Source organism: Cajanus cajan, chromosome 6, assembly GCF_000230855.2.
Source record: "Cajanus cajan strain Asha chromosome 6, NIPB_CcT2T_4, whole genome shotgun sequence".
Classification (NCBI taxonomy): Eukaryota; Viridiplantae; Streptophyta; class Magnoliopsida; order Fabales; family Fabaceae; genus Cajanus; species Cajanus cajan.
Window position 1 is genome coordinate 39,417,542 of NC_138522.1, and position 72,089 is coordinate 39,489,630.

At 32.9% G+C, this 72,089-nt stretch overlaps 4 protein-coding genes across 4 annotated transcripts; 1 reads left to right on the forward strand and 3 right to left on the reverse strand.

Annotated features, from left to right (window-relative positions):
* Positions 1 to 754: 754 nt before the first annotated feature.
* LOC109797366 (beta-galactosidase 16) lies at positions 755 to 9,790 on the reverse strand. The gene is made up of 19 exons (XM_020357385.3): positions 9,744 to 9,790; positions 9,351 to 9,645; positions 6,013 to 6,108; positions 5,815 to 5,927; positions 5,598 to 5,664; positions 5,307 to 5,399; positions 5,083 to 5,226; positions 4,789 to 4,883; positions 4,562 to 4,667; positions 4,345 to 4,429; positions 4,156 to 4,274; positions 3,816 to 3,977; positions 3,470 to 3,651; positions 3,267 to 3,358; positions 2,929 to 3,038; positions 2,537 to 2,629; positions 2,123 to 2,227; positions 1,732 to 1,877; positions 755 to 1,186 (listed from the first exon to the last, which is right to left on the reverse strand). Exons 2-19 carry the CDS (start codon positions 9,519 to 9,521, stop codon positions 1,069 to 1,071), a joined length of 2,097 nt encoding a protein of 698 aa, XP_020212974.2. The 5' UTR covers positions 9,522 to 9,645; positions 9,744 to 9,790; the 3' UTR covers positions 755 to 1,068.
* Positions 9,791 to 14,460: 4,670 nt separating this feature from the next.
* On the reverse strand, positions 14,461 to 17,459 carry LOC109797019 (BTB/POZ domain-containing protein). The gene is made up of 4 exons (XM_020356900.3): positions 17,282 to 17,459; positions 17,055 to 17,200; positions 15,935 to 16,050; positions 14,461 to 15,229 (listed from the first exon to the last, which is right to left on the reverse strand). The coding sequence occupies exons 1-4, from the start codon at positions 17,428 to 17,430 to the stop codon at positions 14,618 to 14,620; spliced, it is 1,023 nt and encodes a 340-aa protein (XP_020212489.1). The 5' UTR covers positions 17,431 to 17,459; the 3' UTR covers positions 14,461 to 14,617.
* A 2,591-nt stretch (positions 17,460 to 20,050) lies between these two features.
* FBP7 (F-box protein 7) lies at positions 20,051 to 30,475 on the reverse strand. Its single transcript, XM_020357232.3, has 11 exons — positions 30,260 to 30,475; positions 29,878 to 29,964; positions 29,630 to 29,742; positions 28,682 to 28,798; positions 28,505 to 28,601; positions 27,806 to 27,879; positions 26,318 to 26,371; positions 26,029 to 26,130; positions 25,778 to 25,836; positions 20,938 to 21,148; positions 20,051 to 20,353 (listed from the first exon to the last, which is right to left on the reverse strand). Exons 1-11 carry the CDS (start codon positions 30,273 to 30,275, stop codon positions 20,294 to 20,296), a joined length of 990 nt encoding a protein of 329 aa, XP_020212821.1. The 5' UTR covers positions 30,276 to 30,475; the 3' UTR covers positions 20,051 to 20,293.
* On the forward strand, positions 24,328 to 25,748 carry LOC145959063 (uncharacterized). The gene is made up of 2 exons (XM_083077043.1): positions 24,328 to 24,486; positions 24,567 to 25,748. The coding sequence occupies exon 2, from the start codon at positions 24,758 to 24,760 to the stop codon at positions 25,331 to 25,333; it is 576 nt and encodes a 191-aa protein (XP_082933169.1). The 5' UTR covers positions 24,328 to 24,486; positions 24,567 to 24,757; the 3' UTR covers positions 25,334 to 25,748.
* Positions 30,476 to 72,089: the final 41,614 nt, after the last annotated feature.

The following is a 72,089-nucleotide window of genomic DNA, read 5'->3' on the forward strand; positions in this document are numbered from 1 at the left end:
GCTCCTGCTGAAAAAAAAAAATTTATCTTTGGCTAATTTGGTTCTTATATGTGTAATGAACACGTTATCTACTATAACAAGTTCTTTTGTTTAATGAATGTAGATGTGTACATATGTACTTCCTCCGGTGACGTAGTTATATAAAATTATAGTTTTTGACACCTTGATGATTTTACTATGCATTGTTGCATGAATGGTATTAAATGGTAGCAAACTGTTTGTTTTTCTTTTTTGTTTTTTAAGAGCTATATCATGGGTACTTGTACTTTGCACATGGGCATTGATATTGAAAACAAATGATTTGTTGAGTTCTTCATTGCAACTTGCTATTGGAGCCTTATGTAAAACCCCAACTTCTAGGATTGATATCGAAAGATAATGTGATTTGTTGAGTTCTTTATTGCTACTTTTTTGTTTACATACTTTATTTTATTTCTTTTCTTTTCTTACCCTTTTCCCTCATAACTTGCACTCCTTCAAATATTATGTATTTCCTCCTTCACAATTGAAATCATAAATAAGTGAACTTTCTCCCATGCACATCATATTGATTATATTATCTTGATTATGATCAAATACTATTTATATTATAAGGTTCCTAGTAGGTTTTAGGAGGGACTTGGTTATGTTATACCTAAATAAATATTTCCAGTTATAACTTTTAAGTAAATAAATTCTTCACATACATAAATCTAAATTTAAAGTGTGAAGAAAATAGATAACTAATCATACATAAGAAATGTAAAGTCTCAAGTTTTGTTTGATTGTTCTTGTTTATATTATGTAATTTGTATTGGCAGTTCAAAGATGATAAGTATCACCTAGCAAGAAAATGGATTCTTGTTAACGAGGAGAATCAATGAAAATATTGAAAATTCCTCACAATTAATGACAATTTGTTTTTCTGTAACCCCCTTCTTTTTATATTTTTGAGATGTCTAAATATGTACCCAGTGGTGATGGATTTATGCCATGCTAATGTATATCTCTCCTTTGGCCATATATCTAGGCTCTCTGCATCCATGTAAGAAGATAGAGCAATTTTGTTTACTCATGATGCGTGATTTTTCATTGTGATGTAATGTAAACTGTGTCTAGAGTGATCCCAAGTGGATTCCCAGTTTCTTCTTCAAGTAGAATTAGTAGATTCCCAGTAGGTCTTAGGAGGGATCGGGGTATGTGATACCTGAATAAAAATGTTCAATTGTAAGTAAATGAATGTATGACATGTAGGTAGGAAATTAATTATATTATTAGGTATATAAACAATTTAAGATGGAAATTTCTAAGAATGAAGAAAATAGAAAATTAATTATTCAAACACAAGGCACTTATAAATATTTTTTTTACTTCTATTTGAAAAAATATGTATTCTAAGAGAATATCATTTAGAATAGCTAAAATAGAAAAACAAAAAATGAAAAAAAAAATAGTAAAAGATATTTTCTTTTATTTTTCACAAATGTGGTTACTGATTATGAAAGTGGTTTCACATTATTTAAAGTATGCTTATTTCTTTTTATTTAATTCAAGAAGCTATATTATTGATGGTTTTATAAAATAAAAAAATGCATCTTTTATTTATTTTTTAAAATAATCACATAACTATTATGCATTATAGTCATTGTGGGGAAGGGGTTCCTTGAAATCAGCATCCCTTGGTGTGTTTTGTCACAAACTATTTTTGAAAATAAGAATTTGAAAGAAAAAAATTATGATAAAGGAACATACCATTTCTGTGAAGGAGTTCCCTGTGGTGTGTGGAAAGATACCCAATATCGGCCAATACCTTGGCCATTAACCCAGGTATATCCCTTTCCCATAGAACCAAGATTGAGCACTACAGGATCATTGCCCACTGGTGCATCAAATGTGGTCTGATAATAAGTAGGGAAATAAAATATTAGTGCACTGTTAAAACAATATTGTAGATAAATGGTGAGCAACTGTGATGGTAAAGTGATTTAGGCCTCCATCTTGTCTTCAATCCATAACAGGGGGTGGTGATAAACTCTAGCATAAAGGCCTTTTAACATGTTTAGTTGGATTCCTTTAAATATTCATGTTTGGTTAAGTAAAAAAATGGAACAACAAATTTTAATGTTGATAATTGATAATATACCTTATACCATGTGAGTGGCTTAGTTGAGCTTTGGAAACTTTCCCATTGAACTTTACTTGATCCACTAGCTGTATAGATTTGCAATTTTTCTCCTAACAACCCAACCTTAATGCAAAAATTCAACATGAAAATTTTAGTTTAAATGATTAGCGATAAGAGTTGATAGTTCAAGCACACATCTATTTTTTATAATATGAAAGTGTAAGCTGTTGATAATGATAGTGCATAAGGTTAGGTTGAATTGAAATTTGTTCAAAGAGTAAATGATAGGAAAAGTAATGTATGTTAACTAAATTCTAATAACTAAATTTTGCATAGTATGTCAAGATAATTTGATTGAAGAAACAAGAGATTGATAATTGAGGTCTAATTGTAGTCTACTAAGTTAGAATCTAACCATATAGAGATTATCACCTGATATCCCCATGCTTGATTAGTGAAATCTCTGCCTTGAACATTCACTCTATACAAACCAGCAACTCTGCGCTCTAGATATGCTCCCGAGTTCTTCATGTAGAAATAAATATACATTTCATGTTATCAATTATTTTTCTTGGGACATCATATACGTTTCATTTTATGCAGATATTTGTTCAATAGTAAAAGATGCTTTGCTACAACTCTAAAATGTGATCTTGAATCTTGGTAGAAGAAGCATCTCAAATGAAATAACCATGCATATTACTTGGTAATTCATCTTTGGAATTGGCAAATGCTATGAGCATTAGTTTAATATGTTATTTCTCAAGTGGTTTCATTTACTTGGCGATGAATAAAATAAAAGTCTTGACAATTGAGACAATTACCGGCAATCCGACTGTTGCACTGAGGAAAGAAAAATTGTTCATCCCATTTATAAGATTGAGTTTGTTCTCCATGACAAAGGATACATTTTTGTGACTTCCATGTGCAGAACCTAGAGTTAGAAGCATATGTATAGAGCCCAAATGTTAGCATCTCAAATTGTAGTAAAAAAGATAAATTGATAAAAGGAAATATGTGCATTGTAATCTAAAGTAGTATTTATGTAATAACCAAGTCAATAACCATATGGATGTAGTTACTTCTATCCAAAAATATGTTTGCCTTCTATCCTAAGAAAAAATGAGATCCTCAGTAGTATGGGTTGAGGTTTAGAGCTTGCCTACTAAATTTCCATTGATGAAGGCATGCAAAACATGCCCATAGCTATATGCAGTAAGAATGGGTTGAGCATTCGGAGAGTTATCATTAAACCTGCATGAGCAAGATTATTGTTTAATGGTGTTAACAAGAATCTTAGTAAAATATGGTACAACAAACATCTTTAAATGTAGCTGACATTAAATACATATGTAGCTATTTTACCTGAATGTGTACCACATATAGTCAGATGAATCTTTTGTTGTGCTGATTTGATCTAGTAGTGTTTTTGCTCTTATTGAAGTATCGTCAAAGTTGGGGATGACTTCTTTGTACACTTTCCACTTTTCAACTAAATTGAACTGTAAATATGATTTCATCGCTCTAGCATTGTTTTGTGTGACTACCTACAAGAGCATAAAACATGGATTGCCTTTTAATAGCATCGTTGTGTTTATATAGCGTTTAATTAATACAAAAAAAATAATGGTCAAATGAAGATGGCAAAAGAAGAAATTTCCAGTTGTCTTAAAATAAATGACATGGTATATATTGAGCTTTTGATTTTTACCTTGGCAGTGTTGAAGGCTACATTCTTGCAGTCTAGTAGAATACTTATTGATTTGCGGGGTAATTGATATGGAATATTTTGAAATTGTATTGTGACACTCCGATCTCCACTATTTTCTAGGAAGGCAATACATTCTATTGAGCTCCTTTTGAAAACATAAGCCTGAAGAAAAGTGGTAGAAAATTATTGATTTTGTTTAAAAGATTCATCTTTTAGAGAATAGCTTATAAAATTGTAGAATGTGTTTCATAAACTAGGTGTTATGTTCCCCTTTTTGCGCTAGTTAAAAAGAAGATAACAATTGAGGAAAATATTCAACCGTTCTGCTTAGTTTTCTTACATTTTGTTGTGAGCCCAAGCTGAACCTAGTTGGAGTTCCATCAAGTAGAGATTTTGAACATGACTTGATTGTCGCATGTAGCTCCTTAAGATGGCCCCATTTTGGTTGCTTAACCAAACCTGGTTACCTTGGCATAGTCAATCACCTAGTGATTCAATATCTACAAATTTACTTGAATAAGAAATATACCATATTCATCCAGTGGAGCTTCGTCATAATAAGCTGTCGTTACAAAAGAAGAGGCTATCCTATCGAAGTTGGTTCCACCATGGTACTGCATCAAATCCATAAACGTGACTTAACAAGGAAAATTAATGACATATTTTTAGCTATGTTAAAATAGCTGCTTAAATGTTGTGGATAAAGAAAAGAGAAAGAAAAACAAGGTGATGGGCACTAATGATACCATGTAGTAATTGACGTAGCTTCCTTTCTTTGCAATGAATAAGGCAACATTATATGCAATGTCTTGAGCTGATCTTTTGTATGGCACTCCACCAAAGACTTGGTAACTTCAAATTTTAACGTGAAATGAATGACATTAGACTTAAACAATTTGATAATTAAAAGTTGCCCCTTTTAAGAAAAAAAAATGGTTTGTAAACTGTAATGTAGAATTTCATAAGAACATACAAACTAGTCCAATTCTCTGTCCATAGTGAAGGCTTGTTAGGTGAGTTAGGCCCCTTAAAAGTTGTCCCACACTGCATACCATTGCACGTGTTGATCTGCAGATTCATAATGTTATAACTTACTATATAACAACTAAATATGTATTGTGAGTCAAAGGCTGGGATTGATAAGAATTAGTAATATAAGAAAACATTTAACAAGTACATGATTGCCCTATTCTCACTCTTATAAGAAAACATTATATTGAACATTGCGAATTCTTGAAAAATCCATGGAAAGTTCGTAGAGACTAACCACCGGATCAGGTGCATCATCTTGCTTGCACATTACCCAAGGCACACCAGTTTGGAGCCCCACAGCCATTTGAGCAGCCCAACGAATATAGGACAATCCTTTCTCATGAAATGCCCCTTGAACATTCCCATATTCGTTCTCGATCTACATTAACCATAAACCATTTATTAAAAGAAATCCTAGTAATATATAATTGACAAGTCTTTGAATTTTGAAGTTTAAACCTGCGATAGTATGATAGGTCCTCCTTGTGAAGCATAAAGATTGGCTGATTTCATCATGTTGACAATTTTTGTAGTGAACCTTTGCATGTGAAACTGCCATTAATGATATGAAGAATTTGAGTGGAAAGTATTGCACAAAGAGTAAATTGTGTTAAAGGTACAAGGAGACATGGCCAAAATACTTGATGATTTTTAGAGCAAGTTGGATAAAAATACAAGAGAAAGATAAATTACCACGATTATCTAGTTCAAATTACAGTGTTAGAAGGAAGACAAACAAGAAATTGATACCTTGAATTGCTCATTATCAGATCTGAATACAATACCCGGAATATCATGTAACCATATTGGTAGACCCCTGCACCAACAAAATCACAATCATTATCATATTATTTAGTATCATCAAAGTACCCAAAGGCCAAAATAACTTTGATGAAAGCATAATATGTTTCAGTTCATAGCATGGTATACAATTCCTTTGTGCTGGAAAGCTGGAAAGGGGACTTACCCATATGAGCATTCACTCTCAATGTATGGTCCAATTCGGAGGGTTACATATAAACCTTGTGCTTGAATTTCCTGAATGAATCTTACTATATTATGCCTTCCTCTGAAGTCATACTAGAAACAAACATTGTGCTTGTAAGTAATGAGCTTAAAAAGAAAATACAGGGGAAAGGATAAATAGAAGAGTTTGAGTACTCACCTGGCCTTGTTGAGGTTCGTGAAGGTTCCAAAACACATAAGTTTGTATGACATCTAATCCACCTTCCTTAGCTTTCGCAATTAAATTAGGCCACATCTATTGAAATTAAGAACAAATTGCAATTCACAATTTAGAGGTGTTTCTTTCTTCATGCTGCTCTTACTCCTTCAAACATAAATGCTCTATACCAATCAATTACCAGTACATTCTTGGCTTCATTGGAATTTAGGTGATTTTGAATTTGAGTAAATTACTATGTGAGTTGTGTCATACATTAATATTAATGTAATGATTTTTAATATTAAAATGTAAACAATTTTCTTTCATTCATAAGAATAGCAATATTAATGTCATTTGTGTCCTTAAATTCTTATCATGCTTAATATTTTCATATTTGAGCCGTCAACTATTTGATGTTATGTATTTGAATGTCGTTCTTTGACTCTTATGTATTTCTCTCTCTTTTTTTGAAATGCAGATGCCTTGGTATTAAGATGAAATTCATGGACACCTAATGTTATAGACACCTTGAGAGATTAAGAGAAAGGAATATACATGATAGATTATATGATTTAATAGGAAGAGAGAGATAAGGGGAAAAAATGAGTGTCAAATAGGTGTTTGTAATATATGAGTCTCACATATCATTATCACATATCATCATCATTAGTACTATAGTTGGTTATTTAAGTGCTTAAAACTTTGATATTTTTTGTTGTAAAAATAAATAAATAAATAAATGTTCTCGATAGTTTAATTCGACTTGCATTAAATGATTGTAATTAACCTTCTCCCCGTGTCAATAAATTAAGTGTACCCATTACAAAAGTGTACACGGGAATTAATGGCTCAATTAATGAACATTTTGTTTTAACGTGAAAATTAATGAGTATGTTAGAACAACATTATAAGCTAATTATGTGATTTTATGAAGGAAACTGCTAGTACTTGTTACAAAATAGTTTTCTTATGACACAGAACACTTGATTCCGGTCAAATTTCATTTTCTATTTTCCCTAAGAGTACTGCTAAATAATACGGAAAATATTAAGTTGGGTTTTTCAGATTCTAGTTCTATAGCATGGCATAAAACAATCGGGTGCAGGGGATAAAATGTTTGAATGTTAACTCACTGATGTTGCTATATTTGGAATGGTGATTGATTGGCTGGTTATTGTATATTTAAATTTTAATATATAGTAACCAACTACTCAAATGATTTTATTCTTCAGATGACACTTTTCTTAAGTGTATATGGATTTTGGTATCCTTGTATCATTTTAATATATCATTTCCGCACAAATACACTTATTTGTATTTTATTGGAAAATTAAAATAAAAATGTAAAATAAAAGTGAATTTGGTGAAAATCATGCAATATATTATCATATATTGATTTCTTTAAATTCATACACTATCTATTCGTAACATCAAGCAATTCTCTTTTTCTTTTTTTAACTTTTAATCAATATTTGTTTTTTAAAAACAGGAATTTTCCACGATATCCATTTGTGCGATTGACTTTAGTACTAAATAGCAGCACTGTTATAAGAATACCTCTTTTACTATATATAATAAACAATATATAATAAAGTGTAAAATATAAAGAGATTCAACATATATAGTACATAGTGTTCTCATTTTTTGAGAATTTCGTTGTCATTAATATTAAACCCATAGAGAATTTGACAATATACATGCAAGTTTGCTACAAATTAGATGTTATGAATTAACTAACTAAAAACTTAAGCATATATATATATATTTTAATTATATCTCTAGCTATGCTTTTCAACATAAGATAATAGTTCTTTTAGTTTTAAGCAAGGAAAATACATAAAATAAGTATCTTAAACAGTTAAACTTAGATTCAACTTCTTTTTTTAAATCAAAATAATGAGATAACAATGATCGAACTCTAGATGATTTGATCATAAAAAAATCTGACATTATGCTACGAGCCAATAATTTAAAAAAAAATATATTTTTTTTATCAAATACAAATTAAATGACTTTTTTAAATGACAACGCTAACATGACTACATGAGTCCTCGTAACATGGGTTACCTAATTTTTGAACCTCTTATGATCCATTAAGCATAATAAATATGTGAATTATTTTAATATTTTAATATATATATATATATATATATATATATATATATATATATATATATATATATATATATATATATATATATATCATCAACTCTAATATCGTGTTCTCGATCTCTTACTCTTTAGTCCATCTAACTACTAGTCCACTAAACAAAAAATATTAACAGAGACAACTTAATTAGATTCAGTGTGGAAAGAAATGAGATCCCGTTGGTTTAAAATAAAAAATAAAAAAAATGAGATCCGGTCAAACCTCAAGATGGATGCAAAAAAATGGAGTGTAAGATCGGAGTTCTTTAAAAAAAATAGACTAAGTTTCTACACTCGCATATTAGTCAAACTATACAGTATAATTAAAAAGAAAAACTATAATCCAAAAAGGGAGAGAGAGAGAGAACGATAAAGATCTATATCACCCAATAAGTCAAGGGGGTCTCCAAATCCCCATGTGAACTGAAACCTACACATGACATACAATAGATGCCATTACAGTACAAAGAATGATTAAGTAGTTGAACTATAAGCAGGAAGACTTGATAAAATTAGAATTAGAAGACCATATATGCAAGTTTGCTTCTATTATGTAGTAATACCTCTAGAGAGTAAAGCTAAACAACTCATCCTCTCACATTATGCCAATTTTGATTCTTTCACACTAATTAATTTTTTTATTCATCAAATTACAATAACAAACATCAGAGTTCAAATTGAAAATTATATATATATATATATATATATATATATATATATATATATATATATATAACCTAATATTTCACTATTAAGTTGATTTTATTAGTCGATTCTTTTACATTAATTTACACACATAAATAAATAAAAAGTAAAAGTATTTGACATTGTATATTGACGGTAAAAAAAATAGCGAAACAAAAATGACGTGAACCAACCGTATTGTTGCAAGAATTTTAGCCGTGTCGATGGTAAGTTGGTTCCGAACAATGGAGCATGTTTCTTAATTTTTACCTAACTAGGACAACGAGAACCAAATGACGACTCTCTTCACTCTATCTCTCTCCTGCTTATGTTTCTAACATTCATCATCTTTTGGGTTCTCAATCCCAGAAACATATACCTCAAATTAAGAAACAAATTAAGAACCATGCATATGAACTTTATAGTAACCAAAAAAATAAGTGTATGTTAAGTTGAGGAAGGGGCTCATAAATTAAGAAGCATAAGTAAGGAGGGATGATACAAACCTGAGGAGTGCTACGAGGATAATGAATTGAACCGGAGAAGAGGATCTTATGTTGGCCATCAATGATTAAGGATCGTCCATCATAGGTGACATTGCCACCATTGACGGAACCAATAAACAGCGTTAGAAAAAGAGCAAAGAGAAAACAGTAGCAGCACCACACCTTCACCATTTCTACAAAGCTTGCTCACTTTGTAACTTGTGTGTGAAGAGACTATAGCTACCTTAATTCCTTTCTTCTCCCTATATATTTATATATATATTCACTTGGTTCTCGATCTGAAGACTAGCTACAACTACAAGTGATTCATATGGAATATATGCATTAAAATAACTCGTATACAAATTGCAAGGAACTATATAATGTATGTGATTAACTACTATTTATATTTACCTCATAGGACAAGTGGACAAGGTTTAACTTGTAAGAAACCAATTTGATGATTCTTTTCAGATGCGCGCATTTGATTATAAAATGATTATTATGTACATTTTTTTTTGTATTTTAAAATTAGAAAATACATTATGCACCCAAAATTTAAAATAATTTGATACTGTCATCCAATAACAGTTTATTATGTATAACATATTTGTTAAATTTTACAAAAATATTAATTTAATTAGTTTTATTATTGACAGAGCAAAACAATTCTATACAGTCATTCACAAATTTTATTAAAAATTACTTATATATTATTCGTAAAAGTCAACCCATCATGCTAATATCTAATTAATTAACAAAATAGACACTTGATGTACTACTTTCGTTTTATATCATCATTAAAACTTGGGCAATTAATATGACATGTGACATTAATTACATGATATTATCTTTGTTTTTATAATTCTTTTATGCTTCCTAAAACATTTTAAAATGAAAGACAAATTTTTATTTTATTATTCACGTATTAACATAATATTAAATCAGAAAAATTTAAAATCTACAAACATAAACATAGTTATTAGTGATTAATTATAAAATAGTGTGCAGATTATGTCGTTAAAAATAAAATTTTAAAAAAAAATAAAAAAAAATAAAAAATAAAAAATAAAAACACCATGACAGAAGGGACGGTAATGAATCATCGAAACTCATTTATGGAGAGATGGTAAGTTGTAGCTTGGCTGCTTTAGTAACCGAAAGTTGTCACGAAAAGTTGTTCGTTATTGTGGAATGGATAAGCAACTTTATTTTCAGTACACTATTTATATATTCTATTAATTGCATCATCAAAAACCAATGTGATAATGATGCTAATTCATTTTATCCAAAATTTCACTATTTTATTAATTTTAATCCGATTAGGATGCATTTCGGCCTATAAGAGTTCATATATGTGGATAAATTACAATTGAAAAGATAACAAAAATAAAGAATATATAATATAAAGCATTTTATCAAAATGTGATATTGATGCTTTTCGGCCTATATGAGTTCATAAATGTGGATAAAAGTTAAATTAAATAAGATGACAAAAATAAAAAATATTATCTTCCTCCTATAATATATATAGTTTTAGATTATTTTACTTAGAAAATTAATAAATAAATAATAATAATAATTTTACAAAATTAATGTTTTATCAGAAATAATATAAAATAAAAATCATTTTTTGCATAATATTATTAGGAGTATAAATGAAAAGTGATAATTGATATTATATTAAAAATTTAACATGATATTTATTTTAAATTTATTTTTATAATACGATAATTATTATAGAATGACGGAAATATCAAAATGTGATAAAGATGCTTATCGGCTATGTGAGTTCATATATATGTATTGTGGATAGAGATAAAATTGGATAAGATAACAAAAATAAAGAATATATAATATTCAGTATTTTATTAATTTTAATGCACTATTGTGTTTGGCTTCATAAAAATTTAAGAGAAATGTTTAACATTTCTTACTCGAAAGAAATGATAAAAAAAAAATCAGATAAAAATCCTATTTTAGTTTTTTTGTTTTACTTTATCTCAATTAGTCTCCCATTTACTAATCTTTGCAATCTAATTTCTCAACAATTGAAATATTCCTCAATTTGGTTCATTCAAGTAAAGAATAAATTTCAAATCCATATTATGGAAAATAAAATTAGCATGATCCTTGATAACAAAATGTAAAAACTACATCCATATCCAAACAGACCCGTACTGTTTTTAAATTCAGCACGCGGTGCTATATGATTGTGTATGAAAGATCGATCTCAATTGTTGGTTTAATTTTAGTTTGGTGATTTAATTATATAAAAAAAAACGAGGGTGTTGTTTGAATGATTAATCAGAACACCAAATGCAGACACCAATACTATACCAAATCTATGCAGCAGCAAAAACATTAATAATTATAATACTCAAAAGATGAAAGGATCAAATAGTTGTTGAAGCTATACGTGGATTCGCAGAGTACAAGGAAAAATACCAACTTCTTTTTGTTGCTTTGCATTAATAATCAAAATATCTGTTGTAGCATTTTTCTGAACTACGATACCAAAAAACCAGTTGTAATATTCCTTTTCAATTGGATTTCTATACCCAGTGCAAGCACATTATGTTTGATCGGAGAAAAAAAATGAAAAAGAAGAAATATTCCGTTTTGCTTTCCTTTTTCATTTTTTTAGTTACCTAACAAATATTTTTTTCTTTCACCAATTATTAAGTGTAGAAAATTATTTATAAAACAAATGCTTTATAAATAGAAAACAGAAACAATTTAGAGATGTTTTCTTACTCTCTTCTGTTTTGTAGCTCTAACTCAAGGATGTAGATCATCTACAGATGTGTTGCATGTAGTGAGGTATGGACTTGATATGCATGTCTATACTTCTTTATTTTTTCTAAAATTAAAAATACTTTTTGAAAAAAAAAATCAAACACATTAAAATAAATTTTCTTTAATGTTATCTTATTTGATGTGTTCCTATTTGTATTTTTTTAGTTTTAAAATTCATTTTATAAATTATTATTAAAAATGATTTGTAGACTATAGAAGTGGCTAGGAGCAAAATGTGTAAAGATGTATCGATACATAAATATATAAAATTATACTTACACTTCTTTTAGTTATCAATGATATGGTAAAGAAATATGAAGGAAAGAGAATAATAAATAGGTGAAAAGGTTTTAAAAAAAATGAAGTATATATGATAGGAAGAAATGAAAGAAATGTTTTGGTATACCTAAAAGTTTCACATCACTTAGTAGTCAAGATTAAAGTAGTTTATAAATACATTCCTTCCTTACACTATCCTTTTTAAGGACAAAATTATGACAGTCTAACGAGTGTTTAAGCGAGTAATACTTTAGATGTGGTAACCTTAATAATGCCAACAAATTTAGGGTTGGAACATTGGCACTAGAATGATAATTTATGTTATTATTGCCTCTTGCCTCAATTGGGAGCTTGTTCATGTATGCCTAAAAATTTCATATCATTTTTTAATAGCCGATGTCAATAGTAGTTTATAACGGCATAACAAACACTAAAAGGGACAATACTTCTAATGCATTGACATTAATGATGTCAACGAACTTACTGTCAGAATTTATTTTCACAACCTCACGAGAAAGAAGACGTAGAGGGTTAAAACCGTCAAAGTTAGATGAGTCGTGATATTCAAAATCAGAACCTATAAAATAATAGACAAAAAAAGGAAAAGAAAAAAAAGGTAGGTACATGGGAATAAGAAAACTTCTAAAAATCTTTAAGGCTTTCAAGGAGTGGAGACACAAAGCAAAAGAGAAACTATTCGACGATAATGACAAAATGAAGAGGAATAGTGAAAATGAGAACTTATACAGCAATCAATAAGGATTAGGGATAATGAAGGGTTACACTTTTGATGAAGGGAAATATCCCTAAGATATTGAAGAGTCATATATGAAAGACATGGTTGTATGTTCTTCAAGAATATTTCACAAGTGAAACGACAACTCTTCATCTTTTTCTTTCATTATTGTTAAAATTTTAAATGGCGCAAGTGAAAAAGGCAAATAGAAAGTTGTCTAAAATTAATAATGATTATAAGAAGAGCAATAAACATCAATAAATGACGTGAAATTTCAAGTAATATTTTTTATTATGTTACGAATAATTTTTTGATTTTTAATTTGCATGTGACTTTATTCTAGTTTATTCATTATTTTTAAGGTTCGAGACTAGGGACTTATGTATGGTCAATCGAGTATTAAAAATATAATTGGAATAATCTAAGTTATAGCTTGAATTTTGGAAAGATAAGTATTATGACCTAGCTTTATTATATTATAGTTCGACAGTTGTTATACATTATATAGTGAGAATAGTTATCAAACATTGAGGTACCTATTTAATCTTAAATAAAGAATTATGAAAAATGATAAAACTATCTTAATCATTAAAGTGTATTTTGTAGGTACACACCAATGCATGATTGAGAATAGATTCTAAAGGGATCAAAAGACAAGAGAGATTGAAACTATCAAGAAGAAGATTAAAAGAAAAGAAGAGTATAACGTGCTCTCTATTACTATTTATGGTAAGAACAAGAGAGAAAAATACTTTTATATATCTTTATAAAACTGTGCAAATGTTACATAATTAAAAGTGCAATTCGAAAAAAAGAATATATTATATAAGATTACAAAATAGTATAGAAATTACATAATAAAAATTATCTTTTATATATTTTAAAAATAATTGATTATTTAACGTAATAAAAACATATTTGTCACTTTCTTATTATGTTACAAGCATAGGAAGTTAACTTCATTATTATCGATGAGACAAAAAAAAATTACATTCGATCGTTTTAGAAAATTATATAATCAAATTAGACCTTCAAATAATAAAGAGGGTAAATTAAATAAATTAAGAGACCTGAAGAATTTTGTACAAAATAAATAAATAATATACTACCTCGTAAACGCTCATTCAAATACATTTATTTACAACCCCAAGCGTGTGATTCAGCAGTAGGAGTTGATCCACGTTTAAGCAAGGTCAGGGATTCGAATCCTGTCTTGTGTATGCAGCCGCGTTAAATCTTGGGACCAACTATCCCACCCTTTGAGGTGCCTAACGAGGAGATTAGTTACTGTTATCGGCGGTAGATACTCCAAAGACAAACCCAAAAAAAAAAAAAACATTTATTTACCATTCAAACCACCCGGCCGTTAGGCAGAGGACAGATAAGTATTATGAAAAATTATCACTGTACAATAAAAAGTATAAAGAGCAAACTTGAAAGCACCATTTACAGGATCCATGAGATCAATGTTAACTTATAGAGAGATGGAAATTGAAAGCATCTCCTGAAACATCTCCAGCATTAGCTCCCTATCTGCATGCTGGAAAAAATTATTCATTTCATCCTCTCTAATATCATGTACCTTGCCAAATTTAAACAAGAACTCCAAACACCCTTTCTTTAACTTGAGCAACTGATAAAACCAAGCCTCATTTAGCATCTCAAGAACATTCCCTGAGTGAAGATCTTCCATAAGGCTTTCCTCACAGATATCTTTGAGACCACCAAGGTCATATTTATTAGCAGCTCCAAGCAATGCAAGCCGGTGCTTCCAGAAATCTTCTTGCTTGATTGTTCCATATATGTAACTCAGAAGAGCCGTGCAGGATTCAAGTGACATGTCTTGTATGTGGATTGTGGAGGATTCTTTTTCCTTTAGATTGTGATGAAACATGCTCTGGAACACTGGAGAACTTGCTGACAAAACTGCCTTGTGAGCTCTCAAAGTGCCATCAGCAGTGATGATGGTTAGGTCAGCATGTATGGCCTCTTCAATCATGCGAGAGAGGATGCGAAGAGTGCCATTTTGAAATGCAATGGAATGTGAATTTCCTTCAGATGGCCAAACAGAACTAGTTTCTCCACCCTGAGTTTGAAAAAATTATCAAAGTTAAACACTTAAGCAGCAAGAATCAGAAACTAGTTCAGATGTCTGGGGAGAACTGTCTATAGATTAAGGAATTAACTAGAGTATAGATAAACTTATCTAAAAGTACTTATATGAAAGAAAAAAAATAGGAAGTGAAAATGAAATTAGTTGATCCATAAGCTAGAATCAGTTTTTTTGGATATTCATGATATTGGTATGAGATATCTATCACCGAAAGTAGTGACTAATCTTCGTTAGAGACCATAAACGCACACAAGGTAGGTATTCCCTTCCTAATATAGTTTATTTCATACCCAAGATCAGAATTCAAAACCTGGACAACTTAGTTAAAAAACACAAGTTGCAAACACTTATGTTAACCACTGTTGAAATTAAGGGACACAAGCTAAAATTTGTTTATGAAAAAACTAATTTGTAAATCTCTCTCATATTAGCTTCTTCAACAACTTATATTTAACTTGTGTATAAGCAATTTTATTTATAGAGAAATTTATTTCATTTTTTTCTCAGAAGTTTATCCAAACAAACCTAATAAAATAACTCAATCCAACTTCATGGGTTGATATCCAGAAGATCATCTGCCAGAATAATCACTTTAGTTTACATTTAATCAAGAAAATGTATAATCATTTAGCACATCAATATCATAAAAATAAAATCATGTATAGGAACTCAACTCACATTTGGAGGGCATATCTTCAGGTCTAGAAACTCAACATCAATGATGAAGCGACCAACAAAAGTAGTATCCACTGACCAGACAAAGTCATCATGTGTTCTAAGCAGCTTTTCTTGAACTACAAGCAAAAGGAAATGAAGGTGCTATCTGAGTCAGCATTCCATTGTATAATCTTGAAACTGCTAAAGGTAATTGCAATTTCAAACTTCTTATATGGCAATTTGAGTTACAAATCGCAACATGCAATTATCCGTATTTCTTCTTGGCAAATAAAGAGCTAAAGAGTAGGAAGACATGTCACCGGGCTCAGATATTCAGGTATAAACAAGTAAAAGGCCTTACTGATAAAGTAAACAGAGATTGGGAAGCATGGGTTGAATTGAATTTATGGAAAAATTTTCTGTAGATGTGTTAAATGTGTGAAAAAAATAAAGTTGCACAGTTTGGTTGAAACTTCTCGAACTTGTAAAATCAAAATAACTATATTTTGTAGATCCTACAACTTCAGATAATTTAGAGTAAATTACACTAATTCTCCTGGGTTTCTTAAGATTGTACATAACAACCTCTTGCTTTTTGGTGGTTGCAGAAACTCTCCTTGTAAGAGTACGCGGTAATATTTTTCAAATAATTAAGAAGTTGTTAGTTAGTATAGGAGTAAAATAGGAGATATATCTGAAAGTATTTAATGAAACTTCAAGATAGTTGGTATAATTTACTCTATGATAAAGAAGAGAGGAAAGAAAAAGTGTGGTGAGTGTAAATATTATAAACATTTATTTTGGTTTCTAAATTTAAAACGCTTTGACAATTATATTATTCTAAAATTCAACAAAATATATATGATTAAAGTGATACTATGGATATAGAAACTAAAATAAAAGTAAATAATTAAATTTAAAAACTTATTTTTATGCCTTTTATAATTTCAAATTCCAACATACATAACCAAAATGATCATATCTTATTTTTATGTAGAAATATTTATTTCATTCTACAAATATTTTATTTTATTTCCTCACACTCTTTTCTCTTCTACTTGAAAAAAAAAAGAAAAAAAGAGTGAATTCCTTTTATCCCATGTTATACGAATAAAATGAAGATAACATAGTTCAAGATTACCGGGGGAAATATGAAAGGTGCGCGATGAGCCAGCACTGGAGACTCGAAGAATGAATCTGGCGAAGGGTGGGTAATCCTTAGAAACCGAAGAAGGTTCTGGAAAAAGATGTATGTAGAGATACTTATTCCTCACAATTGAAAAGTACCTGAAAAAACAAGTTTAAAAAGTTAATTAAGATCTGAATTCATCATTCAATTCAAATACACAAACACAAAGACGCACGCACCAGTTCCAGATTCCGACCTTGAAGGAATCAGATTTTTTGTAGGAAGAAGGTCCGAAGTTTTCGATTCTCCATTGGGCTAATCTCGCAAGCGTCTCCACTCTATCCCCCATGCTCCACTCCAACGATGGACTCTGTCTAACCATTTTCATTTTGACTCACAACACAAGTCATAAATAAGGAAATATACTTGTAAGTTGTAAGCTCTTATATATTATTAAACCAAAATAATCTATTACTATAATATAAACTATTTATCATAAATTTAAAATATAATTTATATGTTTAAATATATTTATTTATATAAATTTTAAATATAATTTATATATTTAAATATATTATTGTTTATATATAATTTATTATAAATTTTAGTTATATATAATAAATATTTAATATGTATAATTAAAATACACGGTTAAAATACTAGTTAAATGTAAAAATAAAATTCATAAAAAGTCTGTCAAGGATTTAAATATTATTCATAAAATTTTACTCTAATTATATCATTATAATTTTTTGATAACAAAAAGAATTTATCAAACATTTTGCAAATAAATAAATAAAATATAACATATTAATTTCACTCTATTATGATATTAATCAATTAAAAATTAATTTAAATATGACTTTCACAATGATTACAGTAAAAGTTAATGATTTTTAATTATGAAAAATTATAATCAGATGATAATGATTTTTAATTATAAAAAATTATAATTAGATGATAGTATAAAAATCTTACATTATCTTAAGTTAAATTTTAAAATTAGTATTTCAGAGACTTATTTATTTAATACTACTTTCTATAAAGTATAAAAAAAAATTATAATAGTTGTCAAAAAAATTACAATATTCTGCGTAATATTTATGCAGATAATAAAAGCGTTTGTTTGACTAATATTTTAGTAAAGTAAGTTTAATATGCTATTGTACGTTATTTTTATTTTAATGATTTTTATAAATTAAAATGAATAGTTTAATACAAAACTTAAAGTATTTAGAGTCTCTCACTGACACCTGTATAAGTATAAGAAATTGTCGGGTTCTTCCTTAAGTAATTTTTGATAAAATTATTTCCTTCAATAACTTTGCATATATTAAATGAAATATTATTATAATGCATCGATTTTTAAGATTTTATACTATTTAATATTTCATTAAATAAAATTAATTTAACTTATAGTATACTTTTTAAAATATAAGTAAATATTGACTATATATATATACAGTGAGTTGTAATTCTCTTGTTAACAATCGTGAATCGAAACAAAATTTGGGGATACTTCCTTTGTAAGAAAGGTTAATGGGCTAATGGCGTTTAGCGTTAAAGCAACTTTCTTTCCGTCCTTTTTTATTTTTCCTTATTAAAAGTGAAGACTAAAAAAGGAGGTAGCATTGCCTTTTGAAAGGGCCAATGTACCCGAATGCACCCACCACTATCAAATCATTACACCATCATCTGAGGGTTAATTTAATTTTAATACTATTTATTATTTAAAGTATTATTTGAAGAATATTTGTGACTCTTTTTAGAGTTTAGTTACATTACCATTCTTGGTCTGTGTCAGTCAGATCTCAACTAATTGGACACATGACTTTATCTTGTTTTACCTTTCCATTTGTCAAAAAAGGTTGGAGCGATGACAACTTAGCTCTTCTTCGATAAACTACATTTTATAATCCATAAATAAAAAACTATGGATGAATTATCATATTCCCGTATTATATTGACCTCAATAGATGATTTAAACATTTTCTGATGAAGCTTTTTTGAAGTATTTATTTAAATAACTTTTTCATATTAAACTTTACGATAACGGAACTTATTTAACATTTTTTACTAAAATAAGAACATATTTATGTTTATTATTTAAATAGTCATAGAAGACCACTTTTGTCCTCATTAAATGCATGTGATGTGAAGGCCTGCCTTCACTCCCCTTTTGAAACCAGAGAGAAATATATTTCTACAAAAGTAGTGCATACATAATCTTGAACTTAGCACTATTGTGGCATTACTGGTTTTTAGCATTGATGGTTGATTTCCTTCTTGTAACAACGAGATGCCACAGGTGCAATTTTAACTGTTTTGCATTTGCTTGCTTTTGTTTTACTAGAATTAGGGAATGAGTTGTGCGGTCAAGTTTCGTGATTTCGTTTAAATGCTAAAGAACTAGTTTGGAACAAAGGGGTTTGGATTTCTTGGTATCCTCAAATTTAAAAAGTAAAATAGGTTTACCATAAGTAGATACCCTTCTAAGAGGGTCAATAGCTACATAATGGGTAGCTTTACATTCGTGTCGTATGACAATAACTACACTTATGTGTTTGAAAAACCGTTAAAAGTTGAGTTCAACATAACCTACATTTTTTTCTAATCTATAAGTTTACTTGCTTAATCATTTATTGTATTAGAATGCATTGAAGTCAGTTTTGTAGGTTTCCAACATGAATTCAAACATGCACTCTGACGATGCGGAACTCAGCGCATTACTTATCTGTGAGCAGTTTATAAGTATTATTATTTTCACTTCTTTCTGTTTGAGTTTGATCTTACTTAAAAGCAATATGACAATACCTAACTAGAGAGTTGCGAAAAACAAATCCTTAAAGGTAACACATGAAGAGCAGGAATTAGACAGTCTCGTACATTTGGCCTTTCATAGTTCTCACTGTTATTTGCGCTGCATGTTCCCATAGTATGGCTTCCTCCCCAAACCGAGACAAACAGTATTGAGGGGACTTAACTTTTACATTTTATCACCCAATTCCTTCATAAACACATTTCACAAAATTCTTTTATAAATTTACTACTACACAACTGAATCCATGATTTGCAAAAAATTACAATTGTTCCCGTGCATAAAACAGAACAAAAGGTCAATTTCGCAACACGAACCATAATCAATCTCATCACACCATTGTTACACATACACACAAATATACAAATTTATAACCTTATTTTATAAGTAATGGATTATTTACACATGAACTAATATTATTCTGAGGCATAATTCAACCAGGTACAAAATAATCCATTTTTTCCACCGGAAGGTTCAAAACAGATGTCTCTACCTGTACAAAAAGGCAAATATTTAACAGTATTCAGATTTCAGAAAGATTAGAAGCCTCAATGGGAAACATTAAAACAAAAAATCTCTTTTAATCATTAATTATTGGCCTTTTCAGCATACTCCTCTAAAAACAAGATATAAAAGAAAAGTAAATGTAAAAATATAGAAACTGATACGAGTAATTAATATTTCATCCAATGTCACCTACTTACATGCTGATAATTAATGGATGCACTTTACCACGTTCTGATGTTAATAACCTCAACATCGTTAAGCAACGCAATTTCAAATATAGACTTTATAATAACCTCAACAGACACAACGCACTCAATAGACTAAAATAGAAGTTAATGAACTTCGTATATGAACTTTACCCCTTTATTAAAAAATAACATAACCTAGCCTAAAATTTTGGGAAACTTTTTTACTTTTACACGCTTAAGACAATATTTAGAAGAAAAAAAAAACAAAAACAAGATGTAATTGTCATTGAAGCCAGGGGCTCATTAAAAAGGTTATTGCTCAATTTAGTCGCTGAAGCCTGAAAGCTAATAGAAAAAAATTAAATGTGAGACAAAAATGTACCTCGTCAAATGGAACAAAGACAAAGGGAGTCATGCCCCTTTTATGTGAGACAGCTGGTACATCCGGGTTGTGTGTTTCATCATCCTGCCATCCTTCAACAACTCCAAGAATGTCCTCCTCAGGTGCAGTTGCCTCATTACTGTTTACACCACTAGTAACAAGTGAGATCAAATCCATCCGATTGTTGGCCCCAACTGTTGTTCCTCTTATCCTGTACCACATATAGGAATGTCCAATTCTTACTATCAGTAAAAATTAGTTTCAGAAGAACAAGAATAAAAAAATTATAAAATAATGCAAAACCCTAAACTATCAAACCAGGCCAAGACTAATGTGAACCAAATTTCATTGTTTCATTTCTAAGCGACCTCTATTGACTTTCCACTTACTGTTTGTCCATTATTAATACTTTTCCTGCATCAGACTGGTCCTAATTTTCAAATGTCAAAGCATACAAAAAGCCTCAGAAATAATACATGAATGTCAACCAACACAAATGATAGTTATTCCTAAAAAATCTGCCCTCTGCTAAGGTCATTCTTCTCCAATCATAGCTTATTCTATCCTTCTTTTGGCTCCCTTCACAAGCATAAACAATGATGCCTTATTTCATAATCTACACTGAAAAGGACACTCCTACTCAATCTAGCCTTTTTTAGTTGGCAAGAGAGATGGGAAGGGTATTGTTCTAAAAGGCATCAATTGGATACCGAGGAAATCCAAATCATTTTTCTTAATTCAACATTTTATCCTCTAAATTCAAACTTTCTCTAAATTTTTTATTACAATGAAAACATTTTTCTAAATTCAACATTTCATCCTCCACCTAATGACAATAACTTAGATGAATATTTGATCTAGTTTCTTACATAGTAAGCAATATTGTCAAAAATCGGTTATAACGGGGTTATAACGGAAAAACGGAACAATTTGAACCTAAACCGCCATTCACCATCCGTTATATGAAGGTTTATGGTGGTTTCCGCCATTCCGATATGGCGGCCGCCATGGTCGTGGTGCCGTGATGGTTTATAACGGGCATGGCGGTCATGACGTTTTTTTTTTAAAAAAACCTATTTTTGGGCTTTGAAACAGGCCCAAATGGAGTGAGCCCTAAGTTAGTGCTTGTCTCCGCGTCTCATCTCTCTTCTCCCTCACAGTCGCGACTTTTTGCACTTCAAGCAGAGCTCATGCCCTAAGCATCTCTGGTGACCTTCGTTCAACACAATCACTGCACTTCGGTCACCTTTGCAACCGACAACCTGAAACGCGGCGACTGTGGCAGCCCAACACTCCGACCAGCAACCACGAAGTGCGAACAACACTTACGGAAGTCGAAACTGCCCCTAATCACCTCCGTTCACCACCCCTTCGTCCCCTTTCTGGCCGGCGACCTGAACCGTGGTGGCCCAGTACTCTGGCGAGATACTCCGGCAAGCAACTCCGACGAAACTAGTTTTTTTTTTTTTCAGTTTTAATCCTACTTTTTTTCTTTCCAGTTTTAATGTTCCTACATTTATTTTTTCATTTTTAATCCTCCTCCTCTTTTTATTTTTTCAGTTTAAAACCTTTTTTTTTCAGTTTTAAATTTTAATCCTCTTTTTAATTTTTCCTACTCCTTTGAGTCTTTTGTTAATGAATTCATTGTTGCATCTGCAGCAACAATTTTTTAATCCTAATTCTTCTACCAATTGGGTCAATTTAAATTTCTATTTTATTCTAAATTCTAAACTAACATTGAGTGCCTATTTTATTATTGTTCTTTTTCTTATTTTTAGGACAATGTCTAGCAATCCAATTCCAAGCCAAAGTCAAACATCCTCAAACTCTGTTAAGAGAACAGACATAGGATGGAAACATTGTCATCCTACCAAAGAGAATGATACCAACGAAACTATCTGCAATTATTGTAAAAAAATCATGAAAGGAGGAATTACAAGAGCAAAGCAACATTTAATGGGAAAGAAGAGAAATGTTGCACCTTGTTAAAGTGTTCCACAAGAGGTTAAAGATGAGTTGTGGGTACTTGAGAAAAATAAGAAGATGAAAGAAAGTGAGTCATGTCAAAGAGTAATGGAAGATGTGACTCTTGGTAGTGAAGATACATTGGAGGGAGATTTAAGAGAATTAGAAGTTGAGACACTTGGGGCCAATGAAAGGAGGAAGGTTGCTATGAAAAAGGGGCCTATTGACCTTTTTTGTAAACGTCCAGAAACAGCAATTGCAAAAAACAAGAAGGAGAAATTGAAGCAAATAAGTATAAGGGAGAGTTGTGACAAGGAAGCTATAGCAAGGGTCCACCAATATATAGCCCGGTTTTGGTATCAAGCTGGACTATCTTTTAATATGATCAAATTGGAGAGCTTTCATGACATGGCTGCAGCTATTGGGTCTTTTGGACCACATTTGCGACCTCCATCTTATCATGATATAAGAGTTCCACTTCTCCAAAAAGAGATGGAGTATACTGAAAAATTGATGAAGAGTCAAAAGGAACATTGGGCTAGTTTTGGATGTTCCATCATGTCAAATGCTTGGATGGACAAGAAGCAAAGATGCATTATTAATTTTTTGGTGAACTCTTCTGTAGGGACAATGTTCATTAAATCTGTTGATGGGTCTAATTTTGTGAAGACCGGAGAAAAGTTATTTGAATTACTAGACTCTATTGTAGAGGATATTGGGGAGGAAAAAGTTGTCCAAGTTATCATGGACAATGGGAGTAATTATGTTCTTGCTGGCAAGATGTTGGAAGCAAAAAGGAAGAAAATTTTTTGGACCCCATGTGCAGCCCATTGCATAGATTTAATGTTGGAGGATATTGGGAAGCTTCCAAATATCAAGAAAACAATTCAACGGGCAATTTCTCTTGTTTGCTTCATTTATAGCCATTCAAGCACCCTAAGTTTGTTAAGGTTTTATACAAACAAAAGGGAGCTAGTGAGACATGCGGTGACTCAATTTGCAACATCTTTTCTTTCTTTGGAAAGGATCCACCAAGAAAAATCAAATTTAAGAAAGATGTTTGTTTCGGATGAGTGGAATTCAAACAAATTATCAAAGGAAGCAAAAGGAAGAGAAGTATGTAAAACTGTTTTGATGCCTTCTTTTTGAAGGAATGTAGTGTACATACTTAAAGTCATGGCACCTCTTGTAAAAGTACTTAGACTTGTTGATGGTGAGAAAAAGCCAGCTATGGGCTATATATATGAAGCTATGGATAAGGCAAAAGAGGCTATTATGAAGTCTTTCAATAACAATGAGACTAAATATAAAGCCGTGTTTGAAATTGTTGATAGAAGATGGGATGTTTAGCTTCATCGCCCATTACATGCAGCTGGTCATTTTTTGAATCCAAAGATGTATTATGACAACCCTCAAATGGAATTTGATAGTGAGATTATAAGAAGTTTTATGCAAGCATGAATAAGTTGGTAGGAGATTTGCAAGTGGAGCAAAAAATCATGATGGAGCTACACACTTATAAAGTTGCAGGAGAATTGTTTGGGACTGAACTTGCTATAGCAATGAGGAAAAAGGTTTCACCGGGTTAGAAACTAAACCTTGAGTTTTAAACTTCTATTCTACTAATTGTTCCATATTTAACACACTTTCTTTTGACTTTATAGCTCAATGGTGGAGACTTTATGGTTCATCAACCCCCAATTTACAACAACTAGCCATAAAGATATTGAGCTTGACTTGTAGTTCATCCGGTTGTGAACGTAATTGGAGCGTCTTTGAGCAAGTAATTAATTTGCTTTTGAAGAGTCTTATTAGTTCCAAATATTTTAAAATGTTTACTTAATTATTTAATTTAATGTTGCAAATTCATACTAAGAGAAGAAATAGGCTTGATCATAAAATATTACATGACTTGGTCTATGTTAAGTATAATCAAGCACTCATGCGAAGATACAACCTTAAGGATGAAGTTGATCCCATTAGCCTTAATGATATTGATGAATGTAATGAATGGCTGGTTGGAGAGATGGATGGGGATGATGATGATGAAGTTGAAGCTCTAGATGAGAGGGTTTTTGGTGGAAATGATCCACTTACTTGGAATCAAGTTTATGATGCTTCAGGGGTTGGAGAGCCTCTAATGTATACTAGGCGTAACAAAAGGAAGCAACCTCCAAGTGGGGAAGGAGCATCATCTAAAAAAGGCAAAGGAGTGTCTTCTTCAACTAGGAAAGGAAAAGGAAAAGTTGTTGAAGTTGTTGAAGAAGATTCAGAAGATATTAGTGAGGAGTTAGAGGGAGAATTTCCAAATATTAACTTTGACAATTCAGAAGGTGAAGAAGTTGAAGGCTATGCCCCTTTGGCATTCAATGAAGAGAATGATTACATTGAGGAAGAGGAGGAGAATGATGATGATGAGGAGGATGATTAGATTAGCAAAATGCTTCTTGTACTCTTGTTTTTCTATGTTTTTTGTTGTGTTTTAATCAATTATGTTATGAGACAATGAATTATGGTATTGTTGTTATGATATTTAAGTATTTAAGTTGATATTATGTTGGTTTTAATTTAGTTTTGTTGCTTGTTATTTATTGTTTTGCTGTTTTTTTTGTATATAATATATATATATATATATATATAATTTTATTTTTTTTGTCCGCCATAGGCCGCCATGGCATCCGCCATAGAGTTATAAAGGATTTCTGGCCTCACCGCCATAGACCGTTATCCGCCATCGATAACCTTGATAGCAAGAATATAATGGCACATCATCCCAACCGAACAAGGGAGAGAATGGAAAAGATTTCATATGTGGTACTTCTTGTTAGCTTTACTTTTCAACAAGACATGTTAATCAGGCAAACTCATCACATACCTTAGGCGTATCCTCAAAACAGTAGGTCGGGTGCCTGGATACAAGACAGCAGCTTCAACCTGCAGTGATAGTATCAAATGAAATTGTCTCAACATCCATGTAAAGAAATATAAATATGCAATAAATTTCCTTGAAAGAAAATGTCTACTTAGATCTGCAAATAATGAAGATTAAAGAGGATAAAATGAGATGCAGAAGTAGCAGAAAAAACTCAACTACAAAATTTGATAAAAAAAGATATAGAACATTACCTTGTCATCTGACAATGTGTAGTGGCCACCAAAAACACAGTCTGCTTTAGACGATCGAAAGTTCATGCACTTCGCCACATCCTTGACCTTGTGAGATGAATTCTACATAACACAAAAATAACTTTCCATGAAATCCGATAAAAGAAAACATAATAACATACATATATACCAAGGGGGTCTAGCTCAATTGGTTGAGCAAGGTGTGTGAGTTGTTATAAACCGCTTGGTTCGATTCCCACTGATCAAAACATAAATAAATAAATGGATTCAGACAGCATTGAATTATAACCTTGTAAAGGAATCTCCCAGAAGGAAAAAATCTGATGTACCGGAAATAGCAGACCTGCAGAATATAGAGAAAAATAATATTGTGAATAAATGAAAACTAAACAAGATTTACGTACAACTTGCAGTTACAATGTCATTATTCATATACTGAAATTTGAGGACAAATATATATATATATATATATATAACCCACATACTTAAAGTCCTAAACAACTTTAAATGAGTGCAGGGTATCATCCTAGACGCATTGCTTTGTTGCCAAAAAACAAACAAAACAAAACAATGATTTCCCCCTGTAAATTAAACTTTACAAGTGAAAAAGTGGCATCAAACTGCATCCTATATATCCAGATCAAGCAACCACCATTGCACACATAAAATAAATGCGTAAAAGTGTAAAACAACCTGCAGAAAGGGAGGGGGAATCAAATTTTACATTAAAACCCTCCAATATTGACGATGAAATTAAGAAGACAAGACAATCTCTGAAAGCATTCCACTTTATCAAGGATAATAGAATACGCTTATCAGTCTTCTCCACCAATTATAATGGTTTATACAGAGAAATCTCCTATTCAAATACTATAATATTATATGGCCATAGTAAGAAGGAGCACTAGAGATAATACCCAAAATTCCCCAGACATACCCCTACAGTTTGGTTTTTCCAACTCTCTAGAGGTTCTGAAAAAAATTCAAAGTTACAGGTATATGATTTAATTAATGGGAATATATTATCCCAACCGCCAATAGAAACTGAAAATAGGGTTTTGATATACTTTCTACGTGAATTTGTACGACCAAGAAGCACATCATTTTCAAGTCTTAACACTTAATGGGTAACAAGAAAGGATAGCAGCTATCCAACTAATTATTGAAGTTACAGGGACTAATAAAAAGGTTATATTCCAGACTTATTGATTTATAAGTTCATTTCAAGTATATTGCATTAAAAATCATACAGAACAATGTTCGTAATTGTCACATTAAAATTCTAGGCTCCATATATTGTTTAGGAATTATAGATTCAGACAACTTTACAGTGTCAAGCAATTGGTGTTTCTAACTTAGTTAAAAAAAACTTGACATTATAAACTGATGAAGCTAGAATACTAAGTAAGGAAAACTAAGGACTATTTGGTTTGTTTTCTGTCATTATTTTCAGTTGATAGTTTTCATTTGTAATGACAAAAATGTCATCGTGTTTTCATTTTCTTTAGTGTCTACAAGTTCTAGTGGAAGAACTTGAAAACAGGATACAGAATGGAAACACAGCAACAGTTTTGTAGTTATAAATGAAAATCCGAAAATGAAAACAGAAATAAAGCAAATACCGTCTGACACTTCCAATTTGTTTATGACTATGCACACTACTACAAGCATCTTATTCCCAAAACATGATATTGATAAATAGTTGACAAAAAACCATTAATTACATGCTATTTAATGTCAGAATAACAAAGATTAACAAGTAGATATTGATGCATACCACATGTACTGGATTAGTGATTTTCCACTCAGCAACTCCAACTCGAATGTAGGTATTTCTACTCACATAAAGACCTGAAATGTGGGAGCATGGTAAGACAAAGGGGACATAAAAGGAATAGTAAAATCATATGCATCTCCTTTTAGCTTGAATTTAGAGTTCAAGTTCCTATTCTTCTTTTCTTTTTTGACCTTTTGTAGTGGAGGGGAGGGAGGGTCATCTAATCAATAAGAGTGTTAAGATGCTCAACATTGGCAAGGAATATGAGCAATCCTCCTCCTTTGAGCCAGCTTTTGGGGGTCCATTCCATTTCTAATATAGAAACATAGTCTATCAAGTCTTAATGTTGGTTACTTGCAAATATATAGATATGTAAACTTCATGGCCCAAATGCCATGTCCTAGGTATGGAGGGAGTGTGTTAAAATGTCTCACATTGATTAGGAAATAGGAATATGGTCAAAATACTCTTTTAAGGCTAGGCCTGCTAGGGAAGCCCTTCACTTTAAGATAGCTTTTAGAGCAGAGTTAGGCCTAATCTATTTCCAATAATGAGAACCCCACATTTAAATGTGATAAATTTCCATTATCCATGTCAAAAAATAAATAAATAAATAATTGGCCATCATGTGGTGCAGTGCTTCCAATCAATATGAGGAGCAGGAAAAAAAGTTATGCAATAAGAAATGACTAATCTTACCATCAGTCCGCAACCTTGGTCGTAACAGCCACATTTTCCGCCATGAGCCATCATATTTTGATTGAAGTATCTTGTAGTTTTCAACAATTCCAGAGAGCTTCATAGAAAGGCTCCATAATCAGAAATGCAATTTATATGCAGTGAAAGATCCATATTCAAAACCTTTATTGAGTTTACCTGCCAAGCCTTCAAGCATGCATTGCGCCAAAATACAGGGTTACGAATTGTATACCTCCATTTTCGACATACACAAGATGCCTTTCCCAAGTCATATGGAGTCATTCGAGCAAAAACCTATATAATATATTCAATTAATCTGTCTTAGAGTTTGCTGTTGCATACAACTACAGACCTTTCTTCATATGAATTTGCATGCATCTAATTCGTTCTAAAATCAGAGAAAAAGGACTTAAAGAAGTTCATATAAGTTTCAAACAAATGAAAGATCTAGGTTATTGATATTTTATTCATATTTTAAGAACAGTTTCTGAGTTCAAAGCTGCAGGACAATGACAATGAATAAACCATGGGTTTGTTTGGATAAATTTCTCCAAAAATTTATAGAAGAAACCAGGGGGGGAAAAGTTTTTCTATAAGCTAAAACTAGCTTATACATAAGCTAACTTAGAGAATTTAATATGAGAGAACTTCTACAAATCAATTTATGTACAAGCTAATTTTAGTTTATAAAGAACCTTATTTTATTTTTGCTTCATATTTTCTTTTCCTATAATAAGTAACTATGGTAAAGCTTATCCAAACAGATTCATTCTTGAAATCATCTCTCTCTCTCTCTTACACACACATAGCACATCACTCTTGAAAACTAAATTGAATGTATAAATAGCCTCTTAGGTTTCTAGCATACATAGCAACAGAATATTTGTCAACATGTTCCAAACTAATTTCATAAACATGATCCCAACTGTCCCACTCCCACATCAAATACTTTGACAGTTGGACCTCATATGACTGATCTGAAGTAATAGCAGCATGCAGCACATAACAAGTTAGTAACCAGTCTCATTGTCACTCCCACACAACGTACTTCGGTACTTCCACAGTTCCACCGTCAAGAACTACCACCAAGTCAATGATCAAAAAATGTAACTTGATGTGAAATACCTCAAAAAGCAGCTCATCGGGTAAGGAACGATGTAGAAGTGCGGGATCCACAAAAGGCCTTCTACTTGCACTCCCAAATGGCGCGACAGGTCTCACGTTAACTCCATAAAGATCTGAAACAAAACGCAACCAATGCGAAGTGAATTTTACCACCCAACCATACAATACAAATAATTCAACACTACAATAGAAAAATTGGAATAAGAAAAAGAAAGGGCAAAGTAACCACTGCAGCGCGTGACACATACCAAGCCATGGCCTCCTCGTAACAAAGTAGTTAACAGTCTTCAACCTCAAAACTGACTCGAGTTCGGAAGAAAGCGCTAACGCAAAATCTGTAAAAGGACGAAGATACACTCCAATGCTTGAGGTTAACCACTGTTCATAGAAATCCAATTTTCGAACATGAAATGAACTTAAATGCACAAAATCGCCGATCATCAATTCTTAATTTACCAATAATTCGAAAAGCCATACAAAATCAAGATAATTCTAGACAATTAACGAATGCCGAAAACCAATAACTTTAAAACAAAAAAATTAGAATAATTAATCGTGAGGGGTGAGATACCGAATTCAAAATATGGAAGAACAAGAGAGCATAAGTGCGGAGAGGAAATGGACGTGTACCTGAACCAGAAGCCATGGGGGAATACAACAGCAGAGTGAGGTTCCTTCACGAATTTCTCAGGCAAATTGATATGAACGACGAGAAAAGGGAATGGGTCTGTAACAATTGCAGAACGCCTCAAAACGGTGCCGTATGGACGTGGGCTAGGTACGACGGTACGCGCCCCAGTGCTTTGGCGGGTCCTTTTTGGTAAGAAACCTGACATCCCAATTCATGGTTCTAAAATTATTACCATTTTATGACACAAAAAACATAGTTCACTAATTCCATCTAGATACATCCAATGGTGATTGGATATGTTTAAAATAATAATAATAATAATAATAATATTCTTCTTCTTCTTCTTATTATTATTATTATTATTATTATTATTATTATTATTATTATTATTATTATTATTATTATTATTATTATTATTTAAGAACTTCTAAAATATTGAAATTTTAAAAACCTGGCATATATGCTGTAAAAAAAACTTACATATATCAATTTTAAAATATGTTTTATTCAGGGATTTAATTGAAATATACTTACTATTATCTAATCATGAATTATTATTTAAATATATTTAAAATAATTTATAAAAATGTTCAAATTTAAGAAAAAATATTTACATAACTTTTAAAATATATTTATTAAAAATTAATTAAATTATATTGACCGTTATCTAATTACGAAATATTAATTTTCCATATAGTTTAAAATCATTAACTTTTAAAATAATCAAATTAAAATGTTTTTAATTAATAATGTAAAAAAAACTTTATAATCAAAAGAGTTCAATAGATATATATTGTCTAGAAAATTATATACTAGATTCATTCATTTAAACTAAAAAAAAACTAAGTGATTTTTTTTTAGAAATACTGTACTTTAAAAAAAAAGCAATGAAAATTACTTATTTATAAAATTATTTTAGACAAACATATCACAAAAATAGAAAACTGATTATTAAAAAAAAAAACAATTTTTAGAAGAAAAAAAATAAACAATTGCATTCAACGTTCACATATGGAATCTCCTATAACATATTAAGTAGTCTAAGTAGCTTGACTCTATTAAACCAACACAAATTTTTTGCACATGCTAAGTCAATAACCAAATTAGGATACTAATCCCTAATAACATGATTTTTCATATATCATCCCTCAAAATAGGAAGTATAGTATTCTTGTCAAGGTAGAATAGTTTGAGTATGAGTTTATCACAACATTAGCTTGCAAAACTAAGCCCTTTATGGTTTTAGCCCACCAATTACCTCTAATGAGATACCCTTTGCTCCACTTGTAACAATATTCAATATTAATGACTTCTTAACTTAAAATTGGATTCATGCATAAAAGTAAATTGAGTAAAATCAAAGTTGGCAGAGGATACCACATAACAAACTCCTCCTATCAATACGAAAATAAAACTTCAAAATAAAACATAATAAGTAGTCTAACATAATGTCCTAAAAATTTGATAACAGTAAAAAAGAAACAATCCTAATCTATGATACGCCCAATATCACACACCCTATCAAAACACCTAAAACAAGGACTAAGCCTAATCATCAGCATCATCAATGTTCTAATGAACCTCACTTGTAACAACATACACAAAGAGCAACATAGAAACAAGGGGAGTGAGAAACATCTATGTCTTACGACACGAAATTAGGTTGGATAGTCAAACACTCATAAGATAACACATATATCCTTATAATGCATACATATACAATTAAATATTCCAAATAAGGTATCAATAAATCATTCACAATTATATTTCATTCATCCTAATCACTCAATAAATGATGCATTCACACATGAGACACAATGGACATGGATTATGATTTGCATGTAACACCAATCACAAAATATATATAATGTATGTATGTATCGATTTGTCAATTTATCGATTTGCATGCATATGATGCATGTCATACGAGACTCAATGTTATATCATGTTTTCAATGCACATACTCAAACATTTTATCATTTACAACAATTTGTCAATTGCATTCCATTTGTAACATTTATTCATCATAGCATCACAATTCATACTTAATCATATTTGTCCATTAACACAATATGTAACACCTCAATTTTTGTAAAATATAATATAAGTATTTTATTAATAATTTTGATATGTTTGTTATTAATGAGAGCTAATTAATACTTATTTTATTATTAATTACTATATTTTGTGATAATTAAATATATTTGTTTTAGTAACTATTTGTAATTATTTTTTATATGAATATATTGTGAAGTTTTATAATTAAAGGTTATATTATTTAATTATTTATTAAATAAGGGAAGGGATTTTTTAGATAATTATGGTTGACGTTTTTTATTAAAGGGTTAAAGGGAGATTAAGTTTTTTTTTTTTAAAAAAAAAAAGTTGATAAGTTTTTATGTTCTCACTTTTCACGTATGTGTTTACGCTTTAAAGCTTGGAAAACTTTAAGGAGAAGGAAACCACCCTGAAGTTGATCATCTATTTTTTTCTGCTCAATAAAGTAAGGGGGAGTGAGAAACCTTGCTCTGGGTGCGGTGATATATGTTGAGTAATGGGATTGAGCCATAATCTTGTCTCTATTATATGTCTATGTGTGAGAGTTTTTTCTCAAATGTGTTTTTTTCTTCTCTATTTCTCCTTGAATGTTCTAATTGATGTAATTAGTATGTATGTACGAGTAGTGTTTGTGTTTGGCTTGTAATTGCAAATTTTGGTGTTCCTATGAAAAATCCTAAGAGAATACATTGCTAGTTATATGAGAAGATTGTTTGAAGACATAATTGTATGAGTAAATTATATTATTTTTAATGTTTATTGCATGATTTAGAACATTTTCACTGATTGTATGAATAGATTGATGATTTGGGATGCAAATACAAAAATCGTAGATTTTAGAGTTTTTGATCGCAGAAACCACGTTAAATGCCATTTCTAACATTGAGCATCAAGGTGGCAGAGAGCTAGAAGTGTTGCTTGTGATCCTCAAGCTAAGCGTGAGTTTCACATTGAGCGTGAGTTTCATGTTGAGCGTGGCTCAATCAAAGAGTCGGGATTACTCTCTAGAAGCCTTGCGTTGAGCGTAAGTTGCCCTGTTGTCCTTCCTTCCTTATTTGTTTAATGAATTATATTGGTGTAATGTGAATCTTATGTTACTTATCTCTTGTGATCTAGTAGTGATGTGAGTTCTCGTGTTATTCAATGTTAATCTTTAATGAATACAATTGATGATTATATGATATAAGATAAATTGATATGGTTGAAATTGTTGGTCCTGTTAGAACACGAATCTAGAAGGGGGTTGAATAGATTCTTCACTTAGATGGCTTCCTATGGTCTTTAAGAACTTTCTTTTTAATTATTTAATTTCTTAGACGTACAATTCAATTAAAGATACATAATATCATATTTATTACACAATAAAACAAATTCTTGTAATCTAAATTGATTTTAGTAATTACCTTCTTTCACTTATTACCAAATTGCATATACAATACTCAAAATTTGAATCAACAATTGATAACATTCATAGAAATAGTTTCTTAAATTTCTTGAAATTATTTTTACCAATTTTAACAAAAATTATATCAAGATATGAGGGTTAAGAGAGAATTTGCACAGTGATCTATATTGGTTCAATCATACAAGGCCTACATCCAATTTCTGACTTAGTACCCTACTAAATCAAGTCATTCCACTATAATATTCTTTACAAACACCATGTACAAGCAATATTATACTCAGAATGTAAATCACACAATCTTGATTTTGTAACGACCCGCCGTGGTCCCTACACTTAGTGGAATCGCACTAAAAATAGTGAACTAAGATAAATAATAAAATTGGATAACTTATAAATACAAAAACATAATATATATATATATATATATATATATATATATATATAAATCATTAAGTTTTTAAGTATTAGGTATTTATACAGTTATCCAAAACTACTATCTCCTAGTGCCGGTCAAGCACAAAACTGCTACCCAAGGTGGGAATTCTAACACGAGGATCAAAACTCCCCGTCTCGCAGCGGTCACCTCAACTCCAAGCTAGCCCTGACCTGCTCCCATACCAAGTATGATCATCGCAGTTCCACCACATGGAAACAGAAGGGTAAGCTAGAGTTTAAAAAAAAATAATCAATCATACAAGTACAGACAATAGTCCATACCACACAATCAACATATTAACAATCATGCAATAAATACATAACAATCATCATCACAAACGACCATGCAGTTCAACATAAAACCCAACTCATTCATACATCTTAGAAGCAACTTTAATACAAACAACAATATACAACTTAATATTTAATGCGTCGTCACGCATGTACAACTGGGAGATCTCCAACAACTGAAGTTGAGCAGTCTAGGTGGCATAAACCCTACCGAGTCCAACGTTTGACCTATCTCCACCAGGTCAGGTATAGTACAACATTAGGAACTCCGAAGAGAACCAGGTATAGACAACAATAAGTGATTTCTCGGTGTACCACTTAGACTCGGAGGTCCAGTACTACTGTCAGGACAGAAGGGTTTGGGTATGAGCCTACCACGGCCTTGGCTAGCTTCACCAATCCACATGTGGAGTTAGCCCACCCACTGTCCTCCAAGTACCACGCACCCTCCAGTATTTAGTCAAAGACTGCATCTCTAACTAGATACCTTACTCAAATTGGTCATTCAACCATGACATGGATCGACTATTTCCATGTCGCCCACACAATACTAAGGGATTCAACTTTAAAACAACTTTCAACTTTAAAACAACTTTCAACTTATCACCTTAGTACTATGTATCTCAACTTCTGGTCGCTTGTAATCAGTATAGCTTGGCCTGGCCCCTATACTGTGGTCGCTTTGTACACGTGTGCCTCGACCTTGCCCACACACGGGACCAACTAAGTCCTAGAGGAGAACGATACAACGTCCACTCCAAGGGACAACTTCCCAAGGAGGGTTTTTCAACAAATTGGGCTCTCAGAGCACCACAACTATCTCAATCCACACAATGGGATGAGCAACTTCGAAAACATCTCCCCTAGTCCTAGTGATCAACAACTTATCATCACAGTTTAATCAGCTTATAAATCAACAACATATATCAACTCAACAACTTACACAACACACAACTTTTCAACTCGTCATCTCAATCAACTTTCAACTTGAACAACACAATCAACTCACAACTTAATAAGCATAACAACTTAAACAACATACAACTTTTCAGCAATAGACATCACATCAACTTTACAACAATATACATCTTAACGACAATAGACAACTTACAACATGCAAACAACTTAATTAAACAACTATAGTCATTACAATATCAACTTAATGTAATTTAACAACTTTATAAACAACTTCAGCAATATACAACATATTTAAAATTCATCTATAAGGTCAACTTATATAAACAACATAAAAAAAACTTAGTCAATCTACACTCTAACTTCCCTCACTTGAAGATTGACTCAAAATAGGCAATAACCGAGAAGAAGTAGAATTCCTTGCCGAAGCTCAACCCGGAACTTCAATCCTCCCAAAGTAAGCTTCCTAATATGAATTTCAAGAAAAACCAAAAGGCGTTAGTGATCTAGAGAGGAAAGGAGTCATACAGAGAAATTTGGGAGAGAAAGGAGCTCACAGACCCAAAGACCTTCCCTCTAAAACTCACATTCTCCTGAAGGCCCCCAACCCCTATTTATAGACTTTTCAGATTAGCCAGAACGGCCTGTACCAATACCGGAACGGCCCGTTCTGAACTCCCTCAATACGCACAAAAATCACCTGCAGAACGGCCCATTCTGGAACTCATCTGGAACGACCCATTCTACCTCCGGAATGGCCCGTTCTCCTTCTGGAACGGCCCGTTCTCCTTCAGTAGTTTGGAATGGCCCGTTTCAAATTTGGGAACGGCCCGTTCTGGCTACTGAATCTTTTCTTTTTACGTTACAATACTCCCCAACAAACAGGAATTTTCGTCCTCGAAAATAGGTCTACCTGAAAAGAGGAATGGATATTGTTCCTTGAACTGACTCTCCACCTCCCAGGTAACCTCACCAGTAGCTGCATCCCAAACAATCCTCATCAAGTTGATGGACTTGCCACGAAGCTCCTTCAACTTGTGATCAACCACAGCTACCAATTTTTTTCTCATAGGTCAAGTTCTCTCTAACTCGCACCTCATCCATCTCTACCACATGACTCAGGTCTCTGATGTACTTCCTCAACTATGAAACGTGAAACATGTTCTCCCTCTTCAAACTCTAGAGGTCTCCTCCTCCTATCAGCTAGGACTTTTGTCGACTCTGGGTAGCCCTCAACTTTTTCTGAATCTATCTCACCATCCCAGTAGTCTAAAGAACTAACTCTGGACCAACCACTACTGACTCACCCTCCTGATACCAATATAATGGAATCCTACACCTTCTGCCATACAAAGCCTCAAAAGGCACCGTGCCAATACTCAAGTGATAACCGTTATTATAAGTGAACTTTACCAATGGTAACACCTCCTCCCAGCTACCTAGATGATCTAACACACAAGATCTCAAGAGATCCTCAAATGAATGAATTGTCCTCTCCGATTGACTATCTGTTTGTGGATGATAAGCGGAGCTCAACTCAACCTCGTCCCCAAAGCCTGATGCAGAGTCTGCCAACCTGGAAGTAAACCTTGGATCTCTATGAGAGATAATACTGGAAGGCACTCCATGCAACCGTACTATCTCTCTAATATACAACTGTACAAGCCTCTCCAAGGACCACCTCTTGACAAGAAGAAAGTGCACACACTTTGTCAACCTATCAACAATCATCCAGATAGAGTCACTATTCCTAGCTTTCCTAGGCAACCCAACCACAAAGTCCATAGTGACACTATCATACTTCCACTCGAGAATCTCCATCAACACTAAGCTTAAAGCACTAAGCTTAAAACCAGCTGCCCTCTCAGTACCAAGCAATTCCAAAATCCTCAACAACTCTGGATCCTGTAATTGCTTAGTTCCCACCTGTCTCAAGAACTCATTAGTTATGGTGATCATACAACAACTAATGTGATCTTGAACAACCTTCACCTCTAGTCTCAAATCTCTAAACTTCTTAATCAGTTCCAACTCCCTAATCATCATAATCGACACATGAATGGATTTCCTACTCAATACATCTGCTACCACACTCGCCTTCCCAGGATAATACATCAACTGGAAATCAAAGTCCTTGAGGAATTCCATCCACCTTCTCTACCTCATATTCAACTCCTTCTAATCACTAAATACACTGAATCTCGCACCACACAGATAGTGCCTCCACGACTTCAAAGCAAACACCACAACTGCAAGCTCCAAATCATGAGTAGGATAATTCCTCTCATGAGTCTTAAGTTGCCTTGAAACATGTCACTACTCTCCCTCCCTGCATCAACACACTGCCCAACCCTTAGTGAGAAGCATCACAGAACACTTCAAAATACTTACTAGTGTCAGGTAACACCAAAACCAGAGAAGTAGTCAATCACCCCTTCAATTCCTGAAACTCTGCTCACAAGCGTCCATCCAAACAAAAAGTTGATCCTTCCAAGTCAGTTAAGTCAAAGGCATTACTATTAGAGATAAACCCTCTATGAATCTCTAATAGTAACCCGTTAACCCAACAAAACTCTCAATCTCCGTAAGAGTCCTCGGACGCTCCCACTGAATCACAGCCTCCACCTTGACTGGATCCACTACAATCCCCTTTGTCGATATCACATGCCCCAAAAACCTCACCTCAAACAACCAAAACTCACACTTGGACAACTTGGCATACAACTACTGTTGAGCTTAGGGGAGCTGAAGACTTTAAGAGTTTTGATGATCACAACAACTTGGAGACAACAAGTGTACAACAACAACATTGAACACAAAAACAAAGTCAAGGAAGAGTCAAGAAAAATACCTTGAAGTATAGCTATGTAATAGAGCTTAGGAAGCAAATTGTTATAAATGAATTGTTATATTTGTGTCTGTGTGTGCTTTGTGCATTGAGCAAATCTTGTCTAGAATCAAGTAGGGAGTAGATGATGATGAGTTAAACATTGGAAAATTATTTTGAGACTTAAAATGAAGTTTTAAGAACTGACTCAAAATAATCGATTATTGTTAAATATAATCGATTATTTCAGCAAGTGGGCTAAATGGAATGCCTTGCTGTAATAATCGATTATTTGCCAAAATAATCGATTATTTCAGGAACAACTCTCTGGAATAATCGATTATCCAGCTAAATGATCGATTAAATTGTTCTTGATTGATTTCTAGAAATCTGAAGAACAAAATAATCGATTATTCTTTAAAATAATCGATTATCTGGGTTTGAATTTTTATAAATAGTTTGAACTCTTTTGAAACTTCATAACATTGAGTAAGAACTGATAATCAACTGGTAAAAACTTTTTAGAGAGTCTGTGTGACATCTTGGAGAGTTTTCTTTGTGAAATCCAAGAGAAAAACGTTTGTGAAAAGCTTGTGAGGAAATCATCATCATCATCATACTCTTGAAAGAGGAAGACAAAGATTTGTTCAAGAATTCCAGGTGAATTCGTTTCATTTTATTCTTTGTGAATCTTTGTGAAAAATCTTGAGAAGGGTTTCTCAAGTGGTGAAGTTTCTTGTAGTGGGTTCTACAAGGGTTACTTTCTTGGGGTCAAGAAAGTGGTTATCTTTTTGTAGTGAAGTATATGCATGTGTGTGTGCTTGTAAACCTTCTTGCTAAAAGATAGTGGATCAAATCTTAATCAGGTGGTGATTAAGGACTGGATGTAGGTCACATGTGGAGTGGCTGAACCAGTATAAAAGACTTGTGCAATCTTCTTCAACCTTATCTCTTATTTTGTAATTTCTTGGTTGTGCTTTAAAGAAGATAAAACTTGATTAACATGTGTATGTGAATTTTGATGGTTTAAATCTATAATTGGATATTATATTTGAACCTCATTGTCTTGTAATCAAGTTGCACATTGCATTCATATCATTGTAACAAGTCTTTAAGAGTGCTTCATTTGAAAATTCTGTCATAGAAAAGTTTTGATTGAATTTAAGATCCAAAAACTCTGATAAATTTTTTAAAGGGTCATTGAATCCAATTCACCCCCCCTCTTGGATTGGGCCATTCTTTTCTAACAATTGGTATCTAGAGCAAGGTTCTTGAGAGTTATTCAAGATTTAAAAATGGCCAACAACAACCTGCCCTATGGTGAGGGTGTCTCTATACATAGACCTCCTGTTTTCAATGGTGAAAATTATGTCTATTGGAAGATTAGGATGAGAATTTTCATTGAAGCTATTGGTATTGCTGTATGGGATGCTATAGAAAATGGACCCTATATCCCTATGAAAAAGAATGATGATGGTGAGCTTAAGGAAAAACATTGGAGTGAGTGGAGTGATGAGGAAAAGAGAAGAGCCCAACATGACAAAAGAGCCAAAAACATCATAACATCTGCATTGTCTATTGATGAATTTTTTAGAATTTCACAATGCTTATCTGCTAAAGAAATGTGGGACACTTTGCAAGTCACTCATGAAGGAACAAGCGATGTAAAGAGATCAAGAAAGCATACTCTCATTAGAGAATATGAGCTGTTTAGAATGCAAAATGGTGAATCTATTTCTGATTTTCAAAAAAGATTTACACACTTGATAAATTACCTTGTTGACCTTGGCAGGAAATTTGAAAAGGAAGAGCTGAATCTAAAAGTGCTGCAATGCTTGGATAGATCATGGCAAGCAAAGGTGACAGCCATTGAAGAATCAAAGGATTTGACCTCCTTGACATTAGCTACTCTCTTTGGGAAATTAAGGGAGCATGAGCAAAAGCTGCACATATTTGATGAACATGAGCAGCAAGATAAGAAAGGCAAAGGAGTGTCATTGAAAGCCTTAAAATCTGCCAAAGGAAAAGAGGTGTGTGAAGAAACAAGCTCCGATGATTCCGAAACTGAAAATTTCAACTTGCTGGTAAAGAAATTCAGAAAGTTCATTAGGAGAAAGAAAAATTCCCCCTATAAGTTCAACAAAAAATCAAACAAGAAAGAGGAAGCAAGCACATCCTCCTTCAATTGCTTTGAATGCAGAAAGCCGGGACACATGAAAGCTGAGTGTCCAAATCTCTTGAAGAAGCAACAAGAGGAGAAGAAGTCTAAGAAAAATGCAAAAGGAAAGAGAGCCTATATTGCTTGAGAAGACAATGACTCAAGCACAACAAGTGAAGAATCCGAATATGAGGAGAACAACTTGTGTTTGATGGCTGGAACTGCACAAGACACAATTGAATGCTTGAGGGCCAAAAATTTACTGTGGTATCTTGATAGTGGCTGCTCAAGGCACATGACCGGGGATCCCTCCAAATTCTCAAGTCTGAAATTGAAGAATGAAGGGTATGTTACCTATGGTGACAACAATAAAGGCAAAATTCTTGGCCATGGCAATGTTGGTAATTCCTCCTCTCAAACATTAATTGAAAATGTATTGCTTGTTGAAGGTTTGAAGCATAATTTGCTAAGTATAAGTCAACTAAGTGATAAAGGCTTTAAAATTGAATTTGATAACACATGTTGCTTGATTTGTGATAAAAAGAGTAAAGAAATCAGATTCATAGGAAAAAGGATCGACAACATATACATGCTAGACTTAGAGCACTCTATATCAATGTCAAACACTAAATGTCTAATAACTCAAGAAGAAAATATATGGCTTTGGCATAGGAGAGCTGCACACATTCATATGGATCACTTGAATAAATTGAGTAGGAAAGAATTAGTGGTTGGTCTACCTAAACTCAAGTTTGGAAAAGACAAACTATGTGATGCTTGTCAAAAGGGCAAGCAAGTGAAGGCTAGCTTTAAAAACAAAAATCAGATTTCAACATCTAGACCTTTGCAATTAATTCACATGGATTTGTTTGGTCCATCAAGAACAATGAGCTTAGGCGGAAACTACTATGGCTTAGTGATTGTTGATGACTACTCAAGATATACATGGGTTATGTTTCTTGCAAATAAAAATGATGCTTTTAATGCCTTTAGAAAATTTGCTAAGCTTGTTCAAAATGAGAAGTGTTCAAACATCAGCTCTATAAGAAGTGATCATGGAGGTGAATTCCAAAACATCATGTTTCAAAAATTCTGTGAGGAACATGGTATAAACCATAATTTCTCAACACCTAGGACACCTCAACAAAATGGGGTTGTTGAGAGAAAGAATAGGTCCTTAGAAGAACTTGCTAGAACAATGTTGAATGAAACAAACTTGCCAAAATATTTTTGGGCTGATGCTGTTAACACTGCTTGTCATGTGTTAAACAAAGTTCTGATTCGGCCCATATTAAAGAAAATACCCTATGAAATCTATAAAGGAAAGAAGCCTAACATTTCCTATTTTAGAGTGTTTGGATGTAAGTGCTATGTGCTGAACAATGGAAAAGAGCAACTTGGGAAGTTTGATGCAAAGGCTGATGAAGCAATATTTTTAGGATACTCTACAAATAGTAAGGCTTATAGAATTTATAATAAGAGAACTCTAGTTGTAGAAGAATCTGTTCATGTAGTATTTGATGAATCAAATAAGCAAGAGACAAGGCAAACTGAAATTGAAGATTTAAATGAATTGCTTGATCAACCCCTATTGGAGAGTGAACCAAATGAAAAATCTAAGGAGAGTGAATCACATGAGAAACAAAAGGAAACATGTGAACAACTGCCAAAAGAGTGGAAAACTTCTAGAGACTTATCAATGGATAACATAATAGGAAATATTGGTAAGGGTGTTACAACTAGGAGTGCTATCAAAAATATTTGCAACACTATGGCATTTGTTTCACAAGTTGAACCTAAGAACATTGATGAAGCACTTAAAGATGAGCATTGGTTAATGGCTATGCAAGAGGAACTAAATCAGTTTGAAAGAAATGAAGTGTGGGATTTAGTGCCATTACCAAAAGATTATCCAATCATTGGAACCAAGTGGGTTTTCAGAAATAAGCTTGATGAATCTGGAATAATTCTTAGAAATAAGGCAAGACTAGTGGCTAAGGGGTATAATCAAGAAGAAGGAATTGACTATGATGAGACTTTTGCCCCTGTAGCAAGGATTGAAGCAATTAGACTACTTCTTGCTTATTCTACCATAAAGAATTTCAAGCTTTATCAAATGGACGTAAAAAGTGCTTTCCTCAATAGGCTGATACAAGAGGAAGTGTATGTGGAACAGCCACCTGGATTTGTGGATTTCAAAAATCCTAATCATGTGTACCAGCTCAAAAAGGCACTCTATGGCTTGAAGCAAGCTCCTAGATCTTGGTATGACAGGTTAAGCAAATTTCTAATTGAGAATGATTATGAAAGAGGAAAGGTGGATAATACATTGTTTGTCAAGAAGTTTAAAAATGATACAATGTATGTGCAAATATATGTGGATGATATTGTGTTTGGATCTACAAATATCTCTCTCTGTAAAGAATTTGCTAAAACCATGCAAAGAGAATTTGAAATGTCAATGATGGGAGAACTTACCTTCTTTTTGGGATTACAAGTCAAACAAATGCATGATGGAACTTTCATAAGTCAAAGTAAGTATTGCAATGAACTTTTGAAAAAGTTTGGTATGGAAGGGTGTAAGGAGGCTGCCACACCAATATCAAACAATTGCAATCTTGACTTAGATGAGAAAAGAATTGTTGTTGATAATTCAAAATATAGAGGTATCATAGGATCACTCTTGTACTTGACAGCAAGTAGGCCTGATATAATGTTTGTTGTGTGCCTATGTGCAAGATTCCAAGCTAATCCTAAAGAATCTCATATGAAAAGTGTGAAGAGAATCCTTAAGTATTTGAAAGGTACAACTAATGTTGGTTTGTGGTATCCAAAGGGAGTCTCACTAAGTCTGATTGGCTACTCAGATTCAGACTATGCTGGGTGTAGACTAGATAGAAAGAGCACAAGTGGAACTTGTCACTTGCTAGGCAATGCACTTGTTTCATGGCATAGCAAAAAGCAAGCCTGTGTTGCCTTGAGTACAGCTGAGGCTGAATATATAGCTGCTGGAAGTTGTTGTGCTCAAATTCTTTGGATGAAACAACAGTTAAGAGACTATGGAGTTGAGTTGAACAAAATTCCTTTGAGGTGTGACAATACTAGTGCAATAAATCTGACCAAGAATCCAATTTTGCACTCAAGGACTAAACATATTGAGATAAGACACCACTTTTTGAGAGATCATGTTCAAAGGAATGATTGTGTTGTAGAGTTTGTGGAAACAAGCAAGCAATTAGCTGATATTTTTACAAAACCTCTACCAAGGGAAAGATTCAACCAATTGAGAATTGAGTTAGGGATAATCAATGAGTCAAGTTTGAATTGATTATGCTGAGAGAATGGAAGTAAAATATGTATGGAAGAATGTATTTAAAAGTGACAAAAGACTTGGTGAAATTTGAGAAGTTAAAATCTCAGAGAAGCAAAATTTCTCTAGAATAATCGATTATCTTAAGATATAATCGATTATCTTAAGATATAATTCATTATCTTAAGTAATTCATGGAAATAATCGATTATCTTGGGTAATAATCGATTATCTGGAACATGAAGAATTTTAAGAGTCTCTGAAATAATCAATTATTTGGGTAATAATCGATTATCTAGTAAGAAGGAACTCAAGAGTCACTGTAATAATCGATTATCTTGGGTAATAATCGATTATCTGAGTAGTGGAATCTGAAAGGCCACTGGAATAATCGATTATTCTATAAATAATCGATTATCTGGGATGAATAAGGAAAAACAACCTTTTGTAATAATCGATTATCCTTAAAATAACCGATTATTCATATCAGATTTGGTTTTTAGGTGATTTTTCTGATGCAAATAATCGATTATTTGCATAAATAATCGATTATCTGGGCGGTTTTTTAAAATTTCCTAAAACGGTTATCTACACGCCAACCCTTAAAACTACCCATTACCCTTATACCCAGAACGTGCTAGGGCATCAAAACACTACTCATAACCTCTCATTCTCTCATTTTCTCTCAAACTCTCAAAACCCTAACCCTCTCAAATTCTCTCAAAATCTTTCATCTTCTTCATTTTCTTCAAGACCCATCCATGGCATCTTCATCCAAAAGACCAAGGAAGCTTGAAGTGAGGGGGAGCAAGCGTCCTCTTCCCTCTGGGCAGCTGATTACGAAGTGGTTTGCGGATGAGAAAGCTCAAGAATACTACTTTGAGTGGTACGCCGGTCGGAGAATCATTCCTCCGAAGACCTTGAAGCTTGATTGGTTCAAGAACGAGGGGTTTAGCTTTCCAACCCTTCTAGAGCACCAGGAACTGAAGGCATTCTTGGAAATGGATGGTCCCTATTATCCTGAGTTAATCAGGTTATTTCTCTGCTTTGCCTCAACTAACGAAGGAGTTATGCAATCTGTGGTGAAGGGCAAACTGATTAAGTTGGACGGACCAACTCTGAAGGCGGCTGCGGGTCTGAGCGGGACTGGAGCAGAGAAACCCCAGCCATTCAACTTTGGAGATTTTGAAGAACTGACCACATTTCAGGACTGTCAAAGGGTTCCGTCAAACACCAATTACGAAAAATTTTTAGCGGGAGGTATGAAGAAGAACTCTCGTTTAATTTCTTTTATTATTGCTTGGATGCTAAAACCCAGGTTACACAACCATGCTCAGATGTCTAGAGATGACATTTTGCTGATGCATGTCATTAAGAAGAAAATTAAAATTGATTGGGTGTCAGTAGTAAATGACTGTATCTGGAAGGCAAGGAGAAAGGAAGACGGTCCGATTCCTTATGCTTTACTCTTGTCTAAAATTTTTGAAAATGCTGGAGTAGATTTGACAGGTGAAAGAAAGATTGTTCTACACGCGTCAAATAAGATTGAGAAATCTTCTTTGCACCACATGGGTATGCTGAAGCAAGAAGATAAGTGGGTTTTTAAAGGAGATGTTCCTCCTACCCCGGAGCCAGCTACAGATGAGGACGGTGTTCCTTCTCATGATGAGGATCAGCCACCACAGGTGGAAGCTGAGCCTAGAGAAGCTGAGCTGGAGCTGAAGCCGTTCTCACCGTTTGAACAGATCATGAACAACAAAATGGATGCTATGATGGAGATGTCACGGAGACATGAATCTATGTTCTCTGGAATTCTTGATAGGTTTGACGACCTAGATCATGAAGTCAGACTCATCAAGACGCAGCTTGGTATTCCGGACGATGAGGAGTGATTTCTGTTTTTGTTATTTTGCTTAGTTTTTAAATTCAAGTTTGGAACAATTTTTAAGTTCATTTGGGTTGTAATGATTTTAATTCCTGAACACTTTTATTGCTTTTGATGTTGAACAATTTAAATTTGATGAATTTGAAGTTTGTTTGTTAATGTGTTGGTTCAATTTTGATTCCAAAGCTTGGTTTGGATTGCTGATGCAAAATGCTCTGTTTTTGGTGAGCATATATGTTGGAATGTGATTATTTGTGCTTTGGAATACTCTGTTTTTGTACTGTGAAAATGACTATCTTGACTTGATTTGGTTTGGTTTGTGATATGGTGCAAAATTGGCATCACAAATTGGTTAAAATTTGGTTTGAGTTGCAGAACCAAAATTGGTTCATTTATGATAATATTGCTGGAGAGAATCTGTACATGGCAATTCTTTGTTAACCTTGGCTTACTTTGTTTTTGATAATGCCAAAGGGGGAGAAATGGTATTGTGTATTGTGTGTTTAGTTGTTGTTTGCAGGTATTGTGCTTGTGTGTGTGTGTTGTGCAGGTGGTTCGTGGCACAATATGGCACAATAAGAAGTTAAGTGAATATTGGTTCATAGATTAGTTCATGGGTTGTCATCATCAAAAAGGGGGAGATTGTTGAGCTTAGGGGAGCTGAAGACTTTAAGAGTTTTGATGATCACAACAACTTGGAGACAACAAGTGTACAACAACAACATTGAACACAAAAACAAAGTCAAGGAAGAGTCAAGAAAAATACCTTGAAGTATAGCTATGTAATAGAGCTTAGGAAGCAAATTGTTATAAATGAATTGTTATATTTGTGTCTGTGTGTGCTTTGTGCATTGAGCAAATCTTGTCTAGAATCAAGTAGGGAGTAGATGATGATGAGTTAAACATTGGAAAATTATTTTGAGACTTAAAATGAAATTTTAAGAACTGACTCAAAATAATCGATTATTGTTAAATATAATCGATTTTTTCAGCAAGTGGGCTAAGTGGAATGCCTTGCTGTAATAATCGATTATTTGCCAAAATAATCGATTATTTCAGGAACAACTCTCTGGAATAATCGATTATCCAGCTAAATAATCGATTAAATTGTTCTTGATTGATTTCCAGAAATCTGAAGAACAAAATAATCGATTATTCTTTAAAATAATCGATTATCTGGGTTTGAATTTTTATAAATAGTTTGAACTCTTTTGAAACTTCATAACATTGAGTAAGAACTGATAATCAACTGGTAAAAACATTTTAGAGAGTCTGTGTGACATCTTGGAGAGTTTTCTTTGTGAAATCCAAGAGAAAAACGTTTGTGAAAAGCTTGTGAGGAAATCATCATCATCATCATACTCTTGAAAGAGGAAGACAAAGATTTGTTCAACAATTCCAGGTGAATTCATTTCATTTTATTCTTTGTGAATCTTTGTGAAAAATCTTGAGAAGGGTTTCTCAAGTGGTGAAGTTTCTTGTAGTGGGTTCTACAAGGGTTACTTTCTTGGGGTCAAGAAAGTAGTTATCTTTTTGTAGTGAAGTATATGCATGTGTGTGTGCTTGTAAACCTTCTTGCTAAAAGATAGTGGATCAAATCTTAATCAGGTGGTGATTAAGGACTGGATGTAGGTCACATGTGGAGTGGCTGAACCAGTATAAAAGACTTGTGCAATCTTCTTCAACCTTATCTCTTATTTTGTAATTTCTTGGTTGTGCTTTAAAGAAGATAAAACTTGATTAACATGTGTATGTGAATTTTGATGGTTTAAATCTATAATTGGATATTATATTTGAACCTCATTGTCTTGTAATCAAGTTGAACATTGCATTCATATCATTGTAACAAGTCTTTAAGAGTGCTTCATTTGAAAATTCTGTCATAGAAAAGTTTTGATTGAATTTAAGATCCAAAAACTCTGATAAATTTTTTAAAGGGTCATTGAATCCAATTCACCCCCCCTCTTGGATTGGGCCATTCTTTTCTAACAACTACCTCTCCCTCAGCACCTCTAAAACCAACCTCAGATGCTCACGGTGATCTTGCAAAGATCTAGAATACACCAATATATCATCAATGAAGACCACCACAAACCTGTCCAAGAATGACCTAAAAATCCTGTTCATGTAATTCATGAACACTGTTGGAGCATTAATGACACCGAAACGCATCATTACGTACTCACAGGGACCATACCTAGTCCTGAAAATAGTCTTCGGTATGTCACTCTCCTTTACCCTGATCTGATGGTATCCGGATCTCAAATCAATCATCAAAACACCGAAACTCCCCTCAGCTGTTCCATCAAATCATCAATCCTCGAAAGGAGATACTTATTCCTTATCGTCAACTTATTCAGTTGCCGATAATCAACACACAAACGGATTCCACCATCTTTCTCTACTAATAGTACCAGGGCACCCCAAGAAGAAACGTTGGACCTCACCATCCGTTTTTCCAACAAATCCTCAATCTATTTCTTTAGCTCTACCAACTCAGTTGGAGTCATCCTATAAAGAGCCACTGATATCGGTCTTGCACCCAGTACCAGATCAATGCTAAACACAACATCATGCATAAGTGGCAATCCCGACACATCATCTAGGAACACCTCAGGAAACTCAATAAAAATCTCAATCCCAGTGATGGCCCTCTCCGTCTCAACACTCTCAAGGCGACAAACAACATGAAGCACTCAACTCCATCTCTCATCAACTACTCAGCTTGAACCGTTGACAACACCTCATCCTCCAACTAAGGAAATATCAACTCTCTTCGAGCACAATCTATAAGGATGTGATAGATAACTAATCCATCCCTAAGATTATGTCGATATCCACCATGAGCAACACAATCAGGTTCACTCGAAACCTCTTACCAAACACCTCTATCGGCATCTCGCACACATCTCCGATGTCACCAAAGAATTTGAAGCCAGAGTAGATACATACAAATCAACGTGCCATGCAGACATCGACAACCCAATCTCCCCACACAATCACAGAAATAAATGGATGTGTGGCACCAGAATCAAACGGGAACAAAACATCCTCACCTGCTGCTTTCACCTTCCTCTTCACCAAATCTGATGAAATGGAAGCCTCTACACCTGATAAAGAAAATTACTCTCTCTGCAACCATAGGCCTGACTAGCCTCGGGGCACTCAAGATGGTGTCAATGGCATCTGACAATCTCTGGAAATATGGTCTAGCCTGCCACATCTGAAAAAAAAAACATTCCCCGAATGGGAACAATCTCTAACCATGTGGGCTTCTCCACATCTATAGCATCGCACCGACTGTGCTCCACTCTGAGGAGTAGCAGGACGAGGCCCCCTACTAACAGCTCTTCTCTAAGACTATGCAGGTCTGTCATAGAGTCCTCTCTGCTGGCCTCCCCTCCTGAACTCTAGCAGCCTTGCCGCTGCTACTACCACTCTTCAATCTCTCAACAATCTTTGCCTTCTCAACCAAGGCAAGAAACTCCTATATGCTCATAGGGACTATGACCCTCTTCATCTCATGCCTCAACCCCTCTGCAACTTCCTACATCTTCAAGCCTCAGATACGGCCTAAGAATAGACCTAGAGACCTTCTCTCTAAAAATCACATTCTCCTGAAGGCCCCCAACCCCTATTTATAAACTTTTTCAGATTGGCCATAATGGCCTGTACCGATACCGGAACGGCCCGTTTTGAACTCCCTCAATACGCACAAAAATCACCTGCAGAACGACCCGTTCTAAAATCAGAACGGCCCATTCTGGAACTCATCCGGAACGGCCCGTTCTCCTTCCGGAACGGCCCGTTCTCCTTCAGTAGTTTGGAACGGCCTGTTTCAAATTTGGGAACGGCCCGTTCTAGCTACTAAATCTTTTTTTTTTTTTACGTTACAAATTCCACAAGATTTCACAAACACAAAATTCTTGCACCCCACAAGAATCCACTTGAGAAAAACCTATCCCAAGATTTCTCTTAACTCTTCTAAAGACACCCTATCTCAAAGAGTCATATACCTAGTAGTAAAAACAAAGTTTAAAGATCAGAAACAATACACATGATGTGTAGAATGATCTTTCATAGAGATTAGCTCAACAATCTTTCAAGTTCTTTCAAGAACACATCTTTCTTGGTTGCAATCTTGCTCTTGTAGTTTTTCAGAAAAATTTTATTTGATCTTCTCTCAAAAATGTTTTCTGATTACAACCATGTTTTTTTATCTCTTTAATGATTTTTCTTGCTCTCTTTTGATCATAGCATTTCATTATCCTTTTGGTTTTTCAAAAAGAGCTATATTTATATAGCAAACAAGATTTCAGCATTAAAATCTCATAACAACAGTAATCTATTACCATAGTAGGTAATCTATTACTAGTCTTTTAAAAAAAATTGAAATAAGATTGATTCAAGAACTGAGGTAATAGATTACTAATCTTGGTAAACGATTATCCCGTGTTTTAGAAACCATAAAACTCAATTTTGTGTAGAGGTAATCGATTACTAACATGGGTAATCAATTAACCTGATGCTTTTTAAACTTGTTTCACTCAAAAGTCACCATGGTAATCTATTACTTCAATTGGTAATCGATTATCACAAAGAAGACTTTGAATTCCATTTCAAAACTAAGCTTCAGTAATCTATTACCTAAAATGGTAATCTAATATTTGACTTAATATTGAATTCTTTTGAACGAATCAAGTTTCATTTAATGTCAAAACACTTTGTAATCTATTGCCAACACTTGATAATCTATTACATCATGTTTTTACATGAAATGAGAAACATTGAGTTTATGTTTACTAAAATAAGATAAGTTTTTGAAATTAACCAATCATAACAAGCAAACATATTCAAGCCTAAGTCCTACTAAACAATCAATACAATATCCTTTCACATAGGACAAAAATAAAAAATGAAGCAAACTTAATCAAAGCTAAACAAAGTTGAATATAGTTATATCAAAACTAAAACTTCATCTTCACAAAGATTTTCAAGAGGACTTCAAACTCAACAGAAATGACATGATGAGGTTATATGATAATGAGACATGATAACGTGATATGTGTTAAGTCTCAATTTTACCTCTTTTTGGATGAGACTTATTGAACGAATTCCACTCATCCTCTGAACCATTGCAATATAATTGTTCTCTTTTTGGTTCATTTTGTGTGCAGATATAACTAACCCAAATTTAGCTAACAATACCTTAATACACCTCATTTTTTGTGCAGGTATTGAGCTAGGGACTTGAGGATTGAAGATCTATAGGATTGGAAACTAAAGAGGCTAAGGAGCAGAGAAGAAATTGCGCCAGGCGCAAGATGACTCGCGCCGGGCTTGGTAAGAACAGAGCCTGGAAGCCATGGCGCCGGGCGAGAGAATACACGCGCCGGGCGTGGTCGAGACAGAGAGTGCTTGAAACTCTCTGGAAGACACCGCGCCGGGCGTAAAAGGAAATTGCGCCGGGCTTACAATGAGGCAGAAAGTGCACAGAAGAGTACGCGCCGGGCTCGAAGACTTACACGCCAGGCGCGAAAACCTAAACTTATCTCCCTGGCCCGTATTTGAAGCGATTTTCGGGGGAGAAACCCCCATTCTCACATTGGGCGCCTCTAGGAGCTGCGGAAGGGATTCCCAGGGCTTGGGATCGTCCGTGTGCGGATCTTTCCTTCGGTTCTTCACTTCCTCTTCCATCTCTATTTTGTATTTGCCCTCATTGTTGTGAGTGGTTTCACCCAATTTTTGTGGGGTTAGATGTAACCAACGTATTCTATTGTAATCTTTACGGTTTTAATGATATATATACATGTTGTTTTATTCTTTGTTGTGTTTGTTTCTATTCTTAATGCTTGCTTTGGATTGATCACCCTTTGCATGATTTAAGGTTCCATGGGTATTGGAAAATAACCTTTGAAACTAGTTCTGAAACATATGCCTAGTGGTGATTGTATCTAGGGATAGAGCTTGACCCATTAGTAGTCTTAAACCCTAGCCTGTAATGCGAGTGTAGATATTGGGTACTCAAGGGATTGATATTCAATATCCGCACCTAGGCTCTTTCTCTAAGGGATTAGGTTTGAGTAAACTCTTGGGTTGACTAAGCAATGAATTCAACAAGAGATTAAGGATACATTAGTGTTACGTTTGGTAAAATCTGACCCCCACAACCTCACAATACCACAATACCATTCCTTACCTTTTCCACTCACAAAGCAATATTTATTTACAGCTTTCATTCCAATAGTCACAACTTTGAATTCACTGCATAAACTATGAAATTGGAATTATTCTTTAGTCACGAATAGTCAATAAATGCTTATTTTACCTTCTAATCCCTGTGGATACGATATTTTTACTACTTGAACGGCCGGTATACTTGCCGTGTTTGAGACCGTTGATAGAATTAAACGAGTTTACAAATATTAACAAAAGTGTTTCAACGGAATTCTCAACAAGTTTTTGGCGCCGTTGCCGGGGATTAGAATGGCGATTTAGTATTTGTAGCTATTTGTGACTTATTCTTTTGTTTTTATTGTTATTTTTATTTGTGTGCTGGCAATGAATTGTTGAAGCTAACCTGTGCGCTCTAGTCCTCTGCTTTCTCTTGTATGCAAGGTACTGTGAACTAGATTGACCAATTCCTCTGAGCAGTTGCTGAGCAATCCTCAGATTGAGCACAAAGCAAGGAGGAACAAGAGCAACAGGAGGAGAAGGAGAGTAGAGCACTTCAAGTTGGTCATCGTCAGGCTCGGGACAGTAAACAAACGCTTCCTGGGAGGCAACCTAGAGATCTGAACTGTGTTTTAGATTTGTGTTGCATGTTGTTCTGTGATATATGTGTTGTTTTGTATTATGTGTTGGATTGCGTTATATGTTGTTTTATGTTATATATGTTTTGTGTTATATGTTGTTGTGTTATGTGTTGTTTGTGTTAATTGTTAAGTGTTTGAATCATGTTTGAATGAGTAAATATAGGGTATATTTTGTTTGGAGTGTGAGAGATGAGGTAACTCTGTTTCCAGGTGGTTATAAGGCCTCCTTTCAAAGCAAATTTAGGCAAAAACTGACCATATCAGGGTTACGCGCCCGGCTCGATTTACCTCGCGCCCAGCGCAAGACTCGAATTATGGTCTCTGGAACCACCACGCCGGGCACAATTGAAATTGCGCTCAGCGCGAAATCAGTCACGCCCGGCGCGATATCAGAGTTGAAACCTCTATTATTTTTTTTACTGATAACAAGCCCAGCGCGCCTGTGTCGCGCCCGGCGCGCACTCCCCTGATACCCCATATTTATCTGTTTTCAATCATGCTTCTTTGTGTCTGTTTGTTGTGTTTAATTTTGGTCTAAGGATGTTCTTCATCTTGGTTATAATTGCATGGTCATCACTGTGTTTAATTGTTATGCTCACCATGTTCTTTCATGATTATACTCTTTCACCACTTCTGGTTACTAGGACTTTCAGGCATATACTGGTTGGCCTGGGGACCAGGCTCCTAAGTTTGGGGGAGTAGTGGAGCTGCTGATGTAGACGGAGCCGATGATGGTGGAGCAGCCCCTGAAGATGATGATGACCAGACCCCATAGATGGAAGCAGATGGAGCCTACCTTAGTTTACCTTTGTCTATTGCAATTTATTTTTCTGTCTTTTAATTTTAGTATTTAACTGTTTTTATATATAGTCTTTTTGGTGATTACTTTGTTGGTTCTTTTGTGAATAGTCTGCCTTAGCATGGTTTTTAATCTTGTTGATACTTGTTTTGCTTGTGGTCGATTCTGGATTATAGTTTGCTTAATGTTTATGGTGTGTGTACCTTAGACATTTTCAAGTCACATTAGATCTTTAGTTCATGACTAGTTGCATACGGGTTTCAATGTTGATCATAGAACTGAGCTGAGTTTGATAGTTTGTAGATGCATAGCCGGGTGAGGTTTGAGCCTAAACACTGATGAGTGAACTACGCTTAGGTTGCATGATAGACTTTGCTTGAGTTTCCCTGGTGGTTTGCTTATGTTATGCACTTATATGATCAAGGCATTCACATTTCCATATTTTGTTAACCATCTAAGCCAAAAAGCCATATCCACTTTCCACTTGACCCATACCTTCCTAAGCCTAAACACCACACCTTCCACTTGTCCCAAACCATGAAAAATTAACCATAACCTTTGTCTTGGTTAAGAGAGCAAAAATGATGACATCAAATAAGTTTGGGGGAGTTGAAGAATGAGGAAATTTGGAAAGAAGAAAGTATGTGGTCAGCCATTACTAAATAAATAAATAAATAAAAAAACAAAAAACAAAAAGCAAAACAAAAACAAAAAGGCTAATGGCTTGGATCCGGTAATGGGCATGTGCCAAAATGTTGTATTCGGGTATGGAGAGGGATATCATTGTAGAAATCTTAATTGCTCTCTTAAGCCATAGCACCTTCAATTCTTGAAAAATCACAAGATTGCTACTGCTTGACCCAGAATTGCCCTAATAAAGACCTTGTGTTAAGTGCCTGCATTTGTTTTACCACTGGTTTCAGTTGGAAACGAAGAGCAAAGTTGAATCATGTGGCGTGAGTAGTAGAATAGAGAGAAACACTCACCCTGATACACTAGTGTGCATAGAGAGAAACACTTTCCTAGTGAGGATGCATACACAGATAGTCTTTACTCTTCTCAGCTCTTTGATCTCTTTTGAAACCTTTGTTTGCCCCTTGTCATGTTCTATTGCAATAATTGTGGCTAGAAATCCATCTTAGGTTCATGCTTGTGAAAAGAAAATACAAGCGAACTAGGATGTAGAATTTGACTCACTTGCATTGCTTGTTATCTGCTAGATTAATTACCTTTTGCTTGAGGACAAGCAAGGTTCTAAGTTTGGGGGAGTTGTTAAGTCTCAATTTTACCTCTTTTTGGATGAGACTTATTGAACGAATTCCACTCATCCTCTGAACCATTGCAATATAATTGTTCTCTTTTTGGTTCATTTTGTGTGCAGATATAACTAACCCAAATTTAGCTAACAATACCTTAATACACCTCATTTTTTGTGCAGGTATTGAGCTAGAGACTTGAGGATTGAAGATCCATAGGATTGGAAACTAAAGAGGCTAAGGAGCAGAGAAGAAATTGCGCCAGGCGCAAGATGACTCGCGCCGGGCTTGGTAAGAACAGAGCCTGGAAGCCATGGCGCCGGGCGAGAGAATACACGCGCCGGGCGTGGTCGAGACAGAGAGTGCTTGAAACTCTCTGGAAGACACCGCGCCGGGCGTAAAAGGAAATTGCGCCGGGCTTACAATGAGGCAGAAAGTGCACAGAAGAGTACGCACCGGGCGCGAAGACTTACACGCCGGGCGCGAAAACCTAATCTGATCTCCCTGGCCCGTATTTGAAGTCATTTTCGGGGGAGAAACCCCCATTCTCACATTGGGCACCTCTAGGAGCTGCGGAAGGGATTCGCAGGGCTTGGAATCGTCCGTGTGCGGATCTTTCCTTCGGTTCTTCACTTCCTCTTCCATCTCTATTTTGTATTTGCCCTCATTGTTGTGAGTGGTTTCACCCAATTTTTGTGGGGTTAGATGTAACCAACGTATTCTATTGTAATCTTTACGGTTTTAATGATATATATACATGTTGTTTTATTCTTTGTTGTGTTTGTTTCTATTCTTAATGCTTGCTTTGGATTGATCACCCTTTGCATGATTTAAGGTTCCATGGGTATTGGAAAATAACCTTTGAAACTAGTTCTGAAACATATGCCTAGTGGTGATTGTATCTAGGGATAGAGCTTGACCCATTAGTAGTCTTAAACCCTAGCCCGTAATGCGGGTGTAGATATTGGGTACTCAAGGGATTGATATTCAATATCCGAACCTAGGCTCTTTCTCTAAGGGATTAGGTTTGAGTAAACTCTTGGGTTGACTAAGCAATGAATTCAACAAGAGATTAAGGATACATTAGTGTTACGTTTGGTGAAATCTGACCCCCACAACCTCACAATACCACAATACCATTCCTTGCCTTTTCCACTCACAAAACAATATTTATTTATAGCTTTCATTCCAATAGTCACAACTTTGAATTCACTGCACAAACTATGAAATTGGAATTATTCTTTAGTCACAAATAGTCAATAAATGCTTATTTTACCTTCTAATCCCTGTGGATACGATATTTTTACTACTTGAACGGCCGGTATACTTGCCGTGTTTGAGACCGTTGATAGAATTAAACAAGTTTACAAATATTAACAAAAGTGTTTCAACGGAATTCTCAACAATATGATAATGCATAGAGTCTTGATTTACATCATTTGCATAAATGATTTTTTAAAGGTACGATATGGAATACACCGCTAGGGAAGTCCCTCTTGTGTAAAAGCTTGGGGATCAGTCCTTGGGAATAGCTTGATTTGTAAGTTCTAGTCTCACCCATTGTGTGTATAAGATGCATCTTGCGAGACTTATCTATCCCGACTAAACTCTGATAATATGTCCTTCTAGTAAGAGTGCGTAGAGGGTGTGACTCGACATGTACTCTTTGACTACTCTATGTGTGTTGCTATCGACAATGTACCATGTGATGTTTTGCAAATGCCACATACATGATAATATGTAGTTTGTGTCCATTACATATGTATTAATGTTATATGTTAATCAATTTTCATGTCATGGATGAGTGAAGTGTGATATTGTTATTGACCTGTCTATGCTATGTATATATACATGTCTTGTTTGTGTTTGACTATTTGATATGCATTCCTACACCGTGAGCCAAAGTAAGATGTTTCTCACTCCCTTTCTTTTTGTGTTGTTTTCCTTAGGTTGCTATGCAAGCGATCATCAACACAAGACTGATGATGTTGGTGATGAAGCTTAGAATTCAATGTTAGGTTTTGTTCTGATAGGACATGTGACATCAAGTGTAGATAGGACTAGATTAAGATGTTGTTTCTATTAATTTATTTCAGAAACCTTGGTTTTATTTCTTTTGTAATTTCTACTGATTATGTTATTTTGTTCAAGTTATGAATGTGGTGTTCTCTATCTAAACATGTTTGGTATTTAATTAAGGATTATGTTATTCAAATTTTATTATTTATGTGTTATGGTATACGAGGTAGAAGATGTCACAAATTGTATCTTAAACTCATGAATATAATTCATCTTAAGCAATAAGGGTGACACAAGGAAGAAAAGGTAAGGAACAAATGAGAAAAATGAGCAACAACATGAGTCACAACCATGACTCGCAAATCATAGTTGTAACGTCGATCACGCTTGTGACAAAATCTAACATGTGCGAACTTTGATTCTTTTAACCTCGTTACTCATCTCATCATCAAAATTAATCATCAATCGATAGAATCATAGATTAAAAGCTTAAAATCACTCTATTAAGCCGTCGATTATATATTCACATACTCAAACCAACTCTTCATACAAACACAAAAATGCATTTCCTTAAGGCTCCTGCAGGAACCCACGGGTAATCAAAGATTCACAAGATTAGTTCAAACTACGAAATTAAATTAAATATGTACATATGTTAACAATATTAATTAGAACATTGAAGAATCACATGGAAGGTAAAAACACAAGGTAACACATAATTTGAGATTTCCCCCTTCATATAACACATGCAATAGAGAAAACATTAGGGGTCAATCTTATTACCCAACAATTATCACATGCATAGAGTGAGACTATTCACTCTCCATTACCTTGATAGTTGCTAGATGAAGGGTGGGAAACTTTGGGATGTTGTCCTATGAACTCTGAGTCTCGTTCTCGTTCTTCAAAGCGTAAGAATAAGAGCAAAAAGAGAAGCGTGAGAATAATCTCTCTTTAAAAAAAAATAAAATTAACTCCCCTTTAACCCAACAACAATTACACAATCAACTTAGGTTACACATCCCTTCCCTCAAAATAATAATAATAATAATAATAATAATGTAAACATTTAATTATAAACCTCATAATATACACATATTCATATAAAAAAAAATTAAAACACGTATTTATATAAATAAAATACATTATAAAATCAACTTGCTCATAATTTAAAACAATGTTTATAATTAAATAAATGAAAAAGCTTGGGGTGTTACACCAAATATTACGCCCATTTGGTACTTAGTTAGGGACTAAGTCTCCTACCTTATACTTTACTTGGTTGATCACTTTATGCATGTATGTCTCGACCTTACCCATATACAGATCAACATTGATCACTTATAGCCGGTATGTCTTGACCTTTCCAACATATTACATCAACTAAGGTCTTAGAAGAGACTCAACAATCCACTCCAAGAGATAACACCTACTCATGAAAGATTTTTTAACAACTAGACTTATAAAGCACAACACAAAAGGATGTCTAACTTTTGAAAATACTTATCCTCTAGTCCTAAGTCAATCAATATGCCTAAATGCCTAAAGCATTCTTAGCATTACACCTCAACAACATCCATCATATGCATTATCCCAGGTCAATATATATAGAACTATCAATAGAAATCAATTTATAGCATACAAATGCATCCAACAAATTCAACCATACAACCATCTATATATGTTATCCCTTATAAACATATATAGAACAATTAACATGTAATAGATTCACTTTACCTATTCATGTTCAACATTTAATCATACAAATAACAAGAATTTTCAAATCAACTTGTGCTCGACGTTGTCCAACCTGCGCCTATTGCCATTGAGGTAGGGAGTTCTTTACCTCACTTGTGTTTGGTGTCATATAACCCACGCCTAGTGTAGAAGAAGAGGAAGTCAAAACTCCATAGCTTCTCTCTCTAGTTTATCTCTTTGGGTTCTTTGAGAAATGAGTTTATGAGACTCAAATGTCAAAAGAAACCTTATATATTTTTTTCTTCAAGGTTAAACTAAACCTTTATCCAAATAAATAATCTAAAATGCCTAAAGATTTCACAAGAGTTCCTTATTACTCAAAGTCTCTCAACACCTCATCTAAGAACATCACACCATATAATTATTAGTAAAAACACAATAGTTAACAAAAATTTACAGTGTTACTAAGGGTGTATTGGATTAGGATTTTAAAGGACTTTTTTAGTTAAAAAAAATCCTGCGGATTTTAAAAGACTTTGCAAGATTTTCATGACTTTTAAGATTTTGCAGGATTTTACAAGACTTAAAATCAGGATTTTAATGGATTTTGCAAGACTTTTAAATCAGGATTTTAATGGATTCTGTGGAATTTTGTGGAGTTTTGACATTTGATAAGATTTAAAAAAAAATTCATACATTCAAATTTAAAAAGAGTCAAAGACAAAAATAATAATGTCTAGATAAATAATAATAATAATTCTCCATAATATCCTATCCTCTTTTTATAGCATCCACTATCAATTGTAACAATTCATCGGAATCCTCCTTAGTCCAAGCTTCATAGTTTTCTTTCTCTTTTCCTTTTTCTTTATTATTTTCTTGTGAATCTCCCATTTGAATTACGAAAACAATATATGTTGAAAACTAGTTATATAAATAATTATAGATAAGAGACAAAATCAATAAAATTATATTATTATTTTTAGAAGCACTCCAATCATACAAGATCGAATATATTTTGGCTATCTAAATGGATCAAATACCTCAGTCATTATAAAAAAAACATGTAAAAACGAAAATATAGAAACATAAGACAATTTTTTATATAAAAAAATTGGTATATTCGATACTGAGAAAATAGTTAGATATATAACTTTTTTTATATAAACGGAAGTATTTAGATATAGAGAATATATATATATATATATATATATATATATATATTATTTTAGTTATATATTATATGATAATTTTTAACGATATTTATAAATGTAAATTATTCTAACAAATATTTTAATAATATTTCCTTTTTTAAAAAATAAGCTAATGAAGGCATAAATCATAAACTCTAAAAAATTAGATATTGTAATGTCTTATGTTAATTTTCTTTTTTTAAAATATAAACAATAAAAATAAAAAAGAAAAATATAGTAAAAAAATAAAATAATTGTTGAGTCATAAAAGGAGGAAGGATAAGAGTAACAAATTCAAGGGAAAGAAAGAGATCGCAGTTTTTATGTTGAGAGGGTTCTTCCCCCAACTAAGATCCATTTTCATCTCATTCTACTCATAGAAACCCTAACAAATTCATCTTATATATATATATATATATATATATATTGTAGAGATTATGATATCAATTTCATCTTTCACCTTTTTCTTTTCTTGACGTGTGTTATAAAAAATATTACCACTTAAAAGTTGAAATTTCAAGCATTTTTTTGTGTTATATAAAGGAACAAATTCAACTACATAGAATAAAGTAAAGTAAGTCAATTAAAGAGAACGAACAGAAAAATAGAGCAAGTCAATGACGTCACTATCATTTACATATCAAAGTTTCACAAAATAGGGAAATGGGATGAGAACAGTACTATAATATTATATATGAGCAATGAACAATGGAGAAGACAGGAGCATAGAAAAAAAAATGAAAAACTTACTTGAAAATTCTTGAAACGCTTAAAAAATCACTTCAAACAATCCTTCAAAATCCGATGGGTTTGGATGAGATTGTTTTATGAATCTGGTATTTATAGATAACACTAGAAAGTCCTTCAAAATCTCTCCCACACAACAATCCTTTAAAATCCTTATATTTTTGAATACTAATGGATTGTTTTTAAGTTATAAAAAATCTCAAATGAATACTAGTGGATTCTAATGGACTCTTTAAAAAATCTTGAAAATCCAGTTTGAATACCACTGGATTTTTTTTAAGTGACATAGAATCCTGATTGAATACCAATGGACTTTTTTACTCAAAAAAAGTCTTTTAAAATCCTACGAAATCCTAAACCAATACACCCCCCTAAAATTTACCTTGTTAAAATAGTTTAATTCTTTTACATTCTTAGTGTAAAAAAATTTAAAATTACTATAAAAATTAATAAATTATGATATATTATAATTTATAATTTGGCTACTGTTCATGGGAAGTTTCTGGGTGGCTGGGTGTACTGTGCTACTACATCTAACTCTAGAAAAGGGTAGTTTGCTTTGGTTAGTTATGGGCTGCGTTTGTAGCCCTGCTCTGCTTGGTTCTTCTTTTTGGGCTTCAACCTTCTCACCTCTTCGAATATTCAAACATCAACCGAAAAGTGAAACCCAAAAACATCAACAAAAGGAAAGCTAAAAAGAGATGTGCGTCATAAAAATTATTATAAATGCATAGTAAGAGGTTGATGATGCAATTCAAATGATCTTTTTTTTTTTTTTTTTTTTTATATTGCTAGGCCAATTTTTAAAAAAATTCTAAAAATGGGTTTTTTTTTTTATATTTTAAATTATGAAATAGGATAAGTCGTCACTTATAAATTGAAAGTCATGTTTTCAAAACACAATTTCCATTTCTATTTTTTTAAAAATAATGTCGTATTTTAAAAATTGTATTTTTTAAATTTTTGTTAAAAAAATATACTATTTTAATGTAAAATGAAAATAATAAAAAAGAAAACACCGCTCAATTCGTGGTTACATGACTTAGTTGAATAAAAAATATACACGACTTAGCTTTTTGAGAAATATTACAAAAAAAAAATAAAATGAATGCCATATTTATAACTTTCGTATAGAAAAAGAAATTAAAAATTATGCTTGTGGAACACGCCTGTCATTTAAAAGTTGTGCTTCTTAAAGTTTCTGAAATTTATTTGAAAATTAAAAAAAAAAAAAAAAAAAGTCTAATAGATGGACGGAGCCGCAGTAGTGCTATCTAAAAATAAATTATATACTACATAATCACTTTGTCACTTTCACATCCCATAACATTAATAAAGTATTGAGTGTCCTTTTTTTTTTTTATACTATTTTTTATTAAAAAAAAATGGATGTGTAAGACAAAAATTTTATCAATTATTTTGTGTTTAATTGCATTTTTTTATATCTGGAGTCTATTGACTGAGTAATTATAGTATTTTATTTATTTATCTGTTTATACTTTAGTGACCGAAATAAGATGTATTATTGATGTAATAGCCTTTTTTTTCACTAGAAAAAAAATTAAACTTCTATAATTAATATTTACAATAATCTTTTAATTTAATATTAAAATTGAAAAGCTTTTATCAGTGACTACAATAAGATATTATTGTTATTGTAATAGATTTTTAGTGAAGTAAAATAAAGATATATTATTATTAATTTTAAGGATTTTTTAAAAAATAATTTATTTAGGCTAAATTGTAATTTTAATTTTCATATGATATGATATCTAGTTTGTAATTTTAATTTCTTAATTTTTAATTTCATGATTTTAGTCTCCAATTTTGTAAATATTAGATTTAATTATTAAATATTTATTCATTAACTAATAAAAATGTAATATATGACTTTAACTATGTGACAATTAGTATTTAATAACTTCTAAATTAAATTACATTTTTAATCTATATTTTTAACCCATTTTTATCTCTATTTTAGATAACAAATTTGTTAGAGGTGGTTCTTCATTTTTAACAGGATCATTGATTTGAAGATTTTGAGTGAAAGAAATGTTGTTCATATCAATAGTTATGTTTTTAAAGATTTTTTTTCTCAATTGTAAGCATTAGTTTGTTTGGTTGAATATATATAATAATTTGCACACGTATTAAAGACTCTTTTATATTCTGTATTGATTATAGTAAAATTATTTCCTTATAGTTTAAACTACTCGTAACTTTTTTACTTGTATATAAAAAAAATTACATTAAAAATATGTATTTTTGTCCGTTTGAATTATTCTTTTTTACTCTTATACTAATTATTCTCCTCAAGTTCTTTTGTAAATTAAATACAATTTTATTTCCATAACATATTACTTTATTTTTGAGTTGTTCTTATTAGGTTTGTCTTTAACATGTCACAAAATCTACGTATTCGTGCAAGTTAAAGAAAAATAAAATTTCCACGATATATCACTTTATTTTTAGGTTGTCATTAAGTTAATAATGTTTAACACGTCTCAAAGCCTAAAACTTAAAAAGGTTCAATAATCTAATAAGAAACCAAAAACACAATACGTGGAAAGTAACTTCAAACCCTTTCTATCATAACAAATGAAGATGAGCATAGCAGACTCATAAAAAAGGCTATTGCACAAAAGCAAAAGGCCCCTCTATTATTAAATGCTTGATTATTTGCATTATCCACAGAAAAGGGATAACGTCTTCTAGAAATCTAGCTAGCATTTCCTATTGTACATATGACAGATTAATTCACACTGTACCAGATTAACCTTGATTTTTTTTTTTTGTGTCCATCTTAATATCATTTGAGGCTTTCACTTTGCCATGATTTTGGGCGTTTTTAACTGAAAAAGGGAGTAAAACATCTTTGCATCGAAAAGGTTAAGTGAAAAAAGGGGGTTGTCTTTTCCAGGGAAAGTTGAGAAAGGAATCCAAGAAAGTTGAAAGATTTCCACCGCAAATGAATGAATGTATTTTTTTTCCCCTGAAATATCCATTGTGGATAATACTGACTAATTTTCTCGCTACATTAGAGGCATCTCAAAGGGTGAGATAGTTGGCCCTAAGATTTAACATGACTGTAAGTATACACAAGACAGGATTCGAACCCCCTGACTTTGCTTAAGCGTGGATCAACCCCTACGCTTAAACAAAGTCAGGAGTTCGAATCCTGTCTTGTGTATGCAACCGTGTTAAATCTTGGGACTAGCTATCCCACCCTTTGAGGTGTCTCCAACGTAACAAGAAGATTAGTCACTGCTATCGGTGGTGAATACTTCAGGAATGAACAAAAAATAAAATAAAATAAATAAAAATGTATGAAACTATTTATCTCAATGAAAATCAGAAAAGCAAAAGAAGAAAAAGAAATTGTTAAATACATGGAGGAAATGAGAGTGATGGAATTTCCTCTTGTTTAATATTATTAGGGTCCACTAGTCATTGTCACTCAAACACAACGGTACCATGTATTGAACGTTAATTAATTTCATTCACCCAAAAATAACCAACATGCAACCACTCACTAGTCATCGTATTAATTGGTCGGTGACTCGTTACCTTTCACAGAAACATGGCTTGAAAGCAACACATCAAGCGTTCAAGGCCTTGCCCTTGGATGACATATCTTTTACACTGAAAAATACCACTAGTATCAACCAACATCCACATATTCCTAATCGGATTATGTTTTGAGTAATGTTGTATTTTTTTTATGGATTATCTTATAAATCATATTTTATATTTCATTAAAGAAAAGTATATAATTTTTTAAAATATAAAATTATTATATTTATTTAATAAAGCGTTGCCCAAAGATTTAAAATTATTTTTATGCTTTTTATTCCATATAATTAGTAAATACCCTTATAATTTATTCACATGTTTAAGAAACTCAATTTTCTACTAATTATACTACCCCATGTTAGTTATTATCTACTTGTATTTTAGCATGTACAATGTTCATAATAAATGTTTACATTATAAAGATTTATTTTATACTATTGGTCATTAATTTAAATAATCAACACTTATATTTTTTAGCTAAAGACTATGATTTAATCTTTGTCTTGAGTATGAAGTAGCAATTGAGAAACACTATTTTATTTCTTTTGGAGATAATATGATAGGAAAGAGTTATACATCTTTATTGAAAAAAAATTATAAAATTAATGAATTATAAGGGGAACAATCACAAGAACTAAACAAAAATTATAAAATTATAAGAAGAAAAATTAATTAAAAATTATATTTTTCCCTTTTAATTCATGTTTTGTGAAGTGTCAATTTTTTCATTGTTATGTGTAACGACCCATCATTACTCCTACATTTAACGAAATCAACTACTAACTAGTAACAGAAAAATGCAACAACTACCTAAGGTTCACATAATTATAGATTTTGAAAAACACCATAATAAACTATGTACATATATATGCAATAAATTTTTTGCAAAAATAACTAAAAAACTATAAAAGTACATATGTATATACACTAATCCAAAACTATAATATATGACCATAGGTTATCAGTCAAGCAATTTTACCAAAAAGCTAAGAGAGTAGTCTCAAGCTACATTGCCATCCCACAACATAACTCTCTGCCCACCTAGCTCTTCAAGCCTATCCCTACCCTACTTCCATGTAAACATGATTTTTGCATTCCAACCACCTAGAAAATGTAAGGATAATCTATTAACATGATGCAGATATAGAAGTATAACAAATATACAAACAACAACCACATGTAAACCAAACAACAAGACACCTTGTTGTTTACCATACTTCAACACCACAAATCCTCAACTTGTCATTCAACATTCAATATCACATATCATATGAACAATTACCAAAACAATAGATCATATGCATATACCTCAACTAACGCGTTGTCACACTTTATGTATGGAGATCTCTTATAATAGGGTGAACAGTCTAAGTGACTTGACCCAACCAATACAACCTTTTTACACCTACTAGGTTGAAAACCAAATTATGATATCAATGGCTAACAACATGATTTCTCGAATATTGTCACTTAAACTAGGAAGTCTAGTATTTCTGTTAGGGTAGAATAATTTGGATATAAGTCTACCACGACATTAGATTGCAACACTAAGCCTTTTATGGAATTAGTCCATTGACTACCCTCCAAATACTACGCCTTTTTGATACTCAATTAAGGACTAAGTCCCTGACCTTGTACTTTACTCAGTTTGTCACTTTTAATTCATGTATGCATCGACCATGTCCATATATGAATCAACATTGGTCATTTATAGCCAGTATATCTCGACCTAATGCATATACCACATTAACTAAAGTCTTAGAGGAGACTCAACAATCCACTCCAAGAGATAACACCTACTTAATAAGGGTTTTTCAACAAATGAACTCGTAGAGTACCACACCAATATCCATGCAATGAGATATCAAACATTCGAAAACAACCTCTCCTTAGCATTCTCAATATCAATGCCTCAACTAAAGTTAGCGAAAAAATACACAGAAGGGGGGCTGAATGTATGTGTGAACGAAGGAATTTTAAAACTGTTTTCGCAAAGAGACTCTTTTTCGTCTAGAAAAAAAATATTACTTTAAAAACTGTGCAAGGTTGGCTCAACCAAAGTATTTTGCGTCTGAGAGTTTATCGTCTGCACAATGAAAATGTTTCTTAAGTTAAGCAAATGTATTTTTCGTCTAAAGATAGTTGTAAAAAATAATAAGTAGTGGACGAAATTTTTAGTATGATATATCAGTTAAACAAAATTGCGTATGAGAAATAGATAAAGAGTGCAAAGAGTTTTATACTGGTTCGCTCGACCTGAGCTACGTCCAGTCTCCTTCAACTGAAGGGTTCCACTAATCACAACAGATTACAAGTATTGTCAACCACTTCTGGTTCGCCAACTTCACTCGTCAGTGCTAGTATTCTTAAACCACTTCTGGTTCCCTAAGTATTATCAACCACTCCTGGTTTGCCAACTTCACTCGTCAGCACTAGTATTCTTAAATCACTTCTGGTGCACCAAGTATTCTTTCAACTAGCCTCTTCAGGCTTTACAGCAAATAGTTGTTTTGAGTGTGTATATAACTCTCACAGAGAGGATATGATGGTTTCTACACTCGCTAAGGTATGCAACCTTGGTTTTACAGATATATGTGTTTTGAGTGTGTGTATTACTCTCACAGAGAGGATAGGATAATTTCAACACTCACTAAGATAAGCTATCTTAGATTTACACAAACATATAGGACTGTACAGGAAGAGATGTAGGTTTTCTTTTATGTTTGTTTTTGCTTATTGCTCGTTGCTTCTCTTCTCTACTTTCTTCTTTTGTTAGGTCTTGATATTTATAGCCTCGTGATAAATCTGTCCGTTGTTTAAATTTGAACGTGTCCGTTGGAGCGGAGCTTCCCGTTGGCACAGATAGTAGTTTGTTCATGGCTATATAGATCTTTCATTTAATGCATTTGATCTTGCATTAAATGTTTCCTTACTGAATCTGTGTTACGTGAAGTCTTTTGCATATTTTGCTCACTTCTATTTCTAACTTCAATCATAACCTAGGTATTTCTGTTCTCTCTCCGTCAGTGTAGCTGTAGAGGCATTGTCTTTTTCTGAAAAGTATGTGTACTTTCTTTGACACACGCATGCTTTGACTTGTGGATCCGTGCTTGTCTATTTTTCTTCTTTCTTCTTACAAATTTGATGACTTCGTGTGCTCTTTTGTGAGTGTATACGATATTTGATATTTCTCATTGTGAATAGTGGACTTCAGACGCTTTTCAGTATTCTTCGTCTGCGTCTGGAATTTGAGTCTTCGTTTGAGAGGTAGACTTTGACTTTTCCTTTCGTCTGGTTTGAATTTTCTTTTCATCTGGTCAGTTGTGAAGACGGAAGACTTTAATTCCATCTGGAACGTTTCTTCGTCTTGTGTTATTCATCGTCTGATACTTTGTTGACCTATGACTGGTAGTACGCCTTGTCTTGTATTTGTATTTTCGTTTGGCTTTTGATCAGACTTAGTCTTGATGTGATGGAATAGCACTAAGGCCAAGAAGTCCAAGAGGTGATGTATTGAAGGAAGCAAAAGGAATGGGTTAGTGTTGAAAAATCATAGGAGGAGTGAGACCTCTTTTAGACCTTAACTCCTAAGTTTTTATTAGCATAGCATTTATTTTTATTCCTATTTTTCCCTTGTCTTTGATTTTCCATTTTTACCCTTGTATTTTGGGGTATCTTAGACATAAGATCTATTTTACTTGTATTTCCAATTTTACCCTTGTATTTTGGGGTATTTTAATCATAGGATTTATTTTCTTTTGTATTTCCCATTTTACCCTTGTATTATGGGGTGCTTTAGATCATAGGATTTTATTTTTTGGCTAAGGTATTTGATTAGGGTAGGAACAAAACCTAGACATATTTTTTGCGGCTCTTGGACCTATTTTTGGTGTTAGAAAGGCTTAGGCCCAAGTGGAGGGCAAAGGTTGCATGGTCTTATCATGCACCTAGATATAGCCTAACTAATCCCAAAGATTCCATCCTTGGCCACCAAGTTGCATCTAGGGTTCATTTGCATTTCATTTGGTGTGCATTTGGCTTATGAATTTCGTCCATGTACTCTCCAAATGCAACCCTAGATGCCTCCCACTCCTATAAATACCCTAGGCTATGCATCATGTAAATACTTTGGAATATATGAATTTGAGTGAGCATTTTTGCCTCAAATCCTCTCCTTAGTCACTAGGTCTATTCGGCCTACCTCTCTTATCTCCTCCTTAGAGTGAGTTTAGGGATACCTTGAATGGCCTTCACCTCCACTTAGTGAAGAGAGCCAACTAGAACACCCAAAACACCATCCTCCCTTCATTTCTCATATTCGCCCAAGCCATCACCATCTACGCCCACCTTCCTTTTTGCCTCACCCTTGAAGGAAATCCACCCCCTAAGGTCACTATCTTGGCCTTGGCAAGGAGCTCCTCTTCACCATTGACGTTTGTTCATCCCCTTGGTGGAAGGAGTCCATCATGATGCTTGATCTACCATCGTCTGATACTTTGTACAACTCAACTAGGCTTCGTTTGGTTTAACCATAATATGTGTAATAACACGTACTTCGTTCTTCAATTTTGCATGTTCTTATATTTATCTGAAACACTAACACACATGTTAGAAATAACAATATGTATTATATTTGTCATGTTCAAAACCTTGTTGGAAATTTCTTCGTGTGACTTAATATCAGCAACATCTATATGCATTACCCCAAGTCAATGAATATAAATCTAACAACATTAATTAATTTATAGTACATAAAAACACCTCAACAGTTGAACCATATAACCATCTACATATATTATTTCATATCAATATACATAGAACTAACAACACCTTTCAACATACAGCATGCAATAGATTCCTCTAACTTATTCATATTCACCAATTAATCATTTAAACAACAAATTATTATAAGGCAAATCATGCCAAATGTTATCCACCCTACACTCGGTGCCATTGAGGTAAGGAGTAGGCATGACATTCTAACCCGGCCTCATGGGTACCCGCCCGAACCCGCCCCGATTTGGATGGGGAAAATCCATGTTGACCGGGTTCGAGTTTTCCCTGATTGGTAAAATCAGGGACGAGGGCGGGATGAGGATGTTAATACCCACCATGTCCCCATCCCCGCCTCACTTAATAATATAATTAAAAAACTATCCTTATATATATAAACCAAAATTAAAGGTTTATAAACCAAAATTAAAAACCTTTATATGTAAAACTTTGTATTATCTTATTTTTCTTTTATTTTTTAATTTTTTTTTCATATTTATTAGAAACAAAAAAGGTCCAAGAGCAGGGGCGGGGGCAAGGTGGGAAAACCCGAACCTCGTCGGGGGCGGGGATGGGTACCCATATTTTATCCCTAACAGGTATCGAGGGCGAGGGCGAGGGTGGAAAAAATAAAACCCGCCCCCGCCTCGTCCCATTGCCATGCTTAGTAGGGAGCCGTCTACCTCACCCATGTCCAAGATCATTCAAGCCGCGCTTGATGTGGATGTGGTAGTAACCCCTGGGACTTTGCGTTTGATTTGGAAAAGTCCCAATTCTGACCTTATTATAGGCAAAGATGAGTTTTTTTTTTCTCACGCCCACCACCACTTCTTTGGTGCTTAATGCCAATCTAAGTAGAGTCAATTCTTTCGCCTCACACTCGACACCATTTAAACACCATCTAATGCCATTTCAATCCGAGACAATTTTCTCTTCTCACACTCGACATCTTGAAGGCGCGCTCGACATGATGATGAGTTATACACCTAGTAGACCTCAAATTTAGCTTATATCACCTAAAAACCAAAACATCACCAATAGGTTAAGCAAGACAACACACATACACATCATTAACCCATTTTGCACTAAAATAGCAACATGCAACAACTATTCACTAAATCACCAAGTTTTCTCCTTGAAAACCAAACACATCAAGTTCAACTATCACCATTCAGAATCATGCAATTCCATAATATCATAACAACTAGTTAACATCCAAATCATATAAGCAATCCACCAATAACCAAGCAATTCAACCAAAACCAAGGATCTAGCTTCCCTTACCTTGAGTCTGTAGAGAACCAAGAAAGAAGAAGTAGAAGTCAAGCTTTGAGAAGCTTCGCACCACACCTTTATAATGATGATCTTCAACTAAGGGCCTCTGATCACTACTCAGGCACCAAAGGAAATTCTCTACATCTTCAAGGAGTTAGAAATAAGAAAGGGAAGATTTAAACTCCAAAGTTCTTTTCTCTAGTATCTCTCTAAGATTTCTTGAACTAAATTTATGAAACTCTTCTTAAAAGAAACCTTATATACTTCTCCCCTCTAGGTCAAATTAGATCTCTACCTAGAGAAAACCTCTAAATCATCTAATTTAACGAGAATTCGTAAATTCTTAGAGAATCTCAACAACAAACATCCAAAACACCACAACATAAAATTATTACTATAAAGACAATAATTGATAAAAACTTACCGTGTTATACTATGCTTTGAAGATTTCTTTTTAAAAAATTATATTTATAATAGAGCTTGATTAGGTAACTACTACTATTTTCATTTTTGTTTTGTTATTTTGGTAGTAAAAACCACATCCAAAACACCAAGGAGTGTTCTTTGTCGAATACATGGACATCAATTTGAATTTTCTACATCTGCAAGAGTTAAGATTTAAACCTTAATCACTTGGTTAAGCGACGTGAATATATCGTTACTTGCATCAACCCAAATTAGAGTGTGTATATATTATTTCCCTTTCAATAAAACAAAATAACTAAAATTAAAATATATTATAAACTAGAATAAAAGTGTTTCTAAAAAAATTTAAAATATGTATAAACATGCATGAGTTGTAGTTTTTAAAATTTTATAAATTTTTTCTTAGAAAAAGGCTAACTATATCCTTTTTCCTTTTTAACTATCTTCTCTTTATCTCTTTTATATCAACGGATTATATCAAAAGGTTATTCCTATAAGGTTCATTAAAAATAAATAAGTCCGACTATTTTTTTGATTAATTCTATTTTTCTCTCTCTAAATCTTATTAAAAGTTAAAATATTTTTTATAAAAAAATAATTTTGAACAATGATATCTTAATCCACTTTATGTTTTGGTTATAATAAAATGATATTTTACTCTTTAAAATGGGAATACCATTTTCTTTATAATAAGTAATAACTTAGTTATCAACGTTTAATAATGTCTCTTTATCTCGTTTAATAACGTCTCTTTATCTATATAATATTTTTTCATCTACTCAAATTCAAAATTTTACTAAGTTTAGTTCCAATCGAAACAATAAATCCGTCGGCAATAAGGTACTCTGCTCGTCTCTCGACAATAAAATGAGATGACAAAACAATTGGAGTCGTATGGTTATTGATCAATTGGAAATGATTTTGTTTTGTGAACTTCACAAATACTACTACGTCTGTTCATTTTATTTGATATTTTAATATTTTTATTTGTTTTAATTTGATTTTCGTTTGATAATTTTAATATCAATATCATATTAAATATACATTTTTATTATTAATACATTCTTTAACTATAGATAAGAATCTAAAAAGAGTAAAAATATATTAGAAACATATAAATCATTTAATGATTTTTTGTCTCTTTTGATAAAGTTTTTTTTTCTTCCATAAATACGTGGTTACATAAACAAATAACTATCAATATATTTATCTATTAATTACACTGAATCTTGTTTTTTTTTTGAAGGGACACTGAATCTTGTTGATACTTGAAGATAAATGTTACACATTAAATTATAAAATAACAACGTGAGATTTCAAAAGCTAAATACAACATATGTCTTTTTTTTTTTTTTTTTTTTTTTTTAAAGCTTGGCATATAACTTCTTGTTTAAAATTAAAAATATGAATATTTGGTTAAGATCTCACTCATTGTAGATACATTTAAAATTTTTAATTAATTTGTCAATATATAAAATTAAATATAGTGTAAAATGTATTTGACAAATATATTGTGTAATTAATAATTTAAAACTTAACTACAAAATAAACTTTGAAAAAAAAGAAATCAAAAATATATTTAAAGAATAAAATTTATAAATAGTTAAAATAATGTATTTTATTTTACTATAGTATCTACTTAGTTCGCTAGCCTTTTTTATTTAACATATGTATTGAAGAATGTAATACTATACATATTTGCTAATTGTTGTTGTTTTTGTTGAGTTACTTGTGGTGGTTTTGGAACTAATTGTTGAGAATTATGAGGATTTAGGAATTCTCGTAAGTTTTAGGTGGTTTAGGGATTTCTCTTACCAGAGGTTCAGTTTAATTATGTGAAGAAGATTTACAAGGTTTCTTTTAAGGCTTGAGTTTCATAAGTTTATTTCTTAAAAATTCTTAGTGAGATAAGTTAGATAGAAAAACTCTAGAGTCTGAGAAAAAAATTTTCCTCCCTAAACCTTTCTTAGA

What these genes read in the sequence shown, in the direction of transcription:
- FBP7 (XM_020357232.3), bottom strand. An exon ending in CATGCTTGAAGGCTTGGCAG is followed by an intron (nt 28,602 to 28,681) that starts GTAAACTCAATA and finishes CTTTCTATGAAG; the next exon opens with CTCTCTGGAATTGTTGAAAA. An exon ending in CTGGGAGATTCCTTTACAAG is followed by an intron (nt 26,131 to 26,317) that starts GTTATAATTCAA and finishes TGTGTTATGTAG; the next exon opens with AATTCATCTCACAAGGTCAA.
- LOC109797366 (XM_020357385.3), bottom strand. Translation starts at nt 9,521, where the DNA reads ATGGTGAAGGTGTGGTGCTGCTACTGTTTTCTCTTTGCTCTTTTTCTA. An exon ending in CTGATAATGAGCAATTCAAG is followed by an intron (nt 5,400 to 5,597) that starts GTATCAATTTCT and finishes CATTAATGGCAG; the next exon opens with TTTCACATGCAAAGGTTCAC. An exon ending in ATCAAGCATGGGGATATCAG is followed by an intron (nt 2,228 to 2,536) that starts GTGATAATCTCT and finishes TTTTGCATTAAG; the next exon opens with GTTGGGTTGTTAGGAGAAAA.
- LOC109797019 (XM_020356900.3), bottom strand. Translation starts at nt 17,430, where the DNA reads ATGAAAATGGTTAGACAGAGTCCATCGTTGGAGTGGAGCATGGGGGAT. An exon ending in AAGGTCGGAATCTGGAACTG is followed by an intron (nt 17,201 to 17,281) that starts GTGCGTGCGTCT and finishes TTGTTTTTTCAG; the next exon opens with GTACTTTTCAATTGTGAGGA. An exon ending in TGAAGATATGCCCTCCAAAT is followed by an intron (nt 15,230 to 15,934) that starts GTGAGTTGAGTT and finishes TTTCAAACTCAG; the next exon opens with GGTGGAGAAACTAGTTCTGT.
- LOC145959063 (XM_083077043.1), top strand. Translation starts at nt 24,758, where the DNA reads ATGTTGCAAATTCATACTAAGAGAAGAAATAGGCTTGATCATAAAATA.